The 58,275-nt window shown below is 32.1% G+C and overlaps 4 protein-coding genes across 6 annotated transcripts; 3 read left to right on the top strand and 1 right to left on the bottom strand.

Annotated features, from left to right (window-relative positions):
- LOC109345916 (protein DEHYDRATION-INDUCED 19 homolog 5-like) lies at nt 4,615-8,293 on the top strand. The gene is made up of 5 exons (XM_019585195.1): nt 4,615-4,837; nt 4,970-5,118; nt 6,918-6,995; nt 7,159-7,421; nt 7,973-8,293. The coding sequence occupies exons 1-5, from the start codon at nt 4,762-4,764 to the stop codon at nt 8,076-8,078; spliced, it is 672 nt and encodes a 223-aa protein (XP_019440740.1). The 5' UTR covers nt 4,615-4,761; the 3' UTR covers nt 8,079-8,293.
- On the top strand, nt 20,835-28,859 carry LOC109345915 (kinesin-like protein KIN-14I). 3 transcript variants are annotated; one of them, XM_019585193.1, is made up of 20 exons: nt 20,836-21,322; nt 21,628-21,794; nt 21,867-22,010; nt 22,195-22,431; nt 22,580-22,648; nt 23,002-23,070; nt 23,234-23,308; nt 23,399-23,530; nt 23,622-23,703; nt 23,824-23,919; nt 24,020-24,193; nt 24,281-24,387; nt 24,469-24,647; nt 24,884-25,045; nt 25,309-25,562; nt 25,676-25,839; nt 25,938-26,123; nt 27,749-27,925; nt 27,965-28,236; nt 28,499-28,859. In XM_019585193.1, the coding sequence occupies exons 1-20, from the start codon at nt 21,199-21,201 to the stop codon at nt 28,623-28,625; spliced, it is 2,997 nt and encodes a 998-aa protein (XP_019440738.1). In that variant the 5' UTR covers nt 20,836-21,198; the 3' UTR covers nt 28,626-28,859. The 3 variants fall into 3 exon arrangements, with proteins under 3 accessions (XP_019440737.1, XP_019440738.1, XP_019440739.1); XM_019585192.1 differs by having other exon boundaries at nt 20,835-21,322; nt 27,749-28,236; XM_019585194.1 differs by lacking the exon at nt 23,234-23,308 and having other exon boundaries at nt 27,749-28,236.
- On the top strand, nt 30,128-39,417 carry LOC109345914 (upstream activation factor subunit UAF30). Its single transcript, XM_019585190.1, has 4 exons — nt 30,128-30,293; nt 32,988-33,065; nt 33,150-33,330; nt 39,108-39,417. Exons 3-4 carry the CDS (start codon nt 33,157-33,159, stop codon nt 39,234-39,236), a joined length of 303 nt encoding a protein of 100 aa, XP_019440735.1. The 5' UTR covers nt 30,128-30,293; nt 32,988-33,065; nt 33,150-33,156; the 3' UTR covers nt 39,237-39,417.
- Nucleotides 39,967-44,429, bottom strand: LOC109345913 (transcription factor MYB86-like). Its single transcript, XM_019585189.1, has 3 exons — nt 43,326-44,429; nt 42,218-43,121; nt 39,967-40,402 (listed from the first exon to the last, which is right to left on the bottom strand). The coding sequence occupies exons 1-3, from the start codon at nt 43,710-43,712 to the stop codon at nt 40,122-40,124; spliced, it is 1,572 nt and encodes a 523-aa protein (XP_019440734.1). The 5' UTR covers nt 43,713-44,429; the 3' UTR covers nt 39,967-40,121.

Raw genomic sequence — 58,275 nt, 5'->3', positions numbered from 1 at the left:
CACAACAATTAATGGAGCTCTTCTATTAGTATAAAAGATTTCAATTTGAATGACAATAAATTTGGTCATACACTTCTTTTAATGTTCAAAAATATTATGCAGAACTTGAAGTTGTATATCTTTTAACAAAGGCTTTGGAGCTATCTCCATTCAATCATTTTTGTACAAGTTGAGAGCGGTCGACATATCTTCAACTTGAGGGGTGTTGAAATATATTTCGGTACTAAGAGTTAATAGTGTAATAGACTAGTAATTAGTTTAAATCTACTTACCTTTTGCATAACAAACAATCATTATAAGTTTAATTTTCATAAATAAAACATGTGCAAAATAAATTAGTTGATCAATTAAGAGTTAGGTTGAGTTGAATCTCTTATATTTTATACAAATTAAGTTCATTAATTTCTTTGTAATTCAATATTCACTTCATTCATCCCATCAATGAAATATATAATCTTTCTTTTATTTGACTTCTAATATATTGAGTGATGATAGAGGAGGCTTGAATTTGACATGTCTTAAAATGATCACATAAAAGGCCAGCTTTTTGGTGGAGGATTACAAGGAGATAGTAAGGGTGAGTTGATTCACATTTTAGAAATTGCTAAAAACTATTTTCAATATTGTAAAGTCCAATACTAAAATATGATGAGAATATTTTTTCTCTTTATATTAATTTTTTATCTAAAGATAAATTAAGGTCATATCTATTAAAATTTGATGAATACCAAATATCGTAATTCTCATCCAATATTTGATTATCCCGTAATGGAGATGATATCAACTTAACTATCCAATTAGGTATCTTGAGTACCACATAATGCTCAATCTTTCAAATGTAAAGATTATGAACCTCTTTTGGACAAACTTGTCTATAGAATCCATCATTGGTCCTCTTGGAAGTTAACTTATCTATTCGTTCAGCTACTTTAATATATTATTCGTCACTTTTAACATTAATTAAACATTATTTATGAAGAAATTGGTATGTGGTGTTGAATTCGATAAAAAAATCCAATGGCTTCAAAACAATTTGCCTACCAAAGGGTCAAGGGGGTTTAAGCTTCAAATAATTGTAGTGCAACATGGGCAATTGAACACTGATGTATTCTATGTACTACATAGGATAAAACTCAACCCCACTTGTTTATTAAAGTCCTTAATCTTTAAATGTTTTGAAAAGGGTGGTTGGGCAAATTTGTTATTTGGTGCCTTCTTTAGAGTTAAATTATTCATTGGCAAAGGATTTTTGAGAGAGTGAGATGACAGAAAATTGTTATTCCTATGAGAGAATACTCTAACAACTTTAACAGAAGTGATTGAATCACACACTCAAAGAAGGAAAAACCATAAAATAACTTTATCATGCATAAAATTATATTATTCCTTTTAGTCCTCTATGATTGAAGTTAAATAGCCAAGAGAAACTTCTAAGATCAATATACAAAATTCATTGGATCTCTTAAATGAAATATTATCATGATCTCAAACAAAATTAACTCTCGCATTTCATGCTATTTGGATACGAGACTCAACCAAACTATTGCATTAAATGATATATTTAAAGAGTTTAATATATATGTAATGACAATATAAAAATTTGTACACAATCAGTACATTATCTATTATTTATTTACATTACTTTTCTATAAAAGTCAATAATACTTAAAAATGAATGGTGGATGATGCACTGACAGTGTAATCAGATACATCTTTTTCTCATATTTAAATGTATACTAATTTCAAGGAATGGGGATGAGCTTTCCCATTTTAATGTTTCATTGTGTCTCAATCCAATAGAAAGTTATCACCTAATTAAAAAATAATATTTTTATATTATTTGGTAGGATATGATTGACTTGAGATATAGACATAAAAAATTTTGGGACAGATGATCCTAGTTCAATTTCAATACTACTGAAACTCCTGTAAATACGTTAAATTACTTCTATTTAAGAAAACACTTCTAAATATTAAAGAGAGACTATGCAAACACTTGGACTAGAAAATCTACTATTGAATATCAAGATCTAAACTAAAATGAGACAGAATAATAAATACATGTGAGAGAATATAAAATTCATTTTAGTGTTATAAGTGTGTGTTTGCTTTGACCATGTTCTGTTTTTATTTTCAATGAAATCAGAAAATGAGTGTAAAAATATGTTTGCCTTGTTTTCATTTTGCATTTCAAAAAACATGACCTTCATTTCCTGAAATTTTGAAAATGAAAAAATGTCATTCCCAACATTTTCAAATATGAAGCAATGACATTTCATTAAATTTTTTAAGACTTTTTACTTCATTTGTTCTATATCTTTTGATGTTTTAACATTTTTCATATTATTCCAATTTTTTTGATGTATTAAAAAAATTCAATACACATTTATATTTTACTTTCCTATTATACTCTTATACATTACTCATGTTTTCAATACATATTTCTTCATTTCTTTTTTAATATATTTTTCAAAGTGCATTAAATATGATTATTTTAGTCAAATTATATCGAATTTTATATCATTTAATAATTTCTTAAAGTATGTACACAATCTTAAACATCAAATGATGTTACTCTCACTTATCAATAAAATACTAAAATCATTTGATAAGTACTTCCAGACCACCATACATTATCATAATAAAATTTATTTATCTCTCAACATAATAACATTTTTCGCATATCTTATAATATTGTTGAAATAGTTCGACGATGAGTATAATAATATATGATTTTGGTATAAAAATTGACATCTCTTGAATTATTTACTGCAACATTAATTAAATAATAAAGAATTTGTATATTACTAATTCGTGTTAGCTTTTAATTTTTTATGGAGAACACTTATAATTGTATGATGCTCGTTATGATCTTCCACAAGTCTTTGTGGTAACTAATGACCAAGTCCAGCTATTAAAGGTGATTAATATATTGTTGACACAAAATTGATTGAAAAAGAAAATGCAAATATCATATATGAACACATCCGACGAAATCATTGATCATTAAAATTTAGATTGAACTAGTTATAAAAAGACAAGTGTCATGGTTTGTGAAGTTTACAATGAATGATTTTGAAAATAAAAATGATAATAAAAAACATGTTTTCAAGAAATGAAGATATAAAAATGAAAACTGTTTTTTGAAAATGAAAATAGGAAATAGAAATAAAAAACATTTCTTGAAACCAAACACACCGTTAAATTTTTATTTTCTCATATATATTGAGTTTATAAAGATAAATCTGGAATCTCTTTTGAGAATTAGAGTCGGAACATAATTGATATTGAAAAGTCTTGCATGGAGAGATATTGAATACTTGTATGGAGAGATGTTGAGTACTTATTACCAGAATAAGTGTTGAATACTTGATAAACCTTGAGAGATATGAAATACTTATAAACTATTTACGAAAAGGTGCAAAAGTCCTTCATATAGATGAGACTATATATATCTCTTGGTTAGATAAAAGTGAATCATGATAAAATCCTTCTAAGATTTTCTTTCCTTATTTTTAAGTGTTTTTTGTTTAAACTAATAGTGTGGTTTTGAACTTGCTTTGCATTAATCTTTCAAACCATTTTCAGAGTGTGTTTAACTTATCATCCCCTTTGAAAAATATTTTACAGAAGGTTATTTTCAAAAATATTAATAAACATAATTCAACTCTTATGTTTGTCTATATGGCTTATAATCTAAAAAAAATCACATGTATTAATGTATGTCACATGATTTTTCAGCCTTGAGGCTATAACAGTTTTGGACTCGTTTGCCACTTCTTTTAAGTTCAATAAAAAGTGCTAAAATGCAGTTTGACACTTTGACCTTAATTGAATGGGTTTTATAACAAATTATTCAATATACTTGATTCATAGGCATAAAAAATTTAGACTTAAATCCAGATGGAATCCTCTCCATTAATAAAGAAGTAAATACGTCTAAAATAAGAGAAAAAATATAATATGATTTGACATTTTTATCATTGATATATAATGAAACGACATTATACCCATATATGTAAGTGCAAAAGTGATCATTTGTCTCTTCATTAATGGAGAGAACCTGACTCATTTGAATCATATATACTCTTCATAAAAAATCATTTGAATCATATATACTCTTCATAAAGAATCTTACTCAATCATGTTGAACCATAATATGCTAAATAAAATTATCTTTATCAAATGTTTAACATGAATTCTCAATAGGTTAATCGATTAATGCTCAAATTAATCTCATAGTGTGAAATCCCGCATATATAAGAGAAAAATGATGTATGTATGAGAATATATGAGTTTTATACATTATTACTGAATTATGTACCATTCATTTTTAATCATTATTACTTACTCAAGAAAAATAATGCATTTACTGTATATAAATCTTTATATTGTTAGTATATAAATATTACTCTCTATGTATTATTGAAAATAAAATAAAATACCAAATTCAAAAATATTATTTTAGTTTGGATTTGGGTATCAATAACAAGAAACTAAGTATTTCAACAAAATCTTTTAGGCCCATTTAACCATGCCCAAATCAACAAAGGGTGTTTTAGTAAATCTAAAAAATAAAGTCAACAATCCGAACCCGAAATTTCCGAGACCCTTCGTTCCTTCCTCACACCTTTTACGCGATATATACCAGAACCATTGCAATATCAACCATAAAATTCCCTTTTGACCAAAATACCCTTCTTCTTTCTACCCCTACTACTCTTAAAACAACTCATCACTACTCTCACTAAAGAAGATTCAATGGAAGATGATTCTTTGACCTTTGCTCTATCTACTCCTTCAACAAACTACCCATCAACACGAAAATCCCATTTTGGTGATTCCCATTATTATTTTATTATTTATTATTATTATTATTATTATTATTATTATTATTATTGTTATTTATGTGTTTTTGTATTATCTAAATGAATAAAAATTTGATTTTTATTTTTGGGTATTGATGTAGAAGAAGAAGTGTTTATTGATTTTGAAGAAGGGAATGGTGAAGATGAGTTAATGACAGTTTATCCATGCCCATATTGCACAGAGGATCTTGATCTTCTCGAACTATGTTGCCATATCGATCTGGACCATCCAATAGAATCCAACTCTGGGGTATTTTATTTTTATTTCTTTCTCTCTCTCTCTCTATATATAGATATAGAGTTATGTCCTTTTAATTTAATTAAAGTAATAAGTGATGTTAGCAATTTATCCTAATATTTTAGGCATAAGGTAATGGTATGAGGTTTTTTGGGGTGGGGGCAAAGTTATAAAAGTGATGGTCGGCTACATAAATCGAACTATGCCATAGTGCTTTATTAGGGCGAATATTAGCGATTAGGGGTATTGTTTAGACTTAAAGCAAGGACTTTACTAGTTTTATGCTTGGATTCTCAGAAAAGTATACATAGTGTTTTTGGGCTAATTTTGTGTTAAGGTATTTCATATGGAGTGAATAGATAAATGTGATCAAATTTGGGTTAATCCTATGGAGAAGGAAACCTCATTTTGACTTAATTATGCTTATGGACTAAAATGAGGTTTGTCTTCTTTTGGGTGTTAGTGTGAAGTCGGTCATATAAAGGGCGAACCAGTTACGAGGCTCCTACCTAGTAGGGTATAAGGAGGGTGGTGTACACAACTTTACCCTAGCAAATGAAGAGATTGTTTCAGGATTTGAACTAATTACCTTCCGGTTACTAGGCAAGCAACATTTAGGGAATAACCGGGATATTTGAATAACTCTTGGAAACTCAATTCCATCATTGTATGCTTTAGAAGTATGTGTATTATATAAAATAGGAGGGTTGTTTTTTCTTCTCTGAAAAGACAGATATTTTCTTTTCCTCCTTAAGGCAAGATGCCAGAAGGGCCAAATATGTTTATCTTTGAGCAGAATTGCATTTGAGATTTAATGCATCCAACACCGACCTTTCGAACATTCATAATCTCATAGACTATCAACTTTAAATTTCTTCAAAGGGAATGCATTAGGATATGAGGATATCAGTAGAGACTCGAAACATCAATTTTTCTTCAACACTGTTAAACTAATTGAGAGACAGCTTTAGAAATTGTCCTCTGCTCTTCTAAAAAAAATTGTCTTCTGTGCAATTATGCAAGCTACATCTTCTATATTAATTGTTGTTTATATAATTATATTTCTTGATTGATTTCATGTTTGTCCCGGCTTGATGTTTACCACTGATTTAGTTTTGCAAAGTGAAACCTTCTCCAATTTTCTTATTATACTTTTATACATGTTACTTGCATGTATGGACATGATTTATGATAGATTATTATGACATTGTTTGATCTGTGTAGCCGACCCTACCTAGTTGGACTAAGGTTTGGTTGTTGTTGTTGTACTTGCATCTATGCAAAATCCTTTAAGAGGACATTATATAAAAATTATAGGACCCTCAGGAATGAGCTTCCATGTTAAAGTTGATATCATAGGCAAAAATATACGTGTTGCTGTTGAACTTTAGGGTGATTGCATTTGCAAGCGGCCACACTGAATTTCCAATGCATCAATTAAGGGAAATGTTCCAATGGGTTGTATAATCTAGATCTGTCTAACGATTTTCTGTCAATCATGTGATAACTAGTGTACTTGTCGTCTTGCATAAGAGTTTTATTTAGTATATCTTACTTGAAAATATGAAAATTTCTAGAAAGGCAGATAGAATGACCTACTGTAATATTTCTTCTAGTTTGAGGGTTCCATGGGCGAATTTAAAAGTTCACGATGACATCTTACAATTGCAGTAACACCAAATTTTGGAGGTGTTTATAATTTTTCCCATACAACATATGTATTACACTATTCACTTATCATTTGTAGTATTATCCATATTTGTACTTGTTGAATTAAACTCACCTATGTCTATATTTATTTGTTCTTGCAGATTTGTCCAGTATGTGCTACGTGGGTTGTTACGAATATGGTTGATCACATAACAGCACAACATGGAGACATATTTAAGATATCCTTTCTGATATGCCTGATAATAGTGCTTTTATTTATTCATAAAAAAAACTTTCGATTTGTTGCTCTGCTGTCTTTTTTTATCGAAGTCTTTTACTATATTTCTTGCCGTCTTTGTCCTTTATTCAACCAACTATGCTACTTCCTTTACTGAAGATTACAGTTTGCTGAAATCAAAACGCTACAAACATGAATTCAACCCAATTCATTCCTTTTCAAGAAAGGATCAAGAGGATGAACCCTGGCAATCTTTTTCTGCTGGGTTATCTCCTGCGATGTCTACCTCCAAGTCAGCACATGATCCTTTGCTGTCGTTTTTATATAGTGGAGCTGCCGATGATGAATGTGAAAATGTACGTCCCGATACTTCAAGCGAAGTTAGTAGCATTGAGGAGATACACTCAGAGGAATCACCCTTGGAAAGGTATTATGATTTATTAGTCCGACAACTGTTACCGCATGTCATACCACATTCTTCGCGTATTACCAAACATCAACTAAGAAATCGTATTTGTTGTCCATGCAAGTTGCTTGATCCATCATTTTTGCGTTTGTGGAAAAGAAAAGTAAATTTTTAGACCATTAAGCCAATATCAGATTTTTGATGATGCCGAAAACTTGGTTTTCTGAGACCATCTATCACTTTGTGAAGCAGTAATTTATTAGTACCGGAAATATGCAATGATTATTTGAACCAAAGGAAACCAATTTGCAGACTGACCTAATGTGATAAATGTTTGGTTGTTGTTGAATCTCGAGGCAATGATTATTTGAACCATAGGAATCTTGGCTGTAGATAAAAGTCCCAGAAAATGCACTGGGGTTCGTTAGTTATTTTTGTTTCTTGTTTTCTTTGATAAAAAATAGAAAGAAAATGTGGGAAAAGAAGGGTAGGTAATAGGGTTATTTATGTTATATTTGTGCCTTTTAACATGACCTTCATTTTTTGATATATGAACTTATTTATTATTGCAGAGATGTTCAACCATCTTTATCTGACAAAGACCATATTGAGAAAGCAAGGCGTAGTGAATTTGTACAGGGACTTTTGATGTCTACTATTCTTGATTCTGATTTCTGATTCATACAATTAAGAACACTCATTGTTAGTTTCAATTTGATGATTCATGGTAGTAGGATCAATATTTCTTTTGTATGCAAAAACTATATGATACATCTAGTATAGAAAAAACTCTAAGGTCTAGGAAATAATTTTAATAATTTATCTTGTATTTTCAAGGCAGTGTAAATTTATTAGTTCACAACAATTTCATATCATATATTCCTCTTGTTTCACCTCATTGAAGATGAGTTGGTGTAACTTTTTTGGAATGGAGTAAAAAGAAAATCTAAGGGTTCATTTGGATGTTTAAATTGGAAAAATATTAATTTTACTTTCAATTCTGTCCAATTCTATTGTTGGATATAAATTATATGCTTTAGATAAACAATTGAGATGTAGAATTGTAACTTTCCTATAATAATCATCAATCTACTAATCATAGTATGCAATTGTCAAGCATTTTTATTTACTATTGTGATTTTAATTTGACACATTTTGTTTTGTAATTTTTTACAAGGCATTGGCAGCAATGGTTACTGGAATATGTAACAAAAAATAATGAATATAATTATGAATAGGTTCATAGGAACATATATCCTTGAGAGTCACTTTCCTACATTCAACATTGAGGACAAGACTGATTTTGTAGGGAAGTAAATGATAGGAACTTCTTATCTAGAAGGTTTATTCTAGAAATAGGTGAGACATAGAAATGTTCCATATGGCAGATTTGTAGGAATATTTATGTAGGAACAGATACATCAGAAGCATTAACTTAGAAGTTATTATGTATGTTCATTTTTTTTATATATTGTGGCATGTTAGATAGTTATTAGGTGTGTACATGATAGTTTTTAGGCAAAGACATTCTCTATAGGACAAGTTCATTGCTATATACTGTGTGATTTATGTGTTCATCAATATAATTATTCAATTTAGTTATGGTATTATATCATCTAGGAGAATGTAGAAGTATATGACTTTGCACCCAAGCTTAAGAGTGTTTTCTAGATAATGAATAATCAGTATCAATTATTGTTGTGAAAGATTATAATATTTAATATTTTGTTGTTTATCATAGTAGTGAAAGACACGAGTTCAATTATTAAAAATAGTCTCCCACTTATGAAGATAAGATTACTCAAAACTCATTAAGTAGGAGTCTCGTGCACTAAATTATACCTATAGCCTTGTGTATGATGATGATAGGGGATATATTATCAATCAATTGCAGGCCACAAAATTTTAAAACATTTTCCATTAACACAACTTGAGCACTTCCATTGCTATATATATATAAACACGTCATCTGCAGTTATTAGCCAAAAAATCATAAAAATATGTTTACTCCTAAGTTACTAGTTTTATTCCTAGAATATGAGGTGCACTAATCAGCCTAGAATACCCAAAAAAGGAGGATCTAATCAGAATATGGATAACCACTAATCAATAAGAAAATATAGATTATAGAAAAGGAAAAGGGTAAGGCTACACCAATGTGTGAAGTTTACTAATCAACCATTTCTTTCTTAACTTAGCATCCAATGCTAGAAATATATTGGCTTTTCTTTCATACACCAGAAAGTCAAGCATCCAAAACCAGATCTTCATCCATATCAGCCAATGCATGTACTGCTTGAATGACATTCTCTATCGATATCAGTTATCATCATTCTTTTTTGTAGTCAGGAATGAAACTGCAGTTCGGAGCAACAATCTTATTGTTGTGTCAAGAATAGTAAATGAAAATTAAAACCTTCTATTCCTCTCCATTTTGCACCTTAATACCATACACATCCTTGAGTTTTGAAGAATTTATGAACTTTTCATTGTTAATATGAGAATTTGAAGACTCCTTGAACTATGGAGTTAAAGAACTCTAGAAAGAAAGTTAAAGAATTCTAAACACAAAGAGATCTCAGAACTTTATTGATTAACTTTGAAGAGAAAATAGAAGATGTGAGTTACAACTAACTAATTTACCTAAAACCTAACTAACAAAAAATACATTTAAAACACATGCTAAATAAAGAAAGACAAAGCTTGCTTGGTCAATAAGTTAGCCAAGTTTTCTTGTCCCATATTGCTTGAACTAGATTGATCCAAATAGAAGAGGCCTTTGATTGGTGTGACTTGATCCTTGGTTGATGTGGCTTGGTCTTAACAGTCCCCTGATCATGATCTTCACTGATCACCATGGTTTCTACTAGGCTTGCCTTTGCCTTGGTTGGACTGGTTTTGTCTGATGCATATTTCTTGGCCAGACTAGTTGTATCTGACGCGCATGTCCTGGCCATACTAGTTTTATTTGATGCATGACTTGATGCATGTGCCCTGGCCTAGCTGTGTTTGCCTGATGCATATGCCTCGGTCAGACTGAGTTGGTTTGGTGCATATGCGCATGTCCTAATGATATTGTCCTGACTCGGTGTAGTTGATGCATAGTTTGCCTTAGCCATTTTATTTGCATAGTTTGTGTTGGTATTCTTGTCCTGGCTTAATGCATTTTCTGCTCTGGTCAACTTGGCTTGTCCTTGGGTGGTTTGATCATTGCCTAATAGTTAACCCAAGGAAGGCTTGGCAACCCATTACTAAACTCATAACAAAAAAAAGCATGGAAAACTGAAGAATGATTAAATGCAACTAATTTCATGAGAGATAAATGGCTACTAAACCAAAATAAATAAATAATTATATATTCTCTTGGCAAAACATTTTCCATAAGCATTCACTCCAAAGTACAAACTCCATACATCATCATAAAAGGGACATGGATAACAAAACATACAGATAATTCTCATTGGCAATATAATCAACTATTTTACTTCTATAGGTGATAAAGAGGTTCAATTTCTAGCTGATTTCTTATGTAGGTACATACTTTAATAATGTCTTACTGAATTTGCTTTCAATTTATTATATGTGAATTGTATTGGTACCAATAGTCATTCTACAAAGGTGTTCAACAACAATAACAAATTGTTTTGCTACATAGATCAAACAACCTCCCTTATTCATTCAACAGAGATGTTAAATGGAATAAAACTTCACTCAAAATTTATTGCTTATTCCTCCAACCAAAGACATGTATCATTGTAAATTGCTTGTGTAGTTCAGTGTAGAATACTGCACCCTCCATAACTTTTGACTTCCACGAAGTATAATCAAGGGGGGTTACTTTTGGTTGCAATTTTCATAACTCATTATTTCATAATGGAGATATGCTTTAGGTTCTTTAGGATTTAGATTTAGTAGGATTTTTTTTTGTACTACCAAGTTACTCCCTCGTCCTTTTGTGTAAGGAATTAATCATTTCCGAGGTGGATAATTGTCCCTCCCAACAAGTGGTGCTTTCAGGAATCGAACTTTTATCCTTTTGGTTATTGAATAAATGAATCATAAGTAAGGGAGCTATATCTTGGCTTAGAATAACCTGACCTTTGATAATTGTGGACATAAACTTCACATAATGTATATACGGATAGTGTAAAAGTTTTATACACAATCAGTCTATCATTCACAATTTATTTTTATTATCATTATTTCTTCAAACAATATAATACAAATAAATTGTCGATGATATATTGATTATGTATAAATTTTTACACTAACCTAACAAAAACGTTTTTTAATTAATTCACTCAAACTTATATAACAGTCAGAAGTTAGGGACTAAATGTTTCAAATCTTAGAATAATGAAAGCTCAGCATATACTTTCTGCCACTAATAAACAAATTGGGCAAGCCCATTAAGCTGAATAAATTAAGGAGTGACCACAGATGTAGCACATATATGCAAAGGCAAAATACTGTGCTTAAGACCAACTGAAATTAATAAAAATAAAATAGCTTTAGACTTACACAATACACTATAAACTAAAGTATAAGTGTAAAACCTACACCTTATAGGTAGAAATCTCTATATTTAGCTTGTCTTCATTCTTTTTAAAGCAGATTACTATTCTGTTCTGCTCTATCATGTTAGTAAGTAGTCTAATTGCATCAATTTTGTAAACCTGCAGGTTCATTTTAATATGTATGAGCATCTCAAAAGCCACCTTCGTTCTAATGGTTAGGTTATGGATGAAGATCACCCGTATGTAATGGTGTTTCATTCCTTGTTCCAAAGCCATTCATATATTAACACGTAAATAAAATAAAAAATTAAAAAAATGATAAAATAAAGCATTTTGATTGGCTTAGAACATAAAAGAAGACATTATTTAAGACAAATGATCTCCATCCCTTAGTTTATTCCCCGTTACTTTCTTATCGAATCATATTATTATCAGAGGTTACTTTTTAGCCATCATGAAATATCAGAATTCTAGGTGTCATTAATAATGTCATTTTGAATGTTTTGTGATTATATAATTTTAGAGTAGATTATAGGACAGTCCATAAATTTTAGGGGAATTATATAAATTAATCATCCTTTTTTATACCTAAACAAACTTATATCCTTTAAATAAAATATGGTATGTTGTCATTACAAAATGCATCAATAATTTTAAAGAGATATTGTTTAAATCACTCTTATATTATATTGTAACGAACTAAAAATAATGAAAAGTTATGTCTCTTTTAGTATTTGGAATTGTCTTCACAATATATCATATTTTGTTTAACTCGATTACACTTAACACATTTTTTTATTTAAAATATTAAAATTATCTCTTCTATAAGACTAGTTAGTGAAATATATATATATATATATATATATATATATATATATAATATATGAAGTTTATATATGTATAAAAAATGATGGAATAATTTGTATAATTTTCCTAAAACTCAAACGTATGTATAATTTACTTCTGTAATTTTATAATTGAGAGAACTTTACTGAGCAAAGATTCAGTGATACTATTGTATGATGGGATTGAATTCACATGTATTTGAGAGTTCAATAATAAATGAGAATTACGACACATGTTACTGATCAAATTTTAATGGATATGATTTTGATTTATTTTTCAATAAAAAATTAAAATAAAGAAAAGAATCTACCTTTTATATTCTAGTACAAGATTCTTTTCTTTATTTTAATTTTTTATTCAAATTTGATGTAATTGGCCATCTTCAAAGGTGACAACATGAATCTATGCAGTGAAGGTGATGTGAACATTTCAGTGAATTCATTTGAATACAATCATTGTTCTTAGCAGTTACTTACATGTGAAAGTCATAAATAAAAGGCAATAGCATGTAACTTCAATCTTTCAATAATTGCAACTAATAAGGCTACTTACAAGTGACTAAACTGAAAAAATTCCTTCAAAATCTTAGGAGAACAACCACCTATTGTCTTAACTTTTTATTATAAATTCCTTCAAAATCTTAAGATGTTGAGATACTTTAGTCTTTATTATAGATTATTTTGTTCCACATTTCAACTTTTATAAGGAATTTTCCAAAAAGCAAAATGAGTCTTCACCTAAAAATTACTATTACATACTCACTTAGGGCATGTGCATAAAGAGTACCTAATTATTTTTTGTTTCCCACATGTATCTTCGCACTGGAGACAATCCTGTCCGAGCCGGGACATCCATAGGTATGTGAGGCTAACTCTCCCAACAGACATTTTTTCCATCCACAAGACTCAAACTCAGGTTCTTGCTTAAGGAGAATCAAACATGTACCACTTGAACCAACGTCCGTTGGTAAAGAGTACCTAATTTAGTTGCATAAAATAACCAACAAAAATATAATATATGCCTGGATTACATCCCTTCATACTCACTTAACTAAGTAATTGTTGTTTATTTAAGCAATCTTTTGAGGTTGCTTATCAGGTTTAGGGGGTCCATAACATTGAATGTGACACATTTAAGCAATTCCAATGCATTGTAGGGATCATGGGATCATGATGTTTTAAATGCCCAAACATAAGGGAGATTAAAAATGGGGAAATATTTACTTTCCCATAATTATGTCACTTACTATGTCAATTAACTTTTTATTACAAAAACAAATTATATGATAATGACAAATAGGTTCCTCTAAGAGTTTAATATTGATGCATTAATAGTGTAAAAGTTTTTCAATCTTAATATACCATTCACGTATATCTTTCATCATTTATCTATTATTAAACATGTTTAAGTATAAGTGATGTATCATATATATTAACTATTAAAAAATATATACAAATATAATTAAAATGGAAAACATATTAGATATTCCTGACGATAGGTAAGATAAGAATTACTCGATCCACCCTTTATCATTCCTAGTCCCCAATCACTTAATAATATAAGCCAATGTCTACTTATAATTGTCATTCCTCACTCCTTTGAAAGTTGGTTTGCAGCAACAAGTGATAATTGAGATTTTAGAAGTGAAAAATGAAAACAAATTTGCCCTAATCCTCTATTTCATTCACATCAAGCAACCACCACAAGTATGTAGATCATAGGAACTCACAAAGACTATGAGATTGAGGCTAGCTGTGAAACATTTTCTCACTAGTAGTCATTTATCCACAAAAATATTCATCTGCATAATTTGAAAAAGATTTGATTTGGTTTGATTTTTTAGAATACTATTAAGTTACTTGTGGTAGGATAATATTTATTGTCGTATGGTTAAGAATACATATGTTACTTGTGCATTAGTATCATTAAAAACACACATGTTACTATGTGTGCTCACATGGGTAAGAACCTATATATTAGTTGTGCATTCTCGTTATTCAAACTTGTTTAAATACATAAAGGAAATGAGGAAAATAAATGACAATGATATTGTAAAAATTGTTAATGAATCAAAATCCATGTAATAGTCACACAACAAATGTAGATGATACAAAATAATTGGAAAGTTAAAAGTTTAAAACACAAAATGATTATTGATCTTCGTGAACACTCAAAAGCCCCTGATTATTATCTTCTTCATTCTTGTATCTATTTTGATTTGTAGCAAAAAAGTATAAGACAAACTTTTTTTCAGTTAAAAATGAACTTATTACACAACAATAACTAGAAAATAATAAACAAAACCAATTAATGATTAATATAAAAAAAATTAGTATTAATTAAGATATTGTTGAGTATAATATGGGTAACCTAGATGATTGATTTGTAACATTTATGTTGCTTCAATTCTCTCAAAATCTTCTCATATCTATTCACTCTTGAAAATAGTCAATATAAAATGAACTAATTGCACAATAATAATCAACATTAGGTCAAAAAAGCAAAAAGCAAAAAACAAACATCAATGAAATAATGAAATCAATTGAAATAGATCTATAAAATAATGAAATCATTGGAATAAGTTCTACAAAATAGAAAAAGTCAATGAAAAATTAAAAAAAAATATTTAATGTTGAAAAAAGAAACTAATAAATTAATGAATGATTTCATTCAGAAATAAATATTTCATTACAAATACTAATAATAAATAAATAAACCTATTGAAAGAATAAAGTAATAAATACAATTTTACTGTTAAAGATGTTTTACAAATAACTTGCATTAATTTTTTATATGTAGGTAATAATAGATAGAATAAAAAATAGTAATAATGAATAATAAATAGATTTTGATGAAAAAGAAAATTTTGAGTTAACAAATGTTATAATATGGTGAGGTGTATTGGAAAGAAATGGTCACATAAATTAAACAAAGAGTCACATGAGATAATATAAGAGATTAGGGTAAAAATATGAACTTGTTTGGGAGGGTAAAAGTGAGGAAAAAGCTAACATGTGTCACGGGTAACATTTTTTTCTTATATATAATAAATAGATTGGGAATGGAACTGAATAAAATAAAATGATTTAGTTTAGCCCGACTCTTCCTTTGTGCTATAAAAATTAAACTGAATCAAACCAAATATACAGTTAGTTTCCCGGATTTACTTAGTGTCACTTGCTTGACACTTATAACTAATCAAACTCCACGTTAAAATGTGTTTCATCGTTTTCATAGTTTGAACTTAAATCGTATACACTCTTGGACATACACATTATTACTCTATCTAGTCATTCTGTTGAGCACAATTTATATATAGTTAAAATATTTATTATTTTTTTATATTACTTCTTTGAAAAAGTAAACAATGCATAAATATAAATGATAATAGTACAATAATAATATAATTTTTTTTAATCTGTTACTCTTTTTTTTTTCCTCTTACAAATAACAAGGGTGAAAACATATCCTAAAAAAGAATTTGGATGAGGATTATGATAAGAGTAAATCTAAAGATTTTTTCCATGTACTTATTTTTCATACGTTTTTTATGTCAAAATTATAATTTTATTATATGTAAAAACATACAAACATCTTACTATATTATTTATTTTATTTGTTTTTTGTAATATTTGCTCAATTAATTTAGAAGAACTTTACTCAATCCAAAAGTATGTCATTTAATGTGATTGATTAAAAAAATACTTGATTTTTAAACTTTTAATTTTATTATATTTTTTCAACCAATTATAACAATGTAGTTGTATACTTTGTGAAAATAGAAAATGTTCTTCCCCACTTGACACAGTGAAAGGTTGCCAGTTGCCGGTCATACTTTTTTGTTTATTTGTAATGTTGACCTATGATTGTCCGTAATGTGGGTCCCTTTCAAGACGCTCCCGTGGGCCTTCCCGAACCTCCTCGCTATGGTTCCGAACCTATTTGAATTTTTTGAACGTTACGAAAATGCTATTCATTCCTCAATTGACAACAATGCCCTCCTCTTTTCTTTTTAAGATGATTATTACACAAAGTTTCATGAATTATTATATTATAATAAAATATATTGAAAATAATATGATACAATATAATTAAATAATAACTAGAAGATAAAATAATATATTGAAGAGAATAAAATATCTCTTTTTACTAGGATATAATTTATTTCCTCCATCCAGTAAAAGATATGACTCATGTACGGTTTTTATTTAATTTAAAAAATATTTTTTATAGAAAATAATTAAATATGACACACGCTATAATTTTAGTGATGGTAGGAGATAAATTATCTCTTTATACCAAAAAATATTTTATTCTTTATATTTAAACATACTCAATTAGTGAAGTCTGGTTGCAAATATGTCTAAAATAAAACGTAAGCTTCAATCAATTTCAAACTACATATTACATAAAGAGGAGGGATCCACTTACTCCAATAATTGATGATCATGATGAAAATTAAATTTAAAAAACTTACTGTAAATAGATCCTCACTCATACATAAATATCAAATCTCGAAAGTTTGAGTTTAGTTTGTTTAAATAATTAAGTTTAACTATACAAACAAGATTAATTTACCAACAAAACGTTGATATAAAAGTGTAAGGTTCCGTTACATCCTATAAAAATCAAAAGGTAAATGGCTCACTAGATCTCAAAAGAGATTAATTTTCTATTCATAAGGTGAAGATAATCTTAATAATACCACCAAAAAAACAAGTTTGATTTGTATTTAATAAAATTAAAATTGAATAATAAATGAATATGTAATGGACATATTACCTGCTGGCTTATGCTATAAACTTTTTTTTTGTCTTCAACTTTAATCAAAAACTTATTGACTTGTTTGAAAATGCCACAGTTGAAGACTAGTTATTGCATTGCATTTCACAAAGTTTGTTTTAATTGTATTTCATCATTATAATTTGAACCTTACGGAAGTAACTATTGTCCAACCACCATTATTTCACTAACCGAAAGTGAAAATCTACCAAATGGTATTGTTGCATGGCCCATTCATTTTTAAGTTACCACTAGTTTGATTGTTAGGTTACAACTATATATATATATAGATGTATATATATATATATGTGTATATACATATGTGTGTGTATATATATATATGTGTGTATATATATATATATGTGTGTGTATATATATATATATATATGTATGTGTGTGATGCGAAATTTGTGAATGTCTGCTTTCAATTTGCTCCATGCAGTGTTAGTACGTGGCAAATTCTATATTGTCCTACTTTTTATAATTTATAAACTGAGAAATGTTAACCGTTACTAAGTAAAAAAAATTGTTTCAAAATGGTGTTTTTTTAAGTAAATAGAAGAACAATTAAACTTGCTTTTTGAGGAGAGTTTTTTAAGTACATTGATTAACATGACTCTACAATCCTACTTTCATCACGTTGAAGTTAACCACATTTAATTCATGGTTGGATCAACCTGGTCAAAATTTATAGGCATTCTTATGTGCTTTATATTTAAATAAAAAAATCTTAACTTTATTTACTTAAAATAATCTTAATTGTGTACCATTGTTGGTACAAAGTTATAATTTCACTATGTATTGATGCATATTATAATACAATGTATCATAAAACAGCTGCTTGGAAAATAAATTTTTTTATGGACAAAGTTTTACAACTACTGTATTTTAACATTAACCTTTATTCTATATAGCACATAAAAAAACTCATACTCTTTACATGTTATGGAAAATAATTTGCCACTCTGTGAACTTAACACACTTTGCGATACTAATTTAATTTCGTTAACATACAGGTATAGTTAATAAGATAGTTCTTTAATTTGCATTGGTTAAAAAAGATGTCTAAACATGCATGTGGGATATCTGGAAAAAATTATTACATGATTCATTATTAATAACTTTTAATCAATACTTCAGCATTGAAAATGAATTGATTAATTAAAAATTAAATGAGTTTATCAAATGAATAATACAAATATATGATTGAGATGATTTGAGGAAGTGTAGGAGTGATAAAAGTTTAAAGAATGACATGAATGATGTTAATGGTTCGAGTCTCAGTTATAATAATTAAAAAAAAGTCATAAAATAATTTGATGATTAAAATAAATGAAATTGAGAGTTCGAATTTCATTTATAATAAATACTAATATATTAAGATTAGAAAACCTTCTGACAACATATTTATATTTCACCCATATTAATTTCTAGATTATCCTAGTGACCACATATTATCATTAGAAAAGCCACACCAAACCATGCTTAATTTGAAATTCCAACTTAGGGGACATATCAAAATTGGATTTGACACAAGACTTGGTGTGTTGTGGAACAGCATTAACTAAGCAGACAAACTCAACAACCCCCAAACTTCTCTCACAGAATTTCTTTTTGGTGTTTTGAACCACCAAGGAGGGGTTTTATTTCGTTAAGTTATGAAAGAGATTGCACTTCACCTTTTCTTTTTCTTTATTATTCTTATTTTTTATTTTCTCACTTCTATTCAAAGAAGGTAACATATTATATAGAAAAAGGAGGGCATCATCTAAGTCATTGTGATATTAAGTGATTTGTGATTGTCATCATGTCATAACTCTTAAATTTTACACTTAATTTAGTGTAACAATAAAAAGCTAGTCTAAACCAATAAAATTAATTTAAATAATGCTTTAAATTTTACTCTCCAATTATGTGGTCGCAATATTGAGATTTCAAGTATTTCTATAACAATATCACAATCACATCAATTATATTCTGCAATAGTGATAAAAGAAATGTAACAATAACCATGAGTGTAATTTAAAACATCAAAAGACATCATACCCGAAATAAATACATTGTTTATAAGTGTGGCATTCATATATTATTTTAAATCCTTAAGATGAAAACTTGGAATAAAAGAAAAGAAATTAAGTGGTGGAAACGATGGTGAACTTTCATGTGCACAGCCAAGAATTTCATACTAAAGTTGGTGGATGAATGAGGACAGGTTCATGATGATGAGTTTTGATGGAAACAGTAAAATCGGAGCACACATTAATGATAATGCAAGTCATTCATGGTTCATGACTAGATCATAGTAGGCCACTTCATAATCATCAAAATTAAAGCATCATATAAATCATGGTTCTATACCCCACATAGACAATATCATTGTAAGATAATGTATGGAATGTGGGTATAACTAGTTCATATATGTCTTTCTTATACAAAATATTTTGTCAATCTTAATTCCAATTATTGGCAATTATAAGTAAACAATTTATATTGTCATTATAAAATAAGAATTTTTTTATATTGTTATTACATTACTATCAATATTCATATGTTAATCATATAAAAGTAATATAATTGAAGATGTGTTGACCATACCTGATATGTACTCGTAAATACAACGAGTACTCATATATACATGTTATATGTGCTTTAAAAATTAACAAGCTTTTTAGGAGTGTTATTTTTTTTTGGATATTTTGTATGTTAGATGTGTATTAGCCAAGTAAAAAACAACAAAAACAACATTGTTTCAACAAGTGCAATGTGCATCACCAAATTAAATCATACAGGTTTAAAAATTCAAATTCTACAAAATTCTAATGTAATTTCATATGTTACCAATACTTACATATACAAGTATCAATATACTCATATTTATCCGTATATATTGCATGTAGTTTAACGTTATGTTTCTAAAATTTATTTGTGACCCGTGGAGATTTTATCACCGAATTTTTTGCCATCCATACTGAATGATAATAAAAGTATGAATTTTAGTTGAGAATTAAAAGAGTCTACAAAACATATTGGTGGAATTAAATTAAAAAAATTACATAATTAAATGAAAACAAAAATTAACTTACTAGAATACTATTATTTTTCTGTTCTCTTCTATCTCAAAACTCCTCCCTCATGGAATCAAATCTAAAAAAAGATATAAATATATTACTGTAATATCTATATATTATTATTATAAAAGTTTATTCACATTTTATTTATATATTACTTGAGTGCATACATTTTTTATATTCTATTCTGTTGATTAGAACAAAACATGGACTTAGAAACATAAAACAAATGAGGATTGGACTAGGTTCGGAGTTAAGTTAGGAAAAGAGAAAACCGAACACAACAAAGTGAGAGTTTAAAGCAGATTTAGATACTGATCCAAACAGAACTACAGTATCTGTTTTTCTACAACTACCATTTAGTATTTCAAGTGAGAAAGAGAAAAATAAGTTAAAGGTAATGAAGAAAATGAGAATCTGTAACAACTAACATGAAAAGCAATCTCAACATCATGAAATGAAAGTGCCCACCTTTTTTTTCTTCAATCTTTCAGCTGATGGTGGATGAGATTATTGTGAAATGTTGATTAACTTAGTCTCTGACTTGTGAAGGATTCAATTCAATCACTTTCTGGTGTTCATGTTATGATGATGGCTGCAGAATCAGCATTATCCTTTTCTGTTGCTTCAGTAGTGGAGGATGTGCTTCAACAGCATGGTACACGCCTCAAAGATCTTGATTTGGAATATAGAAAAACAGAAGAAGCTGGTATATTTCACATTGATTTTTATTTAATTTTTCTGGGTTCTTATCAAAATTCAATTTTGGAATTGTTGATTATATGCAATTTGAATTTCATCATCATAATCATATCTGGGTATGTGTAACTTCTGCAATATTATATAAACATAGTCACTCCTTTGATCCAAAATTTAATATTTTTAATGTTAATGGCAATATGATATGTTTATCAATTATCATCTTTATCTATGTGATTGTTGCTATATTTGAAGCTTCACACTTTTCTGGATTTTGTATCTGTTATCCTGAAATTGAAAATCTTTAATATGCAGCATCTAGAAGATATGAAGCAGCAGTGTGGCTGAGAAAAATGGTTGGAGTTGTTGCAGCTAAAGATTTACCGGCCGAGCCCTCTGAGGAAGAGTTTAGGTTTGGTTTAAGAAGTGGGATAATCCTTTGTAATGTTATTAATAAGGTTCAATCTGGATCTGTGCCCAAGGTTAGTGTGATCCTAGTTTAATTTACTCAAGTTTCGGTAATTGTTTGTTGACATTGCGAATTCTTTGTTAAGGTTGTGGAGAGTCCAATTGATTCTGCATTGATCCCTGATGGGGCACCACTATCAGCATATCAGTATTTTGAAAATGTGAGGAATTTTTTGGTGGCTGTTCAGGAAATTGGAATTCCTACCTTTGAGGCTTCTGATCTGGAACAAGTATGTAAATCATCGGAAACTAATTAACGGTTTACTTTTCACTTTTCTGTATTGATTTTGTATCATGGTGAATTTGATTGTGTATAACACCAGATTATTCGCAGCACTTAGCAAATTTGCATATTATGGAAGTTTAGCAATGTAATGTTTTCTATTGAATCATTGCTTATTTTGTTAACTTTAGGGAGGAAAATCATCCAGGATTGTGAATTGTGTCTTGGCCCTTAAATCTTATAGTGAATGGAAACAAACTGGGGGAGATGGTGTGTGGAAATTTGGTGGAACTCTCAAACCGACTATCTCTACAAAATCTTTTGTGAGAAAAAACTCGGAGCCGTTTACTAATTCCTTATCAAGAACCACTTCAATCAATGAAAAATCTCTGTCTGCTCTTAATTCTGACATTGAGTCTAATAAAATGGTAGGTAACCTTTTATTTTTTATAACTTTATACCGGATGCGGGAACCTCGTGCAGCGAGCCGCCTTTTTAACCTTTATACTTGCTTCGGATTTGTCTAGTTGAACAGAAAGGAAAACTAATGGAATTTTTACATTTCTATACTTGCAGTCTGGTTCCCATTTGAGTATGCTTGTTCGTTCCATTCTATCTAATAAGAAGCCTGAAGAAGTTCCAATGGTAACGGAATGTGTAGTTCTATGTGTTTCACAACTGAATTTCATTACAAATTTACTTATCAAGTTAAACCTTATGGAGTATAAGTCTGTTAAGTTACTTGAGACTCAACCTCTACTATGTTAAAAATAAAACTGCATTCGAAAATTGTACGAGTGACCCAGATCAGCATGAAGGGATACCCTTGGTTTGTCTGGCTGTTTCTGTTACTTGAAACTATGCCATATATGCATCCCAACTGCAGAGTTCATTGTCGAATCTCTAGTCTCCTGTTGCTTCCGTTTTATCTTGTCGTTCATTTTTCATATGGACTATGAGTGACTTAAGTAATGATTTTCTTCCTCTGCATGGAACAGTTTGTTGAATCTGTTTTGAATAAGGTTGTAGAGGAGTTTGAGCATCGAATAGAAAGCCAAGGTGAACAGGTATGAAACTGTTGAGCTTCTAGTAATGTTACTAGTTTTTATATAATCGGTCAGTCATGTTATATATGTGATTTTTACCACATTCCTTACAAGTACTTTTTTTTCTCAAGTTGATTTTTTATTGCAATCTGTTCTTGTTTATTTTTTATCATGTAACTTACAGACAAAAATAACTTCAAGAGGTCCTGTTTCTCAAAGCAAAGGGTCTGTATCAAATGTTCTTATGGCAGATAAAAAGGTAATACTAATATGTCTTAACAAATTCCAGGACCCTTTATGAAAATTAAAATTGATTTAATTCTTATACTCATGTATTTGCGATTGATAGGTTGAGAACAAGATTCATATGGTAACAAAGGAAGAGGATTTCATTCATGAAAACCACATTGCTGCTGAGGAATCGCGCAACCAAATTCTGAAGAAGCAAATGTTTTTTGATCAACAGCAAAGAGACATTCAAGTAGAGAACTTGAGATTATATTAATCATTTTATCCTTTGCAAATATTTTACTATGTTAGTTAAATATTTCCGTTTGTTATGTTTTTTGTAGGAACTAAAGCACACTCTTCACACCGCAAAAGCTGGTATGAAGTTCATGCAAATGAAGTTTCATGAGGAATTCTCCAATCTTGGTAAGGATTTGGGACTAATTCATCAAGTTCTTCACTCTATTGTTCCCCTCTTTTCATCATTGCCTTGTGATGGGGGAGTGAGAAATTGCATTTTATTTAACTTCATATTTTTCTTTGTAGGCATACAAATTCATGACTTAGCTCATGCCGCTTCTGGATATCATAGAGTTCTTGAAGAAAACCGCATACTATACAATCAAGTTCAGGATCTTAAGGGTAATAAGATGCTGGTAGTTTTAGGCCCAACTCCAATTCATGCCTTTATAAGGTTTTTCGTCCGAAAATATAATTAAGGTGGGTAACTTTGTTTGATCAGGTAGTATTAGGGTGTACTGTAGAGTAAGACCCTTCTTTCCTGGACAGCAAAGCCCTTCGAGCACGGTAGAAAATATAGAAGGTGGAACTATCACAGTTGGCATTCCTTCGAAGAACGGGAAGGGACGCAAATCCTTCAACTTCAACAAAGTCTTTGGACCATCTGCAACACAAGGTTGATTCAGTTTCAAGTATCACTTTTCTACGGATTTATATATTTTACTGTGATTGAAATTTTCTCTAATTCTCTCGTTTTTTGCAGCCGAGGTCTTCTGTGATATGCAGCCACTTATTAGGTCTGTTCTCGATGGTTATAATGTTTGCATATTTGCATATGGCCAAACAGGATCAGGAAAAACTTACACTATGGTAGGATCCCCTTGAAGTTTTCTCCAAAAATACTTGGAAAATGTTAATGAAATGTTGTTGATTTGTATCTTTTACATGTAGACTGGACCGAAAGATATCATAGAGAAAAGCCGAGGTGTAAATTATAGGGCTCTAAGCGATTTGTTTCTTATAGCTGATCAAAGAAAAGACAATTTCCTCTATGAAGTTTCCGTTCAAATGATTGAAATCTATAACGAGCAAGTCAGGGATCTACTGGTTACTGATCGAGCAAACAGAAGATATCCTTTTACCGGTTATTTGATTCTCTTTCGGAAAAAGGTTATTTATTATATACCTTTAGGTCTTGTATAACCCTCCTATCTGATTTGGCTGGATATATAAGAGTTGAACCTGAAAAATTGTAGGATATGCATAGCATACAATGCTTGTTTGAATCTTTTAAATAAATATTGGTTAAGGTTTCAAGATGAAAGTACCCTTCAATCGTGATGTTTGCCCTTAACCGTTGTGATACATTAGAAATTCGTAGTAGTTCTCACAAAGGGCTCAGTGTGCCAGATGCTAGCCTTGTTCCTGTATCATCAACAATTGATGTTATTGAACTAATGAACCGTGGGCAAAGGAACCGTGCAGTTGGAGCAACCGCACTTAATGACCGTAGTAGCCGATCTCATAGGTATATCCTCTTATTCATTTTTTAAATTAGGACAAAATTTAAGTGCTATCTGAGTGCTTTTGCTCTTTTTTTCCATAAGAAAAGAACATGTGTACAGTTGTTACGGACGTTATATTGTTGCACGATTTATGTTCTTATTGGAAAATAAAACAAGTACCTAGGGACCAGTCCTAAGTTTTGTTCTCGCTATTGTATCCAAACTTACTTTCGCGATTTGTTGGAAAGAGTTAACCATTGTCTTCTTAAAAATTTCAATTTTGCAGTTGCTTAACAGTTCATGTTCAAGGAAAAGATTTGACATCCGGAGCTATCCTTCGTGGATGCATGCATTTGGTTGACTTGGCAGGAAGTGAAAGGGTAGACAAATCCGAGGCCACCGGAGATAGACTAAAAGAGGCACAACATATTAACAAATCTCTTTCAGCTTTGGGTGATGTCATTGCTTCCCTTGCTCAGAAAAACTCACATGTTCCTTACAGAAATAGTAAACTCACACAATTACTACAAGATTCACTTGGTAAGGTTTTAAACAGCCTGTTCGGTAATGGCCTAGTAGTAACCATATTCTTCATTGTTCCCGAGTTTTACAATTCTTTTTAACTCTAATAATGTTGGCTGGGTTTATTTCAGGAGGACAAGCCAAGACACTAATGTTTGTTCACATAAGTCCAGAGAGTGATTCCATTGGAGAAACAATTAGTACCTTAAAATTTGCAGAAAGAGTTGCTACTGTTGAACTTGGTGCTGCTCGAGTAAACAAAGATGGTGCAGATGTTAAAGAGCTCAAGGAACAGGTTGATAGTCAAATTTACGTCTCGTATTTTCATAGCATTCTTAGAAATTGTTTGTCCTCTTCAATTCTATGAAGTTTAGGTCTTGATTATTGTTTCAGATCACCAGCCTTACGGCAGCACTGGCAAGAAAGGAAGGGGAATCAGAACATTCTTTTTCCCGCAGCTCTGAAAAATACAGGACAACGGCTAGGGAACTATCACCTTACCGAACAACCCAGCAGGATGCAGATACCGGGGATCACCTTGGATGCCGACTACCCATGGTTGAAGTTGGCAACATAGAGGTATACATATTTCATATCCTAATGGTATTCTTAACTTCACTAGATAGAATTTATAATCAGAAAATTAGATAAAAAGGGATGATATGACTTTGGCATAAGCACATTTTAACTTTTATGCAACCCCTTTCAGTGTTTAGGAACAAATTCATGTTTACTATTAAAACTTGTGGACCAAGGCATACATGACTTGTTCTGAGACACCATTTATTGGTTTGAACAGAAGCAAGTTATTGAAGCTGTTTTTCTTAGATATTGGTTTGGAGAGAATATGACTTAATAAGCATTCACTGTTAAGATAATTAACTCAAAGATTGACCTTTCAAGAAATTTAAATCATGCAAATTTTGCTTGGTTATATGACCATTGTTTTGAACTTGTGATCATGGCTGCGATTATGTTACGTTTATCACAATTGTGATCTGCAGCTGGAAATATAGTTGCAGACCATAATACAAATCTTTGGTTATTACTATTCCTTATTGATCTCAGATAGTCACATGTTCCTTACAGAAATAGTAAACTCACACAATTACTACAAGATTCACTTGGTAAGGTTTTAAACAGCCTGTTCGGTAATGGCCTAGTAGTAACCATATTCTTCATTGTTCCCGAGTTTTACAATTCTTTTTAACTCTAATAATGTTGGCTGGGTTTATTTCAGGAGGACAAGCCAAGACACTAATGTTTGTTCACATAAGTCCAGAGAGTGATTCCATTGGAGAAACAATTAGTACCTTAAAATTTGCAGAAAGAGTTGCTACTGTTGAACTTGGTGCTGCTCGAGTAAACAAAGATGGTGCAGATGTTAAAGAGCTCAAGGAACAGGTTGATAGTCAAATTTACGTCTCGTATTTTCATAGCATTCTTAGAAATTGTTTGTCCTCTTCAATTCTATGAAGTTTAGGTCTTGATTATTGTTTCAGATCACCAGCCTTACGGCAGCACTGGCAAGAAAGGAAGGGGAATCAGAACATTCTTTTTCCCGCAGCTCTGAAAAATACAGGACAACGGCTAGGGAACTATCACCTTACCGAACAACCCAGCAGGATGCAGATACCGGGGATCACCTTGGATGCCGACTACCCATGGTTGAAGTTGGCAACATAGAGGTATACATATTTCATATCCTAATGGTATTCTTAACTTCACTAGATAGAATTTATAATCAGAAAATTAGATAAAAAGGGATGATATGACTTTGGCATAAGCACATTTTAACTTTTATGCAACCCCTTTCAGTGTTTAGGAACAAATTCATGTTTACTATTAAAACTTGTGGACCAAGGCATACATGACTTGTTCTGAGACACCATTTATTGGTTTGAACAGAAGCAAGTTATTGAAGCTGTTTTTCTTAGATATTGGTTTGGAGAGAATATGACTTAATAAGCATTCACTGTTAAGATAATTAACTCAAAGATTGACCTTTCAAGAAATTTAAATCATGCAAATTTTGCTTGGTTATATGACCATTGTTTTGAACTTGTGATCATGGCTGCGATTATGTTACGTTTATCACAATTGTGATCTGCAGCTGGAAATATAGTTGCAGACCATAATACAAATCTTTGGTTATTACTATTCCTTATTGATCTCAGATAGAATTTGAACCATTCCTTTTGCAGCTTCAAAGTAATACCCCATTTCGGCGCAAAACTCAGGGCTTTGATTTCGATGAGATATCAACAAATTCACAACCCTGGCCTCCGGTGACAATTCGTAGACAAAACTATAGGGAAGATGATAAAGAAACTAGTTCCGGTGAATGGGTTGATAAAGTCATGGTAAACAAACAAGATGGAAACAAAACCGAGCACCTTTCGGGGTGTTGGGAAGCAGACAATGGAAACTTGCCTGAGGCCTTTTATCAGAAATATCTCCAAGATTCTTCCAAAATGTACTCAGAACAATCCTATAATATGTTCATTGGAGGCAACAAGTATAACATTTCAGGTTCAGATGATATGGATGAGATTGATGCTGCAATTAGTGATTCCTCAGAACCTGACTTACTTTGGCAATTTAATCATTCCAAACTTACCACCATGACTAATGGAATTGGATCAAAGACTAGAAAATATGCATCAAAGATAGTAAAGAGCCCAGAAATGAGGTAATGCAAATAAACCATTCTATTAATTTTGGAAAATTATACTTATTTCCATTGATGTGAATACACTTACTACGATACGCATTTTGTTTAAGAAATTATACTGATCTCCCTTAAGGTTTATTGTTTCATATTGAGATAATGTGGTTGGTTCTAGATTCATGCATGTGGAGAAAGTATTATGAATCCGAAAAGGAAGTATACATCATAATATTTTTTTCTTTTGATCAACTTGATATTAATAATCTTTTGGCAAAATTTGCAGCAAGAACACTGTACAACCTTCTCTTGGTTCTTCTCCTTCATTCAAGCGATCAAATAGTGTCTCACATCGAACAGGAAAGAATTCATGTTCACTCGAGGTGAAACGTAAAACTGGGATTAGAAAGTAAACATTATTAAAAATATAAAGAGTGAAATTATTTTTTTCTTTGATTTCTTCAGCCTGTGATGTAATTTTCATTTTCATTTTTTATTATTTGTAATTTGTATAACATGGATAATGGAGCAATAATGCGTGTTGCTGCTTGTATATCATGACATTATTTTATTTACACTTTAGATTTCAGGGGATGTAATCATTTCAAACACCAAAGTTAGTGTAAATGTTTAATGGTTTGCAAGATTAAATCAATAATACTTGGAATGACTACTAGAACAATATATAAAAGATGTTTCTGTCATGCAACTTCTCCATAATTATTATGACTCCATCTCTTTAGTTAATTTACCTCTTAGTACAAGATCACTTTAGATTTTTTTTGTTATTAACTTATTGTGATAGGTGAAGTCTAATTGATCCATTCTCCAAAAAGAGACAAACAAGATAACTTTTCATGACTCAAACACAAATGAAACCAAGTGAATGATCTATAAAACAAAATTCTATGTTGCCCACATGGATTTTGTGAAAAACCATACTACATGGTTACTTCAATTGGGGTTTAAGGATGGAAATTTAGTTTGGGAGTGTCCTAAACTCCTCAAACCAGAAATCCTTGTTCACATGTGGAAGTGATTTTAACAATTCAACAAGGTTAGGGTCTTACCACAATAAAACCAACAATGTTAACCTACACAAGGACTGAATTTGAAACGAAATTTCAAATGAGTAAACAAAGGAACTAGCTAAATACACTGTTAATAGATTTATCCATCTTTGATTTACTCTGATTCCACTCTGATTCAGTCTCTAAACAGAAATTAAAGAGTGGAAATTTAATGTAACTGCATCTAACACCTACCTACAACATTTGACTTCACACCTTTACCATCAAACACAAACACAATACATCAACTTAGCCTAGAAATATAGCATACCTATCATGTCTATACTATAAGTGCCAAATAATATTTATTTTATGCTTCAATTATTTTTTCCAGTAAGTTAATTAGCTCCATTGGGGTAACAAAAATTGACACCAGTATTGACATAACTTAAAATGATAACATAGGATTTATGCAACAATGTTCAACTTCATACCAAAAACAGTAAAACACCACTACAACCAAAGGGAGGTATTATAAATTCATTACTTTTAAAATAAAAAGCAAAGTCTAAACAAATAATGAGACTTGTCAAAATTACTTTAAAACAGTAAACTTAGGATGTTGCGGCGCTAGAGATTATTCACAAGGCCAATTCCTCAATGTGTATATCAAATCGATAAATATGTTTTAAATTTCAATCCATAACCGCATAAACTATGAGATGTTTGTGTAAATGTAGAAAAAATAAAGGATGGTTTGTATAATTTCACTAAAACTCAGAAGTGTCACTCTAATTTACTCTAAAATATAAATAATTCTCTATCACCCATTATTAATTAAGAAAAAAGCTATATGGATAAACCCTCACACCTATCAGCTGTTCAAAACCCTCGCTGTGCAACTCTCATCAACTCTTCAAACTGTTCCCCTTTGCTCAAAGTTTCAGAATCGCCCAAAGTGTTCTCTAAGTTTCAGAATCCCCCAAACCTTTCTCAAAGTGTCGCCTCGCAGCTCGTAAAATTGATCTTGTACTCATCCTCGTCCCCCTTTCGGAAGTTTTGGTCGCTCAGGTAAGAGAACTCTCTTCCTTACATTTTTTCCTCTTTTTCTCAATTCCCCTTTCCAAATTATTGTTCCAATTTTTGTTGTTCCGGATAGTAATTCTCAATTCAACCCCTGAATTTTAAAAACAATCAATTAATTGGCTGGTTCATTGGAAAGGGAACTCCAATACTCTATGACATGTTAAACTCTCTGAGAATGGTAAATTTGAATGCATGTGGAAATCAGTAGTTAGGTCAAACCAAAAACTCATTGCTCATGTTTCGTTGTTCTCTGAAAGTGGGGAATAAATTATTGTTACACATGATATATATGTACTGCAATTGGATTACTTTCAGCATGTTGTAATAGTTTACCGAGTTGATGCATTTGATGTGAAGCTAGTGACTCCATTGAACTCGAGTATTACATGCTTGTATGAATGCTTTAACTAGGATATGGATTTCTTCCATGTGGCTGGCTTACTCTTTATCAGTTTTTTGTTGTTGTAAATAAATTTACGGAAATGGATTCCTATCTAGTACTGGGAATGTGAGGGAGACAGTTTTTTAAAATAATTAATTTAAAAAATTAAAATTTGAACCCTTGAATTTTTATTTTTGCGATGTGTCGGAATCTAACCTATGCGTTGGAGAGGAGCCAAACTCAAATTTACGTGGGTCAAGCCATTTAACTCAGTAACTCCTCATGCCCTCCCCTCATTCTCTATTCAATCTCTACTGCTGATAGCAGCACTAAATTTGAATAAATCATGCTATTCATTCTGGAATTTTGTTTTGTTTACAACAGTAACAATCCAGCTTTAATCCTACTAGGTGGATTTTGACCATTGAAACACAATTCTCTCATTTTAGTAGAGAACCATGAATTGGTTCTTGCGTACCAATTCGTGATTTTTTTGAGAATTGGTTCTTGTGTACCAATTCGTGATTTTTTTTGCGAATTGGTTCTCTATAATTAGCGAACCAGATTTTCACATATAGTTTAAGTTAAAGAAAGAACAAAGAAAAAAGAGTAATTGGTGATATGCACTCTACCTGCGTGAAAGAGTTACAACAAACAACAAATAATTTTGATGTTAGGGCGTTTCTATTAGGGTGAAGCCAAAGTTGATTCAAACCTATAAAAAGTTGTACTAGAAATGATTGTGCAGAGAGCTGTTGAATCCCTACAGAGTATACCGTAATGTACCAGTATTTGACAGGGGTAACATACTGTGTATCCATACACATACCAAAGAGAAATGTGTATTAAGTGACTATGTAAAAGACACCCTGGGAATTGAGTGCTCACATCTATATGTAACAATTGTAATGACCTATCAGTAGAAACTATATTCTTAGGCTTAAAAACCAATCTTGTTTATTTGCCCTTTTGACATGCATCACATAAATTGTCTTTAACATATTTTATCTTGGGCAAACCAACAATTGGTTCATTTTTAATTAATTTATTCAAATGATCCATTTGAATGTTTGCCCAAAGTCACGCGTCATCATTGTTAACTACTAAATATTTTATTTTAAAGGAAATATCATTTAGAGAAATCATATAAATGTTGTTAATTATATTTTTTATAAGTTTAGCATCACGACTTACCTTATCTTCAATATATTTCCGGAGTTGAAAACCATGCTGAAGCCTTTATCACGTAGTTAACTGATACTTATAAGGTTATACTTAAGACATTCAACATAAATTAATCCTTCAATAGTTGTACAAGGTGGCTTTCCAACTAGACAAACTCCAAGAATTCTTCCTTTGTTATTGTCTCCATAGGTGATGAATCCCTTGCCTCTTGGAGTAAGGACAAAGAATTTTGACTTGTCGCCCAACACATGCTTAGAGTAGTCGCTATTAAGATAACACATTTCTCTCATGGCCTACACGCACTCCTACAAAACATTAATTTTTTTATTAGGTACCCAATATGATTTGGGTCCTATAAGGTTAATACATTTCTCAACCCAGACATATTGGCCATTTGGAATACCAACTTTTCTAATATAGCATATAGGTGTATGGCCTATGCTGCGACAATAAAAACATGTAAGTTGATTTTGAAAGCTATAAGATCTTATCCACTTGAGATGTTTGCTTTCTATGCTTCATGTCTTCAATTGTTTTTCTTCTTTTTGTTGTTGTGTCTTCATTAAAATCTAACCAATATCAAAGAGTCAGATATTCTTCACATTATATACTAGTTCACCCATTCATGGAATATGTCCATTCTCTTGAAAACTTCAAGTTTCCACTATAATTAATCTTACATTATAGAGAAGTATTTTTTGCATACCTATCATGTTCAGGCTCAATACATACGAGTATTGTTTCCACATCAATCCTATCTAGGGGTCAACATTAAAATAGAGTGGTTAAATTTGTGTAAAATAACTTAACTTAAATCTTTCAATCACACTACAAAGAGTAGAATTAATATGTGAAATAGAAAGACTGCATATTAATAACATATTGAATATCATATTTATCACAATACTATTGATTTTCAAATTCTTAATTAAGTTTAAACCTATCAATCATAATAAATCTTATGAAAAAACACACTTAACATTTAGTAGTGGAGTGGAAGATAGGTCGTCGGTCTAATTACATCAATCACGTCAAAACGAAGGGGACAGAGTATAATTTGCCATTATATTTAAGTAAAATCTAAATATAAAAAACCTATTTCTCTATGTTAGGGTTCCGTTTTATTCAAGTTTCTGCTTATCGTGCTTGAACCACCAAAAGAGGAAAAAAGGAGTAAATACTACTTAAAGGTACAGTTTCCTGAACTATTTGTTTGCTGCATTTTAATTTGTTGGTTAAATAACTTATTTGAAGAACTGCAATGGAAATTACAGAATAACAATGCTTCCTCGGCGAATGAAGAAAGCAATCACTGATAATCCAAAGAAGCTTGCCAACTTGATTGACCTTGTCAACCTTCCATCTACTCTTAGAGATTTCGTTGGTCAATCTCAGATTTCTCGTTTGGGCTGTTTCATGCGCGTTTGGTCCTACATTAAAACCAATAATCTTCAGGTTATTACTTTTTTATTTTATTTTAAATATTATATTTTACATTTTCAACTTTTTAAATAATTCTTTGGAACCATGTATCTAATTATTGAGTAAATTGCTCTTTCAGTTTGGGAAATTATAAGCACCAAGTATATTAGTTCATGTTTTTTAGATTATAGTTGTAGTTCCTGAAGGGAAATAAGCTGAATTAAAATTGTTCTAGCTTAAAATGGAAAACTTTACGGCACATATAAGATCTAAGATGTATGAGACTAGTTTAACTGAATGCTAGGCTGTAAAGCCAACAAAAGATGAAGAGAATTCATTTAATGTAATAGAGATGAAAAAGTTCTTAGATGAAATGTTGAGGTAACAACTATTATAAAAAAGATGGTAAAATCTTTTCTTATGTGAATGTGTGGAAAGTACTGAAGTAGATAAAATGGAGGGTAGCCTAATAGTAAGAGGCATGGGAAACACGAATAATAATAAGCAAAACAATTAAGAAAGATTTAGATTCAAATCATTTATCTATGGACATGTTTATTAGAGAATAAGAACTAAGAGATATAGTTTTAGAGTTAGGTTAGTTAGTTACTATTTTCATCAGTTATAGTGCTATCTATCACTGTTTTCATCAACTAGTAGTGAAGGTAACCTGTTCAACAAGTTACCTTCTATTGTTAGTTACTTTGCTACTTTCTATTGTAAGTCACTTTGCTTTATTCCAGAACCTCTCGTGAGGTTCCTTCTTTGTATAATTAATGAGAATTCATTCTTCTCTTGAAATAAAATCAGTTTCATCTTTTTCTCTACTCTCTCTTTTCTGTCTAGTTCATTTTTACATTTCTTACATGGTATCAATTGCCTTCATGGCCAATGCTAATGACCCTGCTGTACCTACTTCTCTTTCTTCACCATATACTCATTCTGCTTCTGCTCCTCTTCAATCTCTTGCTCCTACCTTGTATCTTCCACTTCCAACCACAAAGCTAACTGACTAAAACTACCTCACATGGAGTCAGTTTATGCTTGTTGTGTTGAGAGCTAATAGAGCCATGAGAATTGTTCAAAATCCAGAAATTCCTGTTATGTTTCTCTCCGAATCCTGGCTATTATAGCTGCACAATTGTGTGAATCTTGGCTATTATTACTAGGAGGTGGAACAAGATCAAACTATCGTTTCTTGGTTGTTAAATTCCATTTCCGAGTCTCTATAACCTAGGGTTGTTGGTTGCTTGCATTCTTGGCAGTTATGGCAATAACTTCATGCATACTGTAAAGCACACACCAATGGTAGGAGTTGCCAATTGAGAGCCCTACTTTGCACAATTTCTCAAGGATCGGGTCCTATTTTTGAGTATTTTTCCAAAATTAAGGTCATAAATGATTCCTTCATTTCTATTAAGTTCCAATTAGTTATCACTTCCGTTGAGAGCCAACGTGATCCTCCTTCCATTAATGATTTAGACAAGTTTCTCCTAACATTTGAGTCACATCTTATTAAAAATCGTCACAAGACAATTTCTGATGCCTTGTATACTAATATGGCATTTGTTCCACCACCTAATCAATCTCCTATTTTAGTGTCTAATTCTATGTCTCTTCCAAATTCCCACATACTAAGTCGCATTCTCGTGCTCAATTCGATTCGTTGCCGCGCCCTATGTATGATGGTGCATGTGGTGCTTAATTTAACCGCCCTAGTCATAACCTGGCATTGTGCTATTATGCACCATATGATCCTACAACTAGTAATCTAGTGTTCTACTAAGCTTATCCCTTTGGCTTTACGCATAATAGTTCACCATATCATCCTGCTACTCCTTATGGGTCTATGTCTAGAATGCTCAGGCCCGATTTCCACTATAATCCTCTTACTTCTAGGCAATCCTTTCAATACAAAATTTACTCACATTCCTATTGTCTAGCATACTATCCAAATTCTTGTCATTCCTATACCCAGTGTTGTCCATGGTGGATGGCGGCCCATGGCGGTTGCCAAAATTCAGCCATCATAGCATTGCAGATGGCGTTGCAAGTAAATAGTGGACATCATCATGGCGGTTGGCAAAAAATAAATAAATAATATAACATAATAGAAAAAATAAAATAATAATACAATAAAACAAAAATCAAACAGTAACATAATGTTTAATAAAAATCATTAAGTATCAATGTCTCATAACATCATAAGGCCACTAGATAATTAAAAATAGAGATACTAAAAAGTAAAATAAATATCAAACCTAATGTAGTAGCTAATGTCATTACTATTCCTAGTTCTAGCATTTGTTCACCTTACTTTCTATGGCATTGTTGACTAGGCCATGCTCATGAAGCAATTGTAAATAATATTCTACATCATTGTAACATCCCTCACTCAAATAAAACCGTTTTAGACTTTTGTACTGCATGTTGTTATGGTAAAGCTCACAAAATTCATTCTCGTGCTTCTTATAGTGTGTGTATGCTACTGCCTTTTATTTGTTCTATCAAGATCTCTGGGGACCCGCCCCAGTATATTCTGAATCTCGTTTTAGATACTCTTTTTCTATAGTTGATACACAAACTAAACATACTTGGATCTACCTTCTGAAACAAAAATCAGAAACCATCACATTGTTTAAACATTTTATTAAACTAATTCACACACAATTTAATGAAGTTCTTAAGGCTGCCCAAAGTGATTGGGGTGGTGAGTTTTGACCCTTCACTGATTTCCTATCCTCTCTTGGGATTTCTCATAGGCTATCTTGTCCTCATACCCATCATCAACATGATACAATTGAGAGAAAACATAGGCACATTCTTGAAACATGGCTAACTTTACTAGCTCATGCTTGTTTACCCCTAACCTTTTGGGAATATGCCTTCACAACTGTAGTGTTCCTGATTAATAGGCTACTCTCTGCAACACTTGATGATAACTTACCTCATTTTTTGCTATTTGGTATAATTCCTGACTATACCACTCTCAGGGTCTTAGGTTGTGCTTGTTTTTCCTTACTAAGACCTTACAACAATCATAAGCTTGAATATAGGTCTGCTGAGTGTATTTTGTTAGGGTATTCTACTACTCTTAAGGATTACGAGTGCTTATCTAAAGATGGTAGGTTATACATTTCAAAGGATGTCACCTTCAATGACTATGTATTCCCTTATGCATCCTCTATTCAATATCATCCTCTACCCTCTTCTACTCCTAATTTTGATCACTTGTATCCTCCTCTAGTTCATTAGTCTCCTTCTTCTCAACCTAGTAATCACTCTCAATCTAATCCTTCACCTTCTAGCAGTACAAACACTACACCTTATTCTTCTTCCTCTTGTGGTAATCCTTCTCCTCTTGTGTCCACTTCCTTACCTATTAAATCCTTCTCATGTTGACAAGTCCATCATACCAAGAGTTTCCAGACTACTTATAGCCCATGTTGAACCTTCTACTATGAAAGAGGATCTCATTCTTGTTTGCAAAAAAGCTATGTAGGAAGAGTATGATGCGCTCCTCAAACTTGGCACCTTGTCTTTAGTTCCTCTTCCTTCAAATAAGAAGGCTATTGGCTGCAAATGGGTCTTTAGAGTTAAAGAGAATCCTAATGGCTCTATCAATATATATAAAGCTAGGTTGGTGGCCAAGGGCTTTCGTCAACAACAAGGAGTGGATTACAATGAAACATTTTCTTCTGTTGTTGAACCCATTACCATTAGGGTTCTTCTTACTCTAGCTATGACTCATAAATATTTAATTCAACAACTAGATGTGAACAATTCTTTTCTTAATGCCATTCTACATGAAAACGTTTATATGACTCATCCAACTGGTTTTCACATTGGTGACGAACAGAGTGTGCAAACTACACAAGGCTTTGTATGAGTTAAAACAAGCCCCTAGATAATGGTTTGAAGGCCCAAAGGCACTCTCATACAGTTGGGGTTTTAGAATAGCAAGTGCAATAATTCCCTTTTTTTCCTCCTTGGTTTTGCCAACAAGTTATTTGTTCTGGTTTATGTTGATGATATCATCATCACTGGTTCTTCTATTTCTATGGTTCATCATCTAATTGATAGACCTAAGACTGCCTTTGCTCTTAAGAAGTTGGGTTCTTTGGACTATTTTTTGGGTATAGAAGTAAAACATCAACTTGATGGTTCCCTCTTTCTTCTTCAAACAAAATATATTAGGGATCTACTCAAAAAGGCTAATATGGATTCTGCACAACCTCGCTCAACTCCTATGGCCAATGGTTGCAAATTAACCAAGGATGGTTCTGGTCTATTTGATAATCCTTCCTTATATAGGTTTGAAGTAGGTGCATTCCAGTATGCTACAATAACTAGACCTGACTTAGGCTATAGTGTGAACAAGGGAGCAACCCCTTGGAACAACATTGGGTTGCAATTAAGAGGATTCTTAGGTACCTACAAGGGACTGCTACTTTTGGCATCACTATCCCTTCCCTTTTCTCTAACAGCATTATGTGATGCTGATTGGGCCAGTGGGCCACTAATCCTGATGATAGGAAGTCAATTTCAGGTGCCTGTTTGTTTGACCAAACATTGTTACTTGGTGGTCCAACAAACAAGAAATAGTTTCTAGGTCTAGAACAAAGGCCGAGTTTAAGAGTCTGGCATTGGCTTCTCAAGAAATGGTTTGGGTTGAGTCCATATTGTAAAAACTCAAAATTCCTCATCAAGCTCCTCTTATTTTGTGTGATAATTTTAGTACTGTTGCTATGGCTCATAATCTTGTTCTCCATTATAGAACAAAGCATATTGAGTTTGATCTTTTATTTGTCATGGATAGAATCCAAGCAAAGACTTTACAAGTGAAGCACATTCCATCTGAATTTCGGACAACAAATGCACTCACAAAGCCTTTAACCTACTTCTAGATTCTTATCTCTTAGAAGACAGCTCAAAGTAGTTGTTTAGCATCACTAAACAACTACCCTCAGTTTCAAGGGGGTATATTAGAAAATAAGAACTAAGAGATATAGTTTAGAGTTCGGTTAGTTACTTACCAGTGACAACTGTCACTAGTAACTCCCTCTGACAGTTATACTGCCAATTGTCACTGTTTTCATCAGCTAGTAGTGAAGGTAACATGTTCAACAAGTTACCTTCTATTGTTAGTTACTTTGCTACGTTCTATGGTAAGTCACTTTGCTTTATTCCAGAACCTCTATATATATAGTGAGGTTCCTTTCATTCTTCTGTTGAAATAAAATCAGTTTCACCTTTTCTCTCTACTCTCTCTTTTCTATCTAGTTCATTTTATATTTCTTACAATGTTTTACGATGGGACATTATGGTGTGGCTTCATTCATGATTTCATGTAGTGAACCCTACTAAGTGGCAAATAGCTTGGTTGTTCTCTTGTGTTATTTTAACATGACTATATATATAATTTCAGGGACTGAAGTGATAATTTTATAAAAAGAGGGACTAATATGATAAGTGCTTTACAAGTTCTGGGTTTGAAAATGGTCCTTTACTCTCTAATTATTATTTGCTTAGTCTTCTTTGAGGAATGATAATGACACAATTATGTAGTAAAGAACAATAAATATTAGAATGGGGTTTTGCATATGAAACCCAAATACTTGACGTTTTTCAGTCGTGACTTGTGATATGATCATTTTATCTCTTTAATTTTTGAAGTTATACAAAAGTATTGTAAAATGCATGTATCATGTTATGTGTTGTCTGCTTAACTTATATATGTTATCATGATGATTGGATGTGTATTGGTATTCATAGTTTTACTAAAAGATGATCTTTGTTTGATTGAGTAGGATTCGAACAACAAAAATGTTGTCAACTGTGATGAAAAGTTGAGAAGTATATTGTTGGGGAAACCTCAGGTTGAGTTAACAGAACTTCCTGCACTTATCAAGCTGCATTTTCCAAAAGAGCCCAAGTGATGTATGTGATATAAATCAACATGTATGTCTTATTGGAAAGCATACCCTTCTTCTAGATGAGAATATGAATTGGTGAATGCATTTCTATTCTTATTACTTGTAATCCAATTTAAAGCTGTCCTGCTCCACATGTTTTTTTGTTGCCATTTTCAATTTTTTTAATGAGAAATTATGTTTATTACAATTTTGGTTTTGTATGCACGGTGAAATTGTATGGTTTTGTGGGTACTCATTTTATCGGTCCTTAGCATTGTTTTGAAAAGTATACCATATAGTTAAACCCTTCAGCATGAGTTTGGTCCTTAGCCAAGTAGCTTAGTCAGTTGCTTGTTGTTGACTCACCAAAGCTACTTGTAAGCTACTTGATCAGGCTATTGTGGGCTATTCTGAAAAGTGCTTAGAGACCTTGTCAAGTGAGGTCATGCATGATGCTATCATTGCTTGGTGGCCAAGTCAAGTTGATCGTTGGGTCCAGCTCGCCTAGCTGCTTGGGTGGCACCGCTCAGGCACTCCCAGACTCAACCTATGTAATATTAGGAGACATATTTCCCAGATTCCATCCCTCCAGTAGAACGTCACATGACACTCCCGCATAGGTTCGTGATTGTGTTAAGAAAAACAAACAAAAAAAGTATATTACCTAGATTACCAGAAAGTGAAGAATTCCTAATAAGGATCTATAAGATAACTCAACAAGAACATATAAAAAATGCATTATAAAAATTATCACAAAACCATCCAAAATTATCTTATCGCCACTGAATTAATAGAAAGAAAGAATTTCAAATAGCAATAGATATTATATGCAGCAATGATAAACATTAATATAGCTTCCAAGGTAATCTTGGTACAATATTTTAAACCAATTTTTAATCTAAACCAAAGTCAGCATAGACCAGGTAAATTGTCCCAAGAGTAGTAGCCCTGGTTTTCATTATGGTTTATTGTATTGGTGAGAGGAAACAAGGAAGCTATGGGTTTGTTGTCAAGTCCAAAATTGTCGTCTGTGGTGACACCAGAAGATTGGACATTATTGGAGACTTCTGCTGCACTGTTATTGTTCCAATCTGTACCCTGCATTGTTGAAGGCATTCCTGTAAGTAATTTTGACATGTCCTCATTCACGGATTTGCTAAGGTCTGGTGATTCTTCCTTTCGTTTCACTCCTGCATAGATCACACAAATTGAATCAATCATAAGATTAACCTCAAAACTTCATGAGTGTAATATTGATGCATGGGTAAAGATTTCTATACGGTTGTTGCGTTATCCACCATTCATTTGCATTACTTTCACTTAAGAGTCAATTATCATTGAACAAAATGAATGGTAAATAATACAGTGACAATATAAAAAACTCTTACACTATCGGTGCATATATTTTTTCCTTAAACTTCATGTAAATTTCATAATAAATTGGTGGAACCAGAAATGTAGGGTGAAAGAGCCACATATACAAACATTTATTTGTAAAAGTATAACAATATTTTGAACTCCCTTACAAAATTAAACCATATACAAAATTCTATCATAGTACGGTACTACCACAACAACGAAATTTCAAAATGAAGAAAACCCAACACAATTTTTTAATTATATTCTACGAATATTCATATTTTAGAAAGAAAACCAAGTTGATTTATTCATTTTCGATGCTATTAAAAATATATCTCAATATAAATAATCAAAGAATCATTCTTTCTTTCATATTTCTATAGATATCTTAATCAGTCTTATTTTACATTACCAATATCGTGAATTATGGAATGGTTGGATTAAGATGAGCGAGAAAAGGCTTGGGTTAGAAACAAATAAAGTTAGAAGACAGAGATTATTTTAGAGTGCCGTTTTACACTATCTTACTTATTTACTTACTTATGCAGGTAGTGAGTTGGGGCAAAGAATACACATGGTATATAAAAAATAGGAGACTTTCTTAGACTAACGTAGGCTGTCTACTGACTGTAATTATGTTTCCAGATAGCTAGCATATGTAATTTTGCAAGAATAAAAAATGATAAATATTATTATTTTTATTTCTCAAAAAATATTGTATTCTTCTAGTTGTGTAAGACCCTGAGATTAGTTCATCACCTAAAAATATAATGGGATATTCTTGGCAGTACAAAAAACAACTACTACACATTTTTTGTATAACCATGGTATCCCATCACCTTATGACAAAGAACTACTCCTTCTTGGGATTGTATAACTGCCTCTCCCAACAAGTATTGCTCCGATGAATTAAACCTTTAATTTTTTGATCTATCTGAATATCTAACGAGGTATTGCACTATTAGACCAACCTCTGTCCATACATTTATTTAGAATGTGTAAAGCTATAAAAGGAATTGCTAAATAAAACCAACATCATTCTAATTTTCTTTAACATCAATTTTGAAGCTGGGTCTCAAATAACCTTAGCAGCAGAATGAAATGCGATGCAGTCATTCTATAATTATTATCAGTGCCGAATTGAGATGATTAGTGCATGCTATCCGGTTACTGCATTAAATTTGATGCCAAAAGACATAGGTTGAGGACCAAATTTAAATAAACACTACATAGCATGAAGAGTATAACAAACAAACAGAACTAATAGCATAATACTGAACTGAAGGAAGAAAACATTTATCATCTGATTGCAAATTTTCATTTGCAGTGACTCTCCAATCCGGCCTATACACAAATCCATAAGCAATTAAAGGGACTTCAGTAAATCAAACAGAAATAATCAAACAAAAAAAATACGAAAATATGCACAAAGTAAATTATCTATGAAAAAATCAACACAATAATGGAAAACTATACATGCACACCAAAACACCTTTTTCATACAAGTTCGTTATGGACAAAATGTTGGTTAACAACAGTTATTGTTAGCCAAACAATACTTGTTAACCAAAAATTTTCATTGTTAACTGGTTTAAAACCGTAGTAAAAATTATGGGGTGCATATAATAGCATTGTTAATAATTTACCTGAAGTAGAAGACCAGTAATTAGAGCAAAGAGGCCAGTCATCAAAGTTTTGGTATCCATCAAACACATCATTTCCTTCGTTTAAGCTCAAATAATTTCGTTTCTTTGAGTTCTGACCAGATGCTATTGCCTGAGCTTCAAAAAGAAGATCCCCTAGCAATCCGCTACTAGTTTGCAAAGAAGGATCATTGAAATCTATATCATGCTTAACCTCTTGCTGCACTTGTGGCTGAGAATATTGGTTTGAAGGGAGCTCCAGTTTGGTTGAGAAAACTGAATTGTGGGTCGAAACCATTCGATTGGAATCTAACAATTCTGTCTGAAAATACTGTGGTGAAAAACTGGAGTTGTGCTGTTGTGGGAACCTGAATGCGCCAAGATCAGCCATCTGATCAGGGGGTGCAGAGGTGGAGTAAGGGGTGATGGAAGGGAGATGGTGGAGGTTGAAGTTTGGAGAGGAACGGTATCGCTTGAATCGAAGAGGGTTACCGAGCATTGGTGTTGGTCTCTGGAAGGTAAAGGAGAGAGAGGAAGGTCCAGTTGAGGACAATTGTTGATTGGAATAGGAGGGTGCAGGGTCCATGAAATGGTGAGGGGAGTAGGAAGGTGGTGGTCTATGGTTGAGTGGTGAAGATAGAGGAGAATGATGATGATGGGATTGTTGTGCTGTTGGAGAAAGTGGACTGTGGTGGTGATAGTTTTGATGAAGAAAATCAAACTTTGTGACTGTGTTTGTGTTTGATCCTGTTTGGTTGAGAAATGGAGAAGGGGTGGTTGTGGTGGGTGTAGTGGGTGTTGTAGGGTGATCATGGTCATCTGAATATAGTGGAAGACCTTGTCTTTGGCGTCTCTTCACCCTTGTATTCCAGTAGTTCTTGATTTCATTGTCTGTTCTTCCAGGTAACTATAGGACAGAAATAAAATTGTCAATTCAAACTCAAATTATTCCTATAAATAAAGAACTAATCTCTATCATGTTCGTGGCTAGGTAATGACAAGTGTCACTCTTAGAGATAGAACCGGTTTGTATTTGGGAATGATATTATAAACAGAAGCAGAGATGGAAAGAGAGAGAAGATGAAGAAAAAGTGGTTGTTGAAATGCATACCAAAGCAGCCATTCGAGCCCATTTGTTGCCAAACTGTGAATGGAGCTCAACAATGAGTTTCTCTTCCTCAGGGGAGAAAGCACCCTTCTTCAAATTTGGTCTCAAATGGTTAGCCCATCTGAGCCTACAACTCTTGCCACATCTAGCCAACCCGGTATTCCTTTGCACCGCATTCCAATTTCCTTCACCATGCTTTGTCACATAGTCTATGAGAATAGCATCCTCTGTCGTTGTCCAAGGACCCTTCTTAAGAGCCACCTCTTCCACCCCACCACCACCAATACCACCACCACCACCACCTTCACCACCGCTGCCACCAATCATTGATACTAATCCTCTTTCACCATTTGATGCATCATTAATGGTTGTCATATTCATATGCTCCATCGAGATTCAATTCTATTTTTTACCGCAAAAGCATGCAAACTAGCTCAACTTCTCCCTCTTGTTATTATATATATGCCTAATATATTTATTACGCAGTTGACGTATCCTTGTATTTTTATTTTTTATCCAACTGGTATATAACTAATAACGCATATATTGTATAATGAAGTGTTTCTTTCTCTTCTCCTTGTGAAATGAAAAGAAAAAAATAGGTACCAGTTCGTTAGCCTTGAATGTCGTCGTGTAAACAAAATTCAGGGCTTAATGATATAATTAATGACGAACTGCGTACCTAAATGAGTCTCGCATCTAAAACGGTGGCCTTTTTGTGGACCACTTATAGGAATGATCAGGTGCTCTCATATCTTCCTTGTCTGACGATACAACAATAAAACAAACCTCCATCAAGTTAATAAGGATGTGCATTAATGATAAGGTTTAGACATTGAGCATCAAAAAAGAGAGAAGGAAAGATGATATTAGGGAATTATGATGCTGGGAGCAGCGGTGGCGGTGGCGGGTGGTGATTGTTGATTATGGTTAAACGTGGTGGTGATGTTTTTGGTTGGTTTGGTTAGAACGGAATAAGTGAATGAGGGGAGGGTCTTTGTGTAAAGAGTGGAAAGGGGATAAATTTAGAGGGTGCTACCATTGCGCTTCCGAGTAATTCTTTGAGCCAATAGTCATGAATTGTACAAATATTACATTTTTTGTCACACATGTTAGTCAAGACTTAACAGCTCACTTCGTTTAACCATTTTTATTTTAATTTTTTTGCTGCTAGAAACAGAGTGGTAAAGGAAGGAAAGATTGTGGGCAAATTAAGTGGTTTGTGTGTTCATTTTTGTCTCGGACCAATTAAATATGTTATTCAATTAAATAAAAAAATCATAAAAATAAAATTATATTACTTAGTGTAAATTTATTAGGTAAAGATAAGGATAAATATGATTTTTTGGACAGAGATCTCAGTCCAACTAAGGCTAGTGCTAAAAATAGCATATACGTGTACATCACACAAGAGTGAAGGATGAACTTGGGAAATTGGATCCTCTACATTATGGATGAATGGTGTAGATTTCAAAATATTTTTAAACAAAAAATATTATAAATGATAAAATCAAATATAGCCCTCATATTTCAGTATTGGACCCTCCTGTACGGGAGAGAATCCCAGCCCTGAACTTAGATATGTGCATGTAACAAATGGCGACATGAGGTGCGTTTTATATTCTGAGTTTACAGATATATTATGGTCGATATAAAGGTGACATCAAAGTGGGATGAGGGAATCTCGAGATGCCAAATTTGTTCTACCTTGTCGCCAAAACTATATGGTTCACATTCACAAATTAAATTTACTTTACCTTGGTATATAATATTTGTATTTGTTCTATTTTTTCCCTCTAAATCAAATCAAATGAAATGTTGTAGGCAATTTTGAGATAGAAATATCAATAAATGATGTAGCTAACTATATTAACGATAAAATATTTCATTCACAATACACAAATTCGAGATATTATATAGAGAAGATAAAGTATTTACTACTTAAACCAACTCTTAAAAATCAAGAAAGTCAATTTAATTTAATATTGTTTTAAAAAATAAATTAGGTGAGTTGGAATCCAAACCTCATCTACATGTCAAATAATATGCATAGTTGATTGACAGCAATTACAGACGTATTTATTATGGGAGTCAAACTAACACTTTTTCCAAATTAAGGCAATAACTAAATGAATTAATCTTCATTTTCAACCTACCATATTTATTTATTTATTTATTTCATCTTAGGATATAGTATATCTTAATATCTACTAATACTCATTAATATACCACGCCAACATCTTAAATAAGAGTTATATAAAGTTGTATAGAATCCTGGACAACCATTCCACAAAGATTACATTGTTAGAGTTCCCAAAATACTTGATAGCATCTACTCAAAATTATTGGTGAAAATGAATGGGTAAAAATTGTCTCTTATTCGACCATAAATATTGATCATACTAATTTTTAAACAGGTACTTGACTCTAGACTTAAAGTCTTATTCAATCCTAAATATCGATCAGACTAACTTTTGAACTTGAACCCGATTATAGATTCGATTAAATGCAAATCATGTTTCTCTCTTTTAAACAAAGTCTTCTCAATATTATTTATTTTTAAGTATTTAGTTTGACATATGTAATAATATACATGCAAATATTTTGCAAAACATTTGAATATATGTATACATGGTGAAAAGATTAGAGAATCAATAACATACGAAATGATGTGAGAACTTTGATGTTAAATCATTTGCACAATAGCATCCTAAATTATTTGCAAAAGTAGTTAAAAAACATTGTTAATAGATGATATTGTATCACTAGATATGTTGTTGAATCAAAGGCACTAACTATTTTCGGCTAAGAAGATGTCATGACTTTGTACACAAGTGAACAAACACATATAAACAAAGCCAGTGGTAAGTAAAAGCCGACTTGGGACGGTAAGGGACAAATCCTTATTCAATCCTAGACCCAATGAGAACTAGCAATATGTGATTCTAATTAAGATCTAGCTAAATCGGGTAAGGAGATAGGATCATGCTCACCCATATGCAACATTTGTTTAATTATGTAAGTATTGTGTAGAATTTTGGTAGGACTTGATAAATAATAATTGGTTAAATTGAAATATAACTATTTGCAAGTTACCCATAAGGGTCAGGTAAAGTAAAGTGTGTTAGAATGAATACAGTAATGAATGAATATGATTTGTTTTATATGTTACCAAATGAAAATATTAGTACCGTACAAATATTCTTCTCTCATATTGTTAATCATCTCATCGATTTAAGTAAAGTACTTAAAAATGATGAATTAACTAACAAAGTATTAAGATGTCTTGATAGGACTTGACAACCTAAGTTAACCAAAATATGGAAGCAAAAGACCTCTCAACTATGTCCCCTGCTATAGTGTTTGGTAAGGTAAAGGAACATGAAATGGAACTTGGACGTCTCATACTACATGAGGAAACTAACCACAAGAAGAAAGGGATTGCTCTAAAAGCCACTACGTTTAAAGAAAAATAAGTTGAAGAGCAACATAAAGAAGATAGTTCCCGACTCATACGAGATTAATGAATGTAACATGACTAATTGTGAGAAAATTCGTAAAGAAGAAAGGAAGATTTAGGAAATTTCAAAGTCAAGCAAAAAATGATTCAAGTAGAAGGAGCAACAATACTTCTCTAGACAAGGTCACATGCTATGAATATGGAATGTAATGGCACATGAAGTTCAAGAGTCCTGATTACCTCAACAATAATGATGAAGATAAGAAGCCTAAAAAGTAAAATGAAAAGAGAGGTAAAATAACTTACATAGTATGGGGTAATGGAGAAGAAAATGGCTCAAGTAAATCAGATGATGAAGAAAGTGCAAAGCTCAACATGCCTCATGACTCAATTTGACTACAAATCCAGTGATGATGAGGTCAGTGACAATAAATTTGATTACTTTCCTTCTTATGATGAACTTTTTATACATATGTTGAAATGCATGAAGAAATAATGGAACTTGCTAATATTAAAAGAAAAAAAGTTATTTTTTATGCATGAAAAGAAGTTAAGTAAACTTCAAGCTGAGATAAATAAGTTAAATCTTTAAAATAAAACCTTAGATCTTATATATGCAAATTCTACGTGTGAATGTGAATCCAAAAAGGTTGTTGGTCCAATTTGTGAAAAGTACAAGCATTTAGAAGAGAAAAAATAATTATGTAAAGAAATATCTTGCTAGTTTCACAATGGAAAAGAGGAACTTGAATACTTTGCTTAGAAACCAAAAGAGTTTTGGAAATAGTTTTGGTTTAAAATTGATAATTATATCAGGATTATGAAGGGACAAGATCACAATTCTAAATAAAAAAATACCCAAAAGACAACTTGGGCACTTAATTCCTCAAATTAACCTTATTTTGTACGTATGCCTCAAGATCCATGAAGATTATTGGTATTTTGATAGTGGGTATTCAAGGCACATGATTATTAACAAAGGTAATTTTATTGAATTTTATCTAAAAAAGGACATGTTAGATACAGAGACAACAATAAAGTTAAAATACTTGAAGTCAATAAATTTGGTAACGCTTCTAACACCCTAATTGAAAACGTTATTTATGTTGAAGGTTTAGAACATAATTTTTTAAGCATTAACCAACTTTAGGTAAGGGAAGGAAATAAAGTAATTTTTTACTCAAATACTTGTGTGATTAAAAGAAACATGAATAATAAAATCTAGTTTGTATGTTATAATTAACAATATGTATGTGGTTGATTTGAATGATATTACCTTTTAACATGTAAGTTGTTTGACATATAAGGAGGATGAAACATGTGGCTTTGGTATAAGAGTTTTCACATGTAAATGTAAATCATCTTAATATGCTTAGTGATTAGCTTCCCAAAAACAAAATTTCATGTTGATCGAATTTGTGATGCATGTCAAAAAATGCAAGCAAACAAGAAACTATTTTCCACCTATTAACTTGGTATCCACAACAAGACCATTAAAATTTCTTCACATGGTTTGTGTGAAGTATAGTCTCTCCTTGACCTTGACTAGGTTTTGATGAAGACACCAACATCAATAAAATAAGAAAAAGGCTAAAGACCTTGAAGTATGGCAAACACAATTTCATAGATAAATTTAATTTTATTTCTAGTATAAGTCTAACCTTTATATTTATTTGTACTTTGATATCACATAAAGCTCTTGAAAAATATTTTACAAAGTTTTAAAAGGGTGAAAAGGAGTTACAATGTCCAAAAAAATAAGATTTTATAATATTATGTAACAAGGTACTTGAAACAGAGTAATAGATTACTTGAAACGTAGTAGCAGGTTACCTGACAAGGAAAAAGGACCAATAACTTATTACTTTATAAGATAATTGCTCACTCTGTTGTACAGTAAATTGTAGTAACCGATTACCACAACACAATAATTGATTACTATATGCTGGAAATGTTGTCTCGAATTTGAAACTCAACCAACACAAACCCAAATGAACCAATACCTTCCCAAACATCTTGTACCTCATTTAATGGAATTTGGAACCCTTCTAAACTATATAAATAACATCCTTAACATCTGAAAATGAAGAACACTTTCATACAAAAAAATTTACACACTTTTGGAACTAATATTTAGAAGTTTTAAACACTTTCATACTACAAGTTTATACACTTTATATTGATGATATTATTTTTGGATCAACTAATGTATTATTGCGTAGTGAGTTTGCTAACGTGATTCTAGGAGAGTTTGAGATGTTGATGATGAGAAAGTTGAATTACTTTTTTGGTCTTCAAATAAATCAAACCAGAGATGCCATCTTTGTAAATCAATCCAAGTACTACAATGATCTATTGAAATGATTTGATATGGATGAATGCAAAGCAATAGATATGCCCATTGTGTCAAGTACATACATTGATGCAGATGAGTCTGGAAAACCCACAGACATGACCAAGTAATAAGGTATGATCGACTCTCTACTTTATCTTACTACAAGTAGAGTTGATATCATGTTTAGTGTGCGCTTATATGTTAGGTATTAATCTAAACATAAGGAATCACATGTAGTGGTTGTTAAGAGAGTAATGAAATATCTCAATGAAACAACAAATGTAGGCTTATGGTACTCAAAGGGAAGCATATGTGATTCGGTTGAATATTCCGATTCATAATTTTGTGGATGCAAAACTGAATAAAAGAGTATTAGTGGAACATGTCACATATTTGGAAATGACATAATCTCATGGTCATGCAAAACACAGACATGTGTTGCATTAAGTATTGTTAAGACATAATATATTGCAGCATGTAGTTGTTGTGCATAATTCTCGTGGCTCAAACAAAAATTATGTGACTATGGACTAGATATTGGTTGCCTTCCCCTTAGACGTGTCAACACTAGTCCATCAACTTAACCAAGAATCCAGTCATGCAATCAAGAACCAAACACATAGATAAGAGGTATCATTTCCTAAGGGACCATGTACTTAAAAATGATTTGAAATTAGAGTTTGTTGATATCCATGATTAACTTGTAGATATCTCTATAAAACCTTACCTAGATAATCCTTTTATAAAATTAGAAGAGAACTCAACATATTAGATTAAAATGACCTAAAGTAAAAGCATTCATTTATATATGTTTTATTGCTTTATAAGATACAAATTGTGTGATTATATACTTAAATCTTTGTTTGATTAAGAAAACTATGTTTTGGGGGTTTAGGCAATGAAATAATCGATTATCCATATAGGTTAACCTATTACTAGGCAATAATAGTAGTTAAGTATCACAAAAGAGAAGAGTAATTGATTACCCCATCCGAGTAACCTATTACATGGTAGTGGGACTCGTTCAAAATTCCCAAGTAAGGTTGAGTAATCAATTTCTCCAAGTGAGTAACCGATTGTTGGAGATGTAGTATGATTGAGTTACTGATTACTTAGGGGCTAATAAAGAACATTTTTGGGCAGTATGATGGAATATCTGATTACTCAATGAAGTAATTGATTACTTGTTTGTGTCTATATATAAATTTCCCATCTCAATCAAATTTTCCCCAACCACTCTCTTTGCCCACAAGCTCAAAACCTCAAATTAATCAAAATCACTCAAATCTTACCAATTTGAATAAAATATTTTGCAAAACTTCACCTTCTTACACTTCTGATCAACCCTATCCAATCAATTTCGTCAATTTCTTCCTAAATAAGAAATCCCTCTTTTCAAACCCTAAGTTTTCATCAATGACATATTCCTCAAGAACAAAGAATATGTGTTGAAGGAACTAGGGGTGGCAATGTGAGCCGGCCCAGCTCGCCTTTGGCCCGCCAAAATAAGGGCTGGCCCGGCCCGGCCCGTGTTGTTAAAAGGGCTCAAAATGCCAGCCCGACCCATATTTTGCAGGGCTAGTAGGCTGACGGGCTGGCTCGTTTTTCCCCTTCCAATTTAATGGTGCTTATTGATGTGCTCACCACTCATTTGATGTGTAAACTATCTTGGTAATATGTAGTGATAATAGGATTCTTTAAAGGAGGTAATGCAGTATAAGTAACACTGATGTTAAGTTTTCTTTGTTACAGGTTTTTCCATATGGGTCGGTTCCCTTAAAAACATATCTTCCGGATGGAGATATTGATTTAACTGCACTCAGTTATCAGAACATTGAGGATGACTTAGTCTCTAATGTTTATGTTGTTCTGAGGGGAGAAGAAGCCAATGAAGTTGCTGAGTATGAAGTAAAGGATGTTCGATTCATCGATGCAGAGGTTCTTTCCACCCTCTTCATTAATGGATCATCAAAAGTTGAATATAGCTTAGAGTTCAAGAGTTGTTATGAGCCTGAAAATTTTGAATCCATACTTCATTTTATTTCAAGAGTCTTGCTAACTAATTCCATGAAGACACTGGTTAAGGGACTTAGAAAGTTTTTATTGGAAAACATTATATGTGGGCTTAAATCTCAAATGTATATGTTTTGCATCCTGTCATATGTGGACACTGGAATTGTTGCAGTTGTTTAGATTTTGCTAAACTAGTGTGCTAGGTTGATTTGGCAAACATTATCTGTTTAATTATTAGTACTTAACTTTTTTTATTTTTTAACAATGGCCCGCCGGGCCAGCCCGGCCCGACCCTCCTTGGCCCGTCTAAAAAACGGGCTACTAAAATGGGTTGAATATGGGTTTTTGGACTAAAATCCTCAGCCCGACCTGCTAAAAATAGCTATCCGAACGGGCTGGCCCGTCGGGCCAAGCCCATATTGCCACCCCTAGAAGGAACCATCATGTGCGTCAACAAGGACAACAAAAGGCTAATCTCCTTGACCTATCTTGACTAATGGAAAACTACCAACAGAGGAAGACATTCATGGACCATTTTATGGGGAAATAACTTATCACTCCAAAGTATGGTATTCTTCCATCCTTTGAATTTGACGACTTCCTCTTTCCACAACTAATCAAGTATCAAAATTTCAAGGATTTCTATAGTGACTATGGAGACTATTACCTAGAACTAGTTAGGGTATTCTTTTGTAACTTAGTGGTTAAGCATAAAAAGTTGTATTCTTATGTTAAGGGAATAGAAATAGCTCTAGACCTAAGTGCTTTTGAAAATTTCTATGTAGGGATAGCAAGTATCATAGCTTAGTTAGGCTTAGGATTACCATATCCTTAGGAAGATTTCGATAGAAAATTCTTTTACGAGAGATAGTGAGTAAGAAATAAATTATAAAGGTTGAATTCTCTAAGAAAAAAGATATTCTCTCAGTTGGGAATCTCAACATAAATTATTAGTTGTTGCATTATTTTCTCATCTATATTTTAATTCCTAAATTCTCAAATCATTCAGAGATTAATGATTTAGAACTACAATTAATGTACATTGTGATGACTTTCAAGTTTGTTAACTAGGCACATAATATTGGCGCACTACTATATGCCCACCTGATAACTCATATATTGCACAATTTCGGTATATCAACTGTTGGCGAGACAAAGACAAAATTAGATTCTCTAGACCACAAAATTGACTTAGATGTAATGCATAAGATGAGATTTATTCGAGATTCATTAAATGAGGTTTATAAGCATAAAAATGAGCATTCCAAGATTCCTACACATCTTGCTCCACAAAAAACTCATGTCTCTCAATCGTCCGACATAGAACCAACCAATTGTATGATCATGAATCAGCTGTTTAGCATTCATGATTACATGACCACCAAAATGGATCATCTTAGGACCATGAATCGTAACTTTTGAGATGATATTCCTGACATCTCTAACCAGTTAGATGATTTGGATATGTACGTTGATGATGATGTTAAGTTCCAAAATATCATAATCGAACGATCATTTTTATGGCACTTTAACTCTTGACTTAGTCCAATTATCGGCAAATTTATCCTAAATCTTAACATATGATGTGAATTGTCGGATTTTACTCTTTCAGTGTTCGTGCAAGCCAAAATCGGAGGAATCAGTACTAAAAGTCAAGTTTTCGGACAAGAATAACCCAAGCCCAACTCAAAAGTCATCTCTAGCTAATCTGATAGGCTCGTGAAGCCACGCCCAACGCAATCTCTACGTTGGGCGAAATCAAGGAGAAATTTTGGCATAACTATTGTTCTAAAACCATCTAGCGAAATACATGCTCTAAGAAAAATGGAGCAATTCCACCTAGCACAAGAGCTGTGTCTAATCCAACTTAGCTAGGTGAAAGGTCGAGGCTTGACCAGACAAAGTGGTATGTCGAGCACATTCCTTGCAATGGGCGAAAATGGTATGATTCAGACTCTTTGAAAGAGGATCAAGTTGGACACTTTAGACACACATTCGAGCACAACATATTTTACTCGAGATTTCCTTAGTTCTTAGGCTAATTTAGCTCAAAGTAAGGTGTAGAAGTAATGGAGAAAGGCCAAATGAGCTAATTCATGCTCATTGAAGTGGTAATCTCTTCTCTGACTCGGGGTTAATCTCTTCTTTGACTCGGGGTTTAGCTCTTCTCTGTAAATGGGAAGAACATCATATCTTCGCTATCAGTTCCATTTAAAATTAACAACCTATATACTTTTAATCAATCGGTTTTTTTTAATCAAACATTTTTGCATGGAATTTTTATATTTCGGTTACGGTTCGCATTATCTCTAACTTCTCTAAATATGAGAACGAGTTCTAGGACTAACACCATATTTTCTTTATTAATTCCATTAAATTAAAACAACCATATATTATAAATCCTTTCAAATCAATAAAAATCATCTTAACTAAATCAATATTTTCAAATTAATAAAAAAAAACCAATTCTATCTACAATTATTTTTTAAAATTAGAACTACGTAGTCTTGACCCCTAATACATATAAGATACATAGGAGCAAGATTAATTATTGTCAGACACAAAAGTTAAAAAATTAAATATTTTTCTTTTAACGATTTAATTTCTTTAATTAAAATAAATCAATGATATACTTAATCCAAGCAATTAGTTAGGGTATTGTTTAATTATGGGCAGACGAGGTGCTAACATCTTCCTCGAACTGTAATTAACTCTCAAACTCGTAACTCTCATTGACAAGACCATTTTATCCTAAGTTGGGCTTAAATTGAATTTTTCACATTTTATCCTAAGTTGGGCTTAAATTGAATTTTTCACATTTTAACCACAAATATAGGCAGTTCCAAAAGAGGTCGCATAGCCAAAAATCGGGGTGCCACAGTGGGTTGGGGTCTTTTGTTTTACCATGATGGGTTGTGTGTAGGGCGGTCATCTATGGGTTGAGCGTTTGGAGTCTCTTCTAGGTTGACAAATTTCTAGGCCCTAGGACGAAGGTCCTCCGTGTTAGTGATCTGGTCTTTATCCAACTCTATTATGAAAAGACTAGGTTGAAGCCTAGTAACTAGAAGGTGTACTGCCACAACTGGATTTAAACTATGGATCTTTATGGCTGCTTCATTAAACTGGTCTAGGTAAATTTGGATTGACTCTTGTTGTTCTTGCTTGATTCCAGACAAGGTGTATGAAGTGCGAGGCTGCTCCTTACTTGTTCTGAACCGGACATTAAACGTTTTTGCCATATCTAATTATTGGCCTATGTTGTTTGGTTCTAAGTGCATGAACCCCAGCAGGGCAGTGCGTTTCAATTTGAGAGGGAAAACACGACACATAATGGGGTATGAAGTCCCATGGAAAGCATGAAAGCCTCAAATTTATCCAGTTGGTATTGCGGGTTAGTTGTCTACTCATATTGGTCGATATATGTTGGGCGGACAAGTTGTGTGGGCAGATTGTAGGACATGATACTTGTTGCAAAGGGGTATTTGGCTCCACAACGATTTTGGTCAGATGATTGGATAGGGTGTGTGGTTGTTTTAGTCTTGTTGGTTAGTGGTTAATAGGTATGGTGTTATTCATCGAAGGACTCGACCTCACACATAACGTGCGTCATCCTAGGTGGTCTATAACTAGAGTTAGTTTTGGACTAGTAGAGTTCTTGAAACATTTGGGCTTGTTGTAGGATAAGTTTTTCTTGCCTTTTAATCATCTGAAAGAGTTGTGGTGTAGTTGGTTGTGATGGTCTAGCAGTTGCATCTTGGGTTCTACTGGCTTGGATGGATGGTTGTATATGAGATTGAGGGTTGAGTGAGGGGATGTTATGGTTTTGAGGAATTTTTGTAGATGTTGCTTCAACGCGACTGAGAGGGTAAGATGTTAAGGTCCTTAAGGGGGGGTTCGCCATATTTATAGAGGAGAATGACATGGGATATTCTCTAGTAAATATTGTTTGTGTGGCTGAACATCCATCATGTCGTGTCTATCCCAAATAAGCATGAGTTGTTTTATTCGTGTCTCGAGTGGCTCTACCATCTTTGTACTCTAAAGATAATTGACTTGTAGTATATTCTAGCCCTCATGACTGTATACTAGGCCTTTCCATGTCGCTTGCAGAGGGTGGCATAGAGTGTAGGTGGCATGCGTAGTTGTGGCAGAGGTATGAATTGTTCAGGCGGCATGTCAGTCTTGTGCAGGCAGCGTGATAGTTGGATGGCATAAGGTTATGGTCCCTTGTACTATCGTTTAGGCCATATCTAATCAACTCTGTCACATCTCTAGATTGACCGGTTGTCCAATCTTGATTATTGGTCGTCTGGAATGGGCTCTACAATGATCGGTACACAACCGAAGCATGTCAGTTTATGCGGTCATGACTTCAACCTGGATGGAATATATTTGTATGACTTAAGAAACACTTATACCACCTTAAAAACAAAACAAGTAGTTTATAGATGAATCTAACACTTGTTGAGCTTGAAACTTTTTTGTTACTGGGATTAGATACTGTTTATGAATTAGAATAAATATGTATATTAATAAATATGAGAGATCCCACTTGCATCAAACTTAATGCTACATACAACAACTTAAAAAAATTAATTCGAACACCAACAAGATTCTATAGAAAAAAGATCTGGATTCTGGAAATCCGGATCCTCTACACCTGCAACTCTCCACACGAGTGATCAAATTTGGTTTCAGATTGGTCAATCTTATATAAGATTGACCTATTCACTTTAATTTGGTTGTGTGCTCCATAGGATCCATATACGAAAGATATAGTCCTAGTGACCCTTTTCTTTGTATGTGTTTCGTCGAAATTTAATTTACACCCTTGTAAAACTTCACAGGTTCTACTTAAAAGCTGCAAAAGCTTATGCAGTGATAAGAGGGTTAATAACCTGTCAATGCTGCCACTATCAGCTCATGAGCATCTACGTTAAACTGCATGCGTTCTACATCCATCTGGTTGCTTTAAGAAAATTCCACTGGTTCACCGATTCTGGCCCGTTTCCACTGGTTTTAATACTTAGCTGGTATAACTGACGTACCGTACTAGTAAGGGGTTTAGTTCTAATGCTTAGTCGGTACACCAGTGGTTAATATCACAAAGAAAAACTAATTGAACTTGTAGGATTAGAGGTGACAAAATTATCCATAATCCAAATCCATCCAAATTAAATCCATCCAAATCCATCCGTTAGAACTAATGGATTTAAATGGATATAATCCAATGGATAGTGTTGATAATGGATGGATTCAAATCCATCCATTATATCCAATAGATATCCACGGTTATATCCATTTGGATGGATAACCAATCCATCCAAAAAAATAAAAATAAAAACAAATTTGTTTTCCATTTAATTCAATATTAATATAAAAAATCTCTCACCTTTCTAAGCACAATCCCACACACATTACAAAAGTTGAAAATTGCAATAGTGATTTTAAAAAGTGCTTATCAAAAAGTATAAACCATTTCGGCCTTAGTGCTTTACCCCAACATCTTAATTGAAAGTATAAATATATCATTTTGGTTATTGACTAATGTGATAATATAATAACAAAATTGAATATTTCAGGATGATGAACTGTTGCATACAACTTATGGAAGTCCCAATTATTAGGGGTGTAAGCGGTTCTGGTTTAAACCGTAAAACTAATGAAACCGAACCGGACCACAAAATGCGGTTCAGTTCAGTTTTTTTTATTTTGAACCATTTAAGTTCGGTTCGGTTCATGATTTTGTAAATTTTGGAACCATTAGAACCGAACTGAACCGCATAGTAAAAATAATTTTATTTTATATTTGGATGATTAAGCTTTAAAGTTAGGAGATAAAATATGATTAAGAATTTAGGATTATTAATAAAATAGTCTATAAATAAGAGGCAAATAGGAAAAAATAAATTAGTAAACAAACCTAAATATCTATTATCTCTATTATTCATTGAGAAGATAGAAAGAAAACTCAAAAAACTAGTATACATTTTGTCACTATTCAGAGATGAAATTAATCAAATAAAGAAATTAAAAAACTAAAAGAAAATAAAGAAAGAACTCGATGATATTACTAATGATCTGGAGTATTAGGTGTTACCGTTAAACTAAAATATTGGTACCAAGTTTGTCATTCTTAAATTTTGTTGAACATTTTAGAAGATTTTGTGGACTAAAATTTCAAGTTTGTAGTGCGTTGAGATGTTGAATTATTATTGTTTTACTAGAAAGAGTATTAAATATTTTATTATTGACGTGTTTAGTATTTACTTAGTTCACTTTATACTTTGCAAATTATGATCAACTATTTCTTAAATGATTTTCTTTAAATAAGTTGAAAAACTGCGGAACCGAACCACTAATGAACGGTTCGATTCCTAAATAAAATTTGCGGTTAATCGAACCGAACCATATCTTTGTGATATCTTTGTGTTCGGTTCGGTCATTAATTGTGTCAAAAATCGAACCGGACTTTTATACCCCTACCAATTATGTTGCACCAGAGATTCTTGCTACTAAGAGTGCTTATAAATTTTTTTCACAAATTCACATTTTTAAAATTGCTTATAAAAAAACATTTTTTAAAAGTGTTTGTGAAGAAAAATATTTTTTAAAATTGATATTTAAAAATGCTTTATTAAATAATATTATTTAAAAGAATTTTATTAACCACCCCTATGTAGGATGAAGTGGTTATCACTAGGTCAATTGAACTTTTGTAACATCCCCTTTCAGCTCCCTACTTGTGTACACGTAATATTTAAATAAATAATATTTTTATTATAAATGTATCTTATTTTATTTCAATTATTTGAGTAAGAAGTTATCTTCATTAAGAGTTTTCATAAAAAGCTGGTTGTTAGTCCTATAACTAATTAGCTAAAGTGCATCTGTGGTGAAATTCCATCAGTTGATTTATGATTTAGTTTTAACATAGATTATAGTTTAAATAAGGTTATTAGAATACAAAAATTGAGTTAAAATATTCATTAACTTAGAATTTCTCCAAGTTTGATAAATTAATAGTTACCAAGTAAGTTATGTCACTAAACTTTGCCAAAAGTGGTTTGGGTTTCACCTTTTGTACCTTCTATGTTGCACTATACAGTCTTGAAAAATTATTGTCTTTATCAAAATAGTGATAT

Source organism: Lupinus angustifolius, chromosome LG04, assembly GCF_001865875.1.
Source record: "Lupinus angustifolius cultivar Tanjil chromosome LG04, LupAngTanjil_v1.0, whole genome shotgun sequence".
Lineage (NCBI taxonomy): Eukaryota > Viridiplantae > Streptophyta > Magnoliopsida > Fabales > Fabaceae > Lupinus > Lupinus angustifolius.
The sequence above is the reverse complement of the archived record's forward strand: the minus strand, read 5'-3'. Positions and strand labels throughout refer to the sequence as shown.

Excerpts from the sequence above, each read along its gene's own strand:
- LOC109345913 (XM_019585189.1), bottom strand. The coding sequence starts at position 43,712 with ATGGAGCATATGAATATGACAACCATTAATGATGCATCAAATGGTGAA. Across the intron at positions 43,122-43,325 it reads GGGCTCGAATGGCTGCTTTG|TTACCTGGAAGAACAGACAA; the intron begins GTATGCATTTCA and ends TCTGTCCTATAG. Across the intron at positions 40,403-42,217 it reads TTACTGGTCTTCTACTTCAG|GAGTGAAACGAAAGGAAGAA; the intron begins GTAAATTATTAA and ends TGATCTATGCAG.
- LOC109345916 (XM_019585195.1), top strand. The coding sequence starts at position 4,762 with ATGGAAGATGATTCTTTGACCTTTGCTCTATCTACTCCTTCAACAAAC. Across the intron at positions 5,119-6,917 it reads CAATAGAATCCAACTCTGGG|ATTTGTCCAGTATGTGCTAC; the intron begins GTATTTTATTTT and ends TTGTTCTTGCAG. Across the intron at positions 7,422-7,972 it reads GAGGAATCACCCTTGGAAAG|AGATGTTCAACCATCTTTAT; the intron begins GTATTATGATTT and ends TTATTATTGCAG.
- LOC109345915 (XM_019585192.1), top strand. The coding sequence starts at position 21,199 with ATGATGATGGCTGCAGAATCAGCATTATCCTTTTCTGTTGCTTCAGTA. Across the intron at positions 21,795-21,866 it reads AATCTGGATCTGTGCCCAAG|GTTGTGGAGAGTCCAATTGA; the intron begins GTTAGTGTGATC and ends TTCTTTGTTAAG. Across the intron at positions 23,531-23,621 it reads AACAGCAAAGAGACATTCAA|GAACTAAAGCACACTCTTCA; the intron begins GTAGAGAACTTG and ends TGTTTTTTGTAG.
- LOC109345914 (XM_019585190.1), top strand. The coding sequence starts at position 33,157 with ATGCTTCCTCGGCGAATGAAGAAAGCAATCACTGATAATCCAAAGAAG. Across the intron at positions 33,331-39,107 it reads TTAAAACCAATAATCTTCAG|GATTCGAACAACAAAAATGT; the intron begins GTTATTACTTTT and ends TTGATTGAGTAG.